The sequence below is a fragment of the Gymnogyps californianus genome, chromosome 11 (assembly GCF_018139145.2).
Source record: "Gymnogyps californianus isolate 813 chromosome 11, ASM1813914v2, whole genome shotgun sequence".
Lineage (NCBI taxonomy): Eukaryota > Metazoa > Chordata > Aves > Accipitriformes > Cathartidae > Gymnogyps > Gymnogyps californianus.
In genome coordinates, this window is record NC_059481.1 from 23,387,165 (window position 1) to 23,456,449 (window position 69,285).

At 57.6% G+C, this 69,285-nt stretch overlaps 1 protein-coding gene across 5 annotated transcripts; it reads right to left on the minus strand.

The window, feature by feature from the left end:
* Positions 1 to 24,945: 24,945 nt before the first annotated feature.
* On the minus strand, positions 24,946 to 53,230 carry TLE3 (TLE family member 3, transcriptional corepressor). 5 transcript variants are annotated; one of them, XM_050902936.1, is made up of 21 exons: positions 52,963 to 53,230; positions 52,354 to 52,490; positions 52,174 to 52,274; positions 51,964 to 52,027; positions 50,845 to 50,889; positions 42,273 to 42,335; positions 41,710 to 41,784; positions 34,686 to 34,887; positions 33,282 to 33,298; positions 30,813 to 30,932; positions 30,504 to 30,554; positions 30,176 to 30,331; positions 29,903 to 30,035; positions 29,454 to 29,635; positions 28,696 to 28,772; positions 28,156 to 28,405; positions 27,725 to 27,972; positions 27,240 to 27,387; positions 25,959 to 26,109; positions 25,401 to 25,477; positions 24,946 to 25,139 (listed from the first exon to the last, which is right to left on the minus strand). In XM_050902936.1, exons 2-21 carry the CDS (start codon positions 52,375 to 52,377, stop codon positions 25,032 to 25,034), a joined length of 2,292 nt encoding a protein of 763 aa, XP_050758893.1. In that variant the 5' UTR covers positions 52,378 to 52,490; positions 52,963 to 53,230; the 3' UTR covers positions 24,946 to 25,031. The 5 variants fall into 5 exon arrangements, with proteins under 5 accessions (XP_050758893.1, XP_050758892.1, XP_050758891.1 ...); XM_050902935.1 differs by having other exon boundaries at positions 34,686 to 34,890; XM_050902934.1 differs by having other exon boundaries at positions 29,439 to 29,635; positions 34,686 to 34,890.
* Positions 53,231 to 69,285: the final 16,055 nt, after the last annotated feature.

Sequence of the window (69,285 nt, forward strand, 5' to 3'; positions counted from 1 at the left end):
ATCCCCCCACAACGGGTCTGGTTTTTGGGTGCTCCCTGTTCTTTGTGTGACAGTCGGGCAGGGACCAGCCCCGGCAGCACGGCGGGCTGGGTCAGAGCCCAGCACGGCAGCTCCGGCCGGGGAGCAGCTCCCCACATTGTGTTGGCTCGTCTCCGAGAGATGTGTTCCTGCCACACACCCAAAAACTGGGTGGAACAGAGCAAATAGAAATGAAAGTGGCTTTGGTATGACCTTGAAATGTTACGGGGCAGCCCGGCAGTCCCTACAGGGACCTGCCAGGTCAGGCATAGTGCCGGCAGGTACGGGAAGAACAGGCAGAGCGGGAGAGAGCCGGCACCAAATTTCTGAGTAAAGAAATAAATAACGATAAATCTGAATCTTTCCATGACTCAGAGGAATTTGCAATGGAAAATAGGTTTTGGCCAGTTATGACTCTCCATAGGGTTTGGCAGCCAGACTTGTATGCTGGGGGGTGAGTCTATAGAGCTTCCCTATAGCACCGTGCTGTACATACGGTGTGACAGCGCCGGCGTGTGTGCTCGGGTCCGCAGAGCTGCCCGGGACATCCAAGCCCCCGTGCCGCTCATCACCGGTGCCGTTATCCGAGCTGAAAGCAAGGGTTGCCCGCTTTCCGCAGGCGAGGCGTGTAGAGTGCTGTGCCCCCAGATTTCAGCCCTGGGCCGTAGGAGAGGGGGAGCGGGGACAGACACCCCCTGCTCCCCCAGACGCCCCGTCCTGCTGCTCCCCCCTTTCCGCGCCTCCGCTCAGGCTGAGTCTGCAGCTGGGAATAACTCAGATCTCTTACTGATCATTAACCCCTTTAGACGTCCTTGTGTTCATTAGGCTTCATTAGTTTTTTGTTTTCTTTTTAAAAACCCCCGGATTGCAGCTCGTGAACGGCCCGTCCCGCTGGCCCCTCGCCATTTGGAGAACGGCTCCGTTTCTGCAGCGACCGTTGGGGCTGTAAATCAAAGCCCTCCCCATTAAAGCTCAAAACCCCTCAGGGAGATCCGTACAAGTTCGGGGCTCGCGTGGTTTTCCGTGGGGTTTGTCAGGATGTCGTTAGAGCTGCTGGGGGCCAAGTCCCTCTGGAGCTACCCCGTTCCGTTGCAATGCAGGCAAACGCTTTATTGCGCTTAATTTTGGAGGTTTGCTGGGCTCGTGCCCGGCCTCTCGCAGAGCCTGTGGGCATGCTGCGGGGGTTTCCAAGAGTAAAGCCGGGTTTTGCCGTGGGGAGAGCCCGGTGCCATTGTCACGGGAAAGATGGGTGCAGGAGGCAGGACCCTTCCCCTTGGGGTCCCAGGGGAGCGGCTCACCCCCAGGGACCACGCAGGCATCCTCTGGGAAAGGAGGGGGACGGTCTCCGCAGCAGCAGGTCCCCGGCCCCGTGCCATGGGGCACCGGGCTCCCCGCCGCCCCGTTCCCCTGCCAGCTTGGGGAGGAGATGCCACCGGCCCCCCCGGGGAACCAGGGGCTGGGAAGATGCTTTTCGATGCATGTGCCGTCAGGTCGCTCCTCCTGCATCCCAGGTTTAGGAGCTCTTTTGGGAGCCTGGAGGGCTTGCAGTACCCCCAAATGCTTCCCTGCCCGGTCCCCCTGCTACCCATGTCCCCCAGGGAGCAGCGCAGAAGCTTTGCAGAGCTGCATCCCCGGGCAGCTCCGAGTCAGCCACATTTTAAGGGTGTATTTATTTGGAGGGAGAGGGGGGCCTGGCAGGGCAAAAGCGACAGCCGCAAAAATAAACCCCCGTCTCCCCGTGTGCACTTTGGCGGGCACGGGGGGGCAGGGGGGGCCTTTCGCTGGCTCTGCCGATGTTTGATGTCCCAAGGTCTGGGGCAAAACGCTGCTTCATGTAGCAGGGGACACGCCAGGCTGTGCTTTTTGGCTCCCGCGTGCTGTGTGTTTCTTTTTAAACATTTCCAGCCTGGTTCAATTTGTTTTCTATTACCATCAGCTCCGGTGCCTGTGCAGTTTTGTTGATCAAAGCGGAACACGTTGGCTGACATCGAAGCACTTCCAAAAACCAGGGGACGGCGGCGGGGGAGGGTGGAGAACACGGCCTCTCCGTGAACTCGCTGGAAAAACAACGTACCTCGGGGCTGCCTGGCTGCTAATGGGGTTTTTTGGAAGGCGCTGGCCCTTGGTAGGACCCGGTGCCATCATTTCATCACAAGCAATTAAAATTGAGGCCAAAGCGGGTGCAGGCTTGGAGATTTTCCCCTCGGTGCCATGCAGCCGCGTGCCTTACACCCGTGTGTAATGGTCTTCAGTGGAAAGAGGAGGATTCCCATGGAGGGAGCGTGGTGGTCTCCCCCCACGGGAGAGGGCTGCGATCCCCAGGGGACCTCGTTGCCCGCTGCCGAGTTTCTCAGCTACGCTGTCTGGCCGGGATTAGGCAACATTAGCGGCCGCAGCTGAAGGTTTCCAAAGGCAGATGTAGGAGCTGGCATCACCTTGCTGTTTTTATTTGGTTTTTTGATCCATTCCTGGAATGTAAATTAAAGCAGAAGAAAAACATATGGGGCCAAATCCTGCCGCTAGATACGTGGGCACCCGTCCTGTTGGCTCCCACATCAAGGAGGGCTGCACCCGATGCTCCGTCGGCTCTGGCAGCGGCTGCTCGCAGCGGGGGAGATGCTAAAGGGTTTGGGGTCCCGGGAAGTGGATCCCAAAGAGCCTGAACCGAGGGGCAGGGCTCCCCTTCCCCTTGAAACCGGGATCCCCCGCGTCCTGGACAGGACGCGGGGGGATCCCGGTTTCAAGGGGAAGGGGGAGCCCTGCCCAAGGGGATGCGGGAGGGAGGGGATGCGATACCCAGGGCTACCCACCAGCTCCCTGCTGACCTCAGCTTTCCTCCGAGGATGCCATCGGTCTGTCGCCGCGAGGAGAGTTGGGATGTATAAATCCTCTTCTCAACTGGTTGCTCTGGCTTCTCGAGCCAATTTGGGCTCCAAGGTCCTCCTCTCCCCCCAAAAAAGGTTTGCTAAATTTGTGCGTGGAGAAAGCAGCTTTTGCACTGGGTTTCCCAGCCTGATCGGCTGCACAGCTTGGGGAAACACACGGCATCTCTGCGACATGGGGATTCATTTATTCAGAGTGTCTCTTCCAGTTAGCGTGACTTAAGCATCCCTAATACTCGATAGAGGAGACGGTAGCTGTCAGGGAGAGCAGCGCTTTGAGCTGTACACCTTCAGCATCCTCCAGAGCATGTTTAAGAAGCTGACGCTAAATAAATAATACTGGATGAAGATGCAGAAGTGCTGTTTTCAGGTAGTGAAGTGGGGTGTTCAGCAATCGCCGGGCATTTCTCCTGGAGTTTCCATAACGTCTGTGATCTAATCGTCCCAAATGCACTTCTTGAGCGGTAAAGCCACGGGATATTAATGTTTGGGATGAGAAAAGCTTTTTTTTCCCCAGACGGTGTGTAGGTGCAAGCTGGAGCATCGTGTTGCTTTGGCTTATCTCCGCTGTCCTGGACCGGGGTGTTTTGCAGCCCAGCCGAGGAGGGAGCAGCATCACGGCGCAGGCTGCGGGATGGGGGGTGGCTCAGCACCCGTTAATCCCATCGGCTCCAGCAGCAGCAGCCGGGAAAGGGGCAGTGGGAGCGGGAGCTGCTTCAGTGCCAGGAGACGCACGTGGCATCAGCGCCGTTGAACTGTGCAAAGCAGCTGGAGAGGGGCGAGGGGCGAGGGGCTGCCCGAAAGCACTGACCAGGGCGATGGCTTTTTGGGGTGCCAGGACTGTGACATCGCCCACCAACGATAAATGGGTGCCCCGGTGCCATGCTGCTGATTTCAACAGGCACTTTGCTTCCATAAAAACCTGCCCTCCCATATCTTTTACCGCTTCCCAAAAACCAGGGCTATGACGTCGGGTTGGTGTGCGGGTCAGGCTGGTTTGAAGCCGGCCAGTGCTTTCAGATTTGGGTGGCTTGAAGCGATGTCCTCGGACCCACCGTGCTCCTTCCATGGCCAACAACCTCTTGTCCAGCCTGGGCTTTTTCCAGAGTGCAAGTTTCCAAATGTGCTTTATTCTGGGTGCCGGAGCAGAGCCGAAGTGGTGCCAAGCTCGGGGAGCTGCAGGAGCTCGGGGTCCTGCAAGGGGCCGGGGCCCCGCGCCGCCGGGGTCCTGCTCCTTTTGGCTCCCGTCGGTGCGAGCTCTCCCTGAAACCCTGATCTGCGTTGGCCGCCTACCTAACCAGCTCCAGCTTGGGTTCGGTGTTTTGTTGCTCTCTATTTTTTAATGGAAAAGACCTTTTGGTCATGTTATTCAAATATGGGATTAAAATGTAACTGCCTGAATTCAAAGGTTGCCGTAAGCTGCGGTCCCCCCGTGCAGCTCTGATCTGCCCTAGCACTCGAGCAAAGTCTCTCTCCAAACTCACTTTAAATTATTCCAGAAAATGGCTTATTGCTTCTTTTGTGTCTTGCAAATTTACGGGGGGGAGGGACTTTTTATTTTCACGGATTAATCATCGCAAGGGGAGCATAAAGGGTAAGTCATAATAATGGGGGTTTGAATTAAACTTCTAAACTTCAAGCCCCTAAGCCTAATAAGATTAGAGTGTGCATACCTCCGGACCACATTAAAAGGTCGCGTTCGCAGCCCGCGCCCTTCGGCAGCGTCCCACACCAGCCTCCCCTTGCACCGTGTTAAATGGGACCTTAATGAAAACTTCCAAGGGATGTTTATATTAATTCCAGAGGAAAAACTCGCAACGCAAAGGATGCACGGAGCTGATGCTCTGGTTGGGGGTGAAGCTCAGCACAACCAGGGGCTGCGTTCGTGGTCCAGCCTTGGGTTTTTCCAAGGTGGCTTTGCCACCCAACTGGGCGGCTGGAGATGGAGAAAGGACTGTTGTGCCCAAACGTCTTCCTTTCGAGTCCGTATTGGCTCTGTGTTGTTAGATATTAAGGTTTGCCACTTTGATCAGAGAAAGCTGGTAGGTGGACCCTACGAAGGAGGATTTCTTTGTCTTGTCAAGTCATTTGGTGATGTCCATTACGGGGGCTCCCCATCCCGGGGCTCTCGTGCCCATCTGAGGCAGGCACGTGCCTTTCGGAAAGCCCTGGAGAAGAGACTCGGCATTTTGTTTTCCTCTCGGAGGTAGGAGATAAAATCCCGTTAGCATCCCGCTACCAGGAAAGGTGCGGGTCCCGCCGGTCTGTTTAATCTCCAGGATTTTCCCCTCCAACCCACAAAAAATGTATTTCTTTTAACCTATATTCAGAGGCAGTAAAGGAGTTTATGTGCTGTGGTTTTTCTTCCTGTCAAACAGACTAAGGAGATTACTACGCTGCAAATCTGATATAAAAGATTTCTTTTAAAGTCACTGATAGAGCTCAATAAATAATGAGCTCAGTGTCTGAGACTGCTTCACAGAGATATTAGACTATAAAAAAATTTAAATGGCTGTTACTTAAAGTAAAAAAAAAAAAAGAAAAAACCAACCCCCAAACTGTAGTGTATTGCATAAAAACAATACCGGTGGGAGAAAATGTAAGTTCTGTCTACAGGAAAAAGAAACATTTCAAATTGCTATCTATTCACACCTGAATGCATAATGGGTTTGAGCTGCAAGTTTACATACATTTGCAGGAAGAAGAGTGTATTTGAAAGAGAGAGCCAAGAATTTGTGTCTCATTTCCAGGAGACAACAAGAAGGCTGCAGAAATGTTTTTATGCATCGCCTGCGCCACGCCAGCGGGTCCGATGGAAGGAGACAGAACTGAACTCTTCTTGTTACGGAGTCGTGCGAAGGCAGCAGATAGGAAGGGGTATTTCAAGGGGGGCATAGCGAGAGCGGGATTCTTTCTTCGAGAAAATGAGGAATGGCTTTTCCCTGGAGCTTCAGGGTTGGGCTGGGGCACTGGGAAGCAAAGGCTGGAGGAGCAAGGGTTGGGGAAACCTCCGGCACATCCTCCCAGCCGCGGCTGAGCTGCGAGGAGGGAGCAGATGCTGCTCCTGTGCCCAGGACCCCCAAAGCCTGGGGTGTCCCCCCGCATCGCTTCGGGGCCCCTTGGTGCTCGGCCAGATTTAGCTGCAGCAGCAACACGGGCTTGTCTATCTGCGTGACTGTGACCCATGCTGGCACTGGGCCTTGCTTTTGGGGCTGTTTCTCTGGTTTTTGTGCCATGTCCAAAGCTGGCACGGCGCCGGGGCAGCGGCTGCAGATGCAGGGAGAGATGCCCCTCGGGTCCTGCAGCCCTGGGAGGGAAACGTTGCTCCGACGGTCCGGGTCCACAACGCTGCTGCAGTTGGAGCCATGTCTGTTAGCCCAAAAAGAAGGAGTTGTTTTTTTTTTAAACAATAGTTCTGTGTCTTTGTGTCAGCCGCAATGACGCTGATGTTTGCTGCTAGCACAAAGGTACAAACCTGCTGCTATAAAACAGCACTAAAAGCAAAAACTTATTTTTCTCTCTGTTTCAGGGCAGTTACTCAGTTATCGGTTGAGGTTATCCCCTCCTCTGGTTTGAGGGCAAACAAATAAGCACATTTCAGGGAGCACCTTGTGCCTGACCATGGGTGTCTGCTTGGGGGGTGCTGGGAGCCCCAGACCTGGGGTCCCGCAGCTTGGGCACCTCTGCTGGGCTGGAGATGAGAGGAAGAGGAGGAGGAGGAGGAAGAGGTGGAGGAGGAGGAGGAGGAGGAGGAGGAGGAGGAGTGGCAAGGGGACAGGGGGTGCAGCAGAAGTGGGGAATATCACTGGGCAGAGGAGGACCCGCATCTCCCGTCGGCAGGGTGGAAGGGGCAAAGGGGCCGCAGGGGCACGCTGCAGGATTGGGGCCACCCAGTTTGGGGTTGGCAAACCCACACTGGTTGCCCAGATAATCAGTATCCTCCTTCCTTCTAACGTACAGGAAATGTGGCTTTTTTTCTTTCCTTTGTTTTTGCTTTTTGTTTTAAAGGATGCCTGGGTTGCATATCCATTTTAACCCAGCCTGCCCCGGGGGATTTATAGCCTCTATCCAGTTTTATTGTTGATACAGATCTTTATCTGCCCTGGGCTTATAACTGACATTTAAATTACACTGCAAACAATGAATCAATATTTATGGATTACTGGTCCAATACATTCGCCAAACGAGTTGTTATGGGATTCTGTCTCCCGGCAAACAGGACAATGAGGTCAAGGTCAAGGCTTTGTCTAATGAGAAATAGGCACAGACAGGAGCTGCCAGCCCAATATTGACTGCCTAATAGGAATGCATTTATGTTAGTCATTTAGCCGAATGTATTGAGCTCTTTGTTAATTTTCTCATTCTTGTCATTTTCCCGCTGATAATTGTTCATAATTTAAAGCCCCGAGCCCGGAGTGTTTCCCCCTGCCCGTAGCAACCCGGAGGCGCGGGGAGCAGGGCTGGTGCCAGCGCGGGAGCAACGCCGGCGCACGCTCACGCGCACGCACGCTCGCTCGCACGCCCGTGCACGCTCCTCTCGCGCACACCGAGCACAGGCTCGCGTTCCTCTCATTTTTTTTCCAGCCCTGCTTTTTCCGTGGGAGCGGGGAGGGCGGGTAGGACCGACTGCTCCTGGGGGTGGTTATCAGCGTCAGCAGCTGTCGGGAAATTCAACCTGGACTCCAAGAAACCAGAGGAGCTGGGCTCGTTCCTGCGCTGCTGCAAACCCTTTCTGGGTTTCAGGCTCAGAGGGGAGCTTGAATGCTTCTCCTCAGCTGAAATCAGGAGTCCAGCTGGTAAAAAAGACCATGGCTTTTTTTTTTTTTTGGCCTTTTCTTTTTTTTTGGCCCTGTTCTTGTATAATTCTGGTGCATATTGTGCTTCGGTATCTGCTGTCTTAAAGCAGCAATAGCACCGCGGCTGCTTGCTGGCTATTTGCACTTCTGTGCCACTTAGGGTTTTATAAATACTGACTTATTATGCTTCATGTGGCCCTTGGAAAACAGGGGGAGACTGTGTTTTATTGATGAGAAGGCTAAAATTCGTTAAAATTCAACTTCTGGTTCCCAAAAGCAGTGAGGCGCTGCCAGCTGGGTGCAAAACCAAGGTCAGCCGCCTCCTTGATTTTCCCACGCAGCTTCTCCAGGCACGTGCACGAGTGGGTGCGTGTCCAAGGGCCCGCGGCAGGAAAAAACACGGCAGCTCTCCTGGCCGCCAACTGCCTCCGCACGCCACGGTGCTTGTCCCTTGTCCCTCTCGACACTGTGGTGCTCGTCCCTCCTGCCACCGGTCCTCATCCCTCCAGCCACCATGATGCTCATCCCTCCAGCCACTGTGGTGCGTGCAGCCGGGGCCATGGCCGTGTCGGGGGGACAAAGCTGCTGCGGGAGAGGAGCTCCCCGGGGAATTAAAAGCATCGCAGAGGCATGGGGCAGCTCCCCCTCTCTTTTTACCTGCCCCCCAGGTCAGCCCCAGCCCCCCATGGAGCTGCACCCCGAGTGGGAGGCAGCAACCGGCCGGGCAGAAGGGAAAGGGGGGTTTGGGTTTTTTTTTTTTTTGCAACGTTTCTTTTAGAAGCTGTGTTTATCCCCCTTGTTAAATGCCAGATGAAAAGTTTCAGGCCTAAATTAGTTTTGTCCTCTTCCCTTCGTTTATTTACATTATAATAATCCCACGCCTGCGAATTGTGTCAATTATTCTTTCCTCTGGGCGAGCCAAGAATTCTTTGTTCCTCACTAGTTTACAAAAGTGAAATATAGGTGAGGTTTAGGACCTTTTAATCCTCCTATGTAATTACTGTTCCCTGCAGACACCGCAGCATTTTACAATCGCTGCGTGTAGCTGCTGGGCTCAGATTAGACACACAAAGTCCCTTCACTTCATCAAAGGTTTCCTTATCTGCCCAAGACAGCGAAACAACAAACGATCCACAAATCTCACCGGACCCGGTGTTTATTTGACCACCGCCGAAATAAATAAATTTGCTGTAGCCAAACACGCCGGGGCCGGCGGTTTCCCTGAGAACAGGGGCTCGGCAGGCGCCTGGGTGGGAATTTTCAAGAGCGTGAAGGGCCAGGGACTACAGTGGGGCTTTTGAAGTGCTTTTTCCACATTTTATGAGCCCAAATGAGGATGAAACTAAAATGACACGAAGAAATAATCCCCCATTCAGCCCTGAAAGGATTATTCTAATTACTTTGATTATTAAAGATCAGACAGATCCCATCCCCCCCCCCCCCCCCCAGCCTACGAGCAGAAGTAAACCAACCCCGAAATACAAATCCTCGCTGGGAATTGAGGAACGTCTTAAGTAAACAGTGGGAACAAACGGGCTGTGTGACGGATACCCAGGGTCCGGCAGCCGGGCCGGGGGGGCCCCCTTTGTGCCGGCCTCAATAGGGGCTAAACGCCCCCCGAGACCCCGCTCCGGCTCCCGAGCGAGGGGCCGCGTCTCGCCCCTTTCAGATGCAAATGCGAGTGGGTTTCGCCTTTATCTCGGCGGTAAGATGGTGGTGTCAAGCTGGGCCTGGATGAATAAAACGGAGAATTTATGCTTTATTGAGATCTGGGGTGTTTTTTTTCCCCGGAGCCTGGCTCCCGCCCGCTGCCTGGGCCGGGGAGGGGGGCGCAGATGGTCCCTCCCGACCCCCTATTTATCACCCCGCAAAGGCTCGCTGGGCGCGATTCGTTTAAGGACTCTGTTTGTTTCTGCTGATGAGGACTGTTAATTTGCACAGCGGTCTCATTAGGCCTAAACCACCAATTAATTTCTTTTGTTCTCATTAAACGGCTGATTCCTAAACATTTCTGCAGCCACAATGGATGGCTCAAAGCCGCAGCCCCGGCATCCTCCCCGGCAGCCCCGGCATCCTCCCCGGCCGCAGCGGGTACCGCTCCGCAGCACCAGCGCCACGGATGCACTTGATGCTCTGGGGCCCGATCCCAGCCTGCAAACCCAGGCGTTAAATGCCTCCATCCTGCCAACGGCCGCATCGCCGAGCTGGACGACGAGCATGCATGAGTCCTGGGGCATGGGGGATGTGCTTGCCGAGCGGGCAAGCCAAAGCACGGAGCTTTTCCCATCATTTCAACATGTCGAAAATGAGTTTTGGGGTTTTTTTTTTTTGCTCTGGGCTCCATTATGGTTTTATCTGATTACGGGTGTGTTCAGGCCAAGAGGAGCTTGTGGCTTGTGTTTTCCAGCTTGGCCACACAATTTGCAGCCGCATTGAAGAGTCCTTGACTGTCTCTTAGCAATTTAGTGCCAGAAAGTGTCAGCTTTTGTCTGGTAGTGATGCTAGGGCAAGTACTTAGCCTCGCTTGACATTCCTGCAGTTCAGGCTTGCTTCGGAGAATTAAATACCCAAGATGAGGTTGCAAAACGGCTCGTCTTTTACCAAAAAATTAAAAAATAAAAATCCCGCGCAGTCGAGAGAACCTTTTTGCCATGGCCTTACACCGAAACCTCCTGCAATCAAAGCACTTTCTGGAGTGCTGGGCTCTCTTGCTCGCTCTCAGAGTATTGCTGGGATTTGTTTTCCTACGCCGTGGCTGTGCATTCAGGCACAATTGCTCCTTTAAAGCCACTGCCGGGGGGGTTGGGAGCGCGGGGGGGGGCTGCGTGTCCCCTCCTGGCAGCGGCCGCGGGGAAGTTGGTGCTGGAGCACATGGCACGGTGCGGTGCTCAGCCCTGCACCCACATGGATCCTTCCACTTCTTTTGCCTGGTAGCGGTGACTCTGCGCTTCCCTGCGTCAATATTTCCTTTCCTCTGCTGTGCACACTTTGTTCTTTTCCCAGCAGTTCGAAGAGCTGCTGCAGGGAGATAAAATAAAAGAGGAGCAAACGCAACCCTGCTCTGTCAACTCCTGAGCCCGACACGTCGCCCTTTGCCTCACCTTGGGCGCAAACACTGATTTTGTCCATCAGTCTTGCAGTCACGGCTGCTTTTTTAGATGATTTTTTGTTAGTTGCTCAGCAGTAGTGGACAAGCTCCCGCCAGCAGCTCGGCTAACGTCAGGGTCAGTTGGGATGTTGCCCTTTGGAGATCTCTGTGCTGGGAAAAATGTGCTGCCACGGCAGCTCCGGAGGCTGCGAAGTCCTTCTCAAAGCACCCTCGGCAGCTGGCCAGAAGCTGGGTATCCCTCACGCTAACTGGGCGCTGGGGCAGCCCGGGGATGGTCCAGGGGACACTCTGCATCCTGCTGTAATGTCTCCAGCCCGCTGTCTTCTGGGGCGCAGCCCGTGTGTGCCTCCATTTCTAGCTCTCCCCACAGCTGCTGGGGTTGCAGACCGGCAGAAAGGGCCACGTGGGCTCCTGCTCGGTGCAGCACGGGCTGTGCCGCTCCTCCTTCTTCTCCCAAAAGGCAGAGGAGCCAGAAGCTGTCCTTGCTCCCTGCAAAACCTCCAGCCTGCCTGTCTGGCCAGAGCGGTCACCGGCAGCGGCATCGGTGGAGAGCTGTGGGTGACTGCGGCACCCTGGGGCCACCAGTGCCATTGCTCAGCAGCCGGAGGAACCTCTTTGGCACGTACTCCATCAGGCTGACGGAAACAGGCACGTATTTATTTTTAAAAACAAATTTGGGGGAGGGCAGGTGGGGGAAGGAACCTGTAGAAGCAGAAGACGAGCAGAGTCCCGGTGATTCCAATGCCGGCAGCGAGTGGGCTTGGCGTGAGCCGGACCCACAGCCAGGACCCCCGCCGGCACCATGCCGAGATGCCACGCTCTCCGGGTGCTGGGGCAGCCTCAAAAGGGACTGCCATCCAAACACATGCCCAAACCAATTAACCTTTTTAATATAACCATATACTCATGTGGCTATCCATTACAGTCAATTAAGAAGAGCTGTGGCTAGGTATAATTACTGCCAGGCCATAAACCGAGCTGCGAGCCGGTGGTCTCCCCAGAAAGGGACGGGGACGGGGGGGTGGCTGGTGGGGACATGGCGGGGGTTACAGCCCAGGCTTCCCACCGCAGAGGATCGCGTGACGGTTCAAAAGCAGTTGACGCTGTCAAACAACAATTGCTTATTGTGTTTGCTGGGTTTGCCTGGATTTACGGTGTCGTCGCGGCCCGACAGAGTAAGCAAACAGCTGCTGGGGAGCGCAGCGGCCGCCCCGCAGCGCGGGGAGAGGTTTGCAGCGCCCAGGGAGGGAGCAGAAACCCTGTCCTCGTCCCGCCGGGGACCGAGCCGGGGCCAGGGGACCCCGGCAGGGTGATGCCACCTTCACTATGCTCAGCACCCATCAGAGCGAAGCAGCCGCCGGGTCCCGGGCATGTTGCTCTCCTCCTGCTGTTACTGATGTCAATAAAACTCTGTTGTGGAAACAGCCTCTTCCCAAACGAACGGGTCTGCCCGGTGCCTCCGCTGCTGCCTGCGGGTTTCCTCCGGGCAGACGGCGGGCTGCAGAGCCTGCGCCCGGGATGACTTACACCCGTTCAGAGCAATTTCCATTTGTCTCTATTACCTGGAAGAAAGGCACAATGATCCTTGAAAAGGGCCCCTTGTTGGGCCGCACCACAGCTCCTTCCCGCATTTCCTGCGCCTAATGAAGACGAATGAACATTATCTTAACCTGTTCCAGCAATTCCCGGTTCCAACCAGCACTGGGAGGACGGGCAGTAACCCTTTGCTTGCTGCACTGCCTGCACTGGTGCATCAGAAGCAAGCTGGATGTCCCTGCGAGGGTTCCCAGAGGAGTCCTGGCTCGCTGCTGTTTGCACCATGAACGGGGCTTTGCTTTATTGCTTCTGAGCTGATTTCTCTTGTTCGCGTTGCTGGCTTTGCTGTAAGGCCAGAGCTTCAGCTCAGTTCGAGTTCCTGCTGCAACTGGTGCTTTGCAGCATAGGAAAGCAATTTGGTCCTTGCCAGGAGGACAGCAGTCAAAGACCACTCCACATAACATCAGGAGAGATGGGAAAGGTACTTTTTTTGGTGCAGACCCAAAACCACAAGTTGTTTAAAACCAATGGATTAAAGGAAAAATTAATGCCAGCAGAGGAAAAGCTGAGAAGAAGACCTTTCGGAGCAGGACATCTTGACAATGTATTCCTGATCTACAGGAGGAGGATGCAGAGAGGGCAGAGGTGTTCAGTAGCTGTTGGTCGGGTGGTTGGGAGGAAGCCAAGGGTTGGGATCGGTGGTTGGTGATGAAAGACTTCCCGGCCCCACAGTAACTCGCACGAACGTTAAGCAGTTGCTAAACCCGGGCGTGTGGAAATCGGCAGGTCCGATTCAGCTGCAGCCAAGGACCTTTAAAAACAGTTGGCCAAGGGGAACGGTTGGGCCATTAATGTTGATTTTCAATAAGTCTTTGAAGACCGGGGTGGTTCCAGAGAGCTGGGAGAAAGCTAATGTTGTGCCGGTATTTTAAAAGGGCAAACAAGATGACCCAGGTAATTACAGGCCTGTCAGGCTGACATCGATCCCGGGAAAAATAATGGAACAGCTGATACGGGACTCAATTAATAGAGAGTCAGAGGAGGACAGTGCAATTAATGCCAATCAGCGTGGATTTATGGGAAACAGCCCTTGTCAAGCTCATCTGATACCTCCTTGATGAGATTACAACTTCGGTGAATAATCATAAATGTTGAAGCGACGGGTTTTGTACCATCCCCGAGCGCTCACGTGCCGGGAACCGAATAACGTGAAGGCTCGGAGCGCACAGAGGGTGGCTGGGGGTCCCGGGGGTGCTGGCGCTGGGGACCGCTGGACGGGCCCACCAGTGACCTGGAGGAAGAACAGACGTTGTTCCCTGGGGGGGTTAGAGGGAGGATGAAGGGGTGGGGGCTCGCTGAGTGGGGTGCGAGTGGACCGTGTATATTTTAACCCAGCCGAAAGCGAAGCCCCTCACGTAGGACGGGGGACTGGTGGGTGGAGGAGGGACCGGTGTGGGTCAAACCACCCTAGAGCAGGCTGGACTGCTTCAAAAGCATGTCTAGGGGCACCTAAAACTTGTTGCCTGACCTAGGAGGAAACGTGGTGCTTTCAGGTTATTTAAGCCTTCTTTCAACCTTTAAAAGCTCAGCCAATTTTAAATGTAAAAAATTGAAAAAAACACCATTTGTAAATGCAAAGGCTAATTTCCATTTTGGAAATGTCAGAAACAAAATGTTTTAGCACCTTCAAAAGGAAAATCTCTACTCAGGCTTTTATTTTCAGGCAAAAGCTCTCAGCACGTTTTGTACCGAATCCCTGGGGTTGCTGACGGCCTTCCCACCCCGGACCCACGGCTGCTCCTGGCACCCACGATGCAGGCAGGGATCTTGGAAATGCAGCTTTGGGGGGGTCTTTGGGGCTGGGGACGGGCAGGGGCCGGCTCGCTCCTGGCTCTGTTGCAGGAAGGGCAGAGCCACTCTGCCGGCCCCCGGCACGTGTGTCCCTGCATGTGTCCCCCCAAAATTGGTCTGTTTGTGGGGGCAAGGTGGCAGATGGGCTCCTACACAACCGTAGATGTTCCTTCCCCTGCTGACCAGCCTGATTAGCAATCGAGATGCTGCTGTGCCCGGCTCCCGACACGCACTTCTGGGGAACCTTTTATTTAAAGTATTAGGCAGGTTATAAAAATGTCACTGATGATTTGCTCATGTTTTCTAAACTGTCGTTAAAAATTTATAGTCAGGACAAAATGCAAAAGGGGGAGGGAAAAAAAAACCCCGCATGTTTTAAGCTGAGCCTCTCCATAAATTAAAGAGATTTGCTTTTGAGGGTGGTCCGCAGAGCTGCGTGCCAAAATTGTGTGTGTTCAAAGAGTGAGGATCATGAGGTTAAGTGTTAGGAAAGGGGAGGGGAAAAGCAACTTATTTAAGAAAGCGGTGCATAAAGCAGGCTGAGGTCCTTGCATCTGCCAGGGTGTCTGTGCAGTTTCTGGGCCAAGGAGCTGCTCGGGGGGTGGGACGCCGGCTAATCCCCGCTGCCCTCCCATTAGCATGCAAAGCTGTGGTCTTGCTTTGAGGAATTTTTGAGCTGCTTTTGGGGATTACGGGGACGTCAGCCGGCGGGGGCTGCAGAGGGACACACGGCGCAGACCTGAGGAGCAGCACCAGGACCGTTCCCACCCCGTTCTCTGCACTGGGATGGGGTCTTGGGGACTCAGCAGGCAGCGCAGCAGGGGGGATGAAGCAAGACCTTTATCGAGAAAATGGTCCCTATTTCTGCTGCAAGAAGCAAGCCAGCTGTAAGGGAGAGCGGTTCCCATTTATAGATGAGGGTCAGACCGCTGCTCTCTCCCCAAGGACGGCCTTTCATGGGTTTGCACAAGCTGGGCAGGCTCAGCTCTTGTGCAGCCTTGGACCAGCCCTTGCAGAGAGCAGCAGGGGTGGTTTGATGGCTCAGGAGAGCTCCTAGGCTGTTTATTAGCAGGGACGCTTGCTTTGCCATTCAAACGGCTCCTGTTCCTCGGAAGGTATTTATCAGAACAGAGATAAATCTCATTAAACCTGCGCAGGGGGGTGTAAGCGCTGTGTCTGAGTGCCGGCTGGTTTCAAAGGAGCATCGGTGCTTTCGGGAGGAGCCGTGCCCTCCACCATGGCCGAACCGAAGCTCGCTGGGAACCCCGTGGCCAGCGGCACAGCCTCTGCCACATTAGAGATGTCTCCCCTTCATTCTCGCAATGTTACTAGGAAAAAAACTAAAAAGGAGCCCAAAACCACCCAAGAGCCCCAGGTTTGCGTCAAGGGAGAAGTGGGGGCTCACCCGTTGTGCTGAGGTTATCCTGGGGGGCCGGCTGGGCTGGGTGGGAGCTCCCCGACCGGGACAGCAGCGTGGGGGAGCCTGCGAGGGAGCACGCGGCAGGGACTGCCCCAGATGTTGCTTCCACAGATGTTTTGAGCTCTCGGATACTGAGCAGAGCAAAGCAGCTGTGGGTGGGATTGAGTCAGCCCCAACGAGGGCTTTGATGCTTACGAACCCGCGGCGCTGCCTGGCCCCGCAGCGGTGTCCCCCCTGGGCAGGGTGCCCGCTGTGCATGCACAGCCTGGGGCAGCCCCGCTGCCTCCCCCAGCCTCGTGTGTCCCCCCCACCCCAGCCCTCCGTGGCAGCCGTGGGACGGCCACCCGCCACGGCACGAGCCACCCCGGGAGCTGGAGCCGCTGGCAGGCCCTGCACGGCTGTCCAGGCTGTGATGCTGCAGTTTGACCTTGCTGGTTTTGATCTTTATCTTTCTTTGAAACCCTGTGTTTTGAGAAACATACTGACTTTTACAATTTTGCCTCCTACAGAACAGCAAGCTGAAGGCAGCCGGCGGCTTCACGGTTTGTCCAGCAGTGATCAGGAAGGCACAACCGATGCCAGCGTGCTGTGCCGTCGTGCCATGCCATGCCGTGCCGTGCCGTGCCGTGCCATGCCGTGCCGTGCCGTGCCGTGCCGTGCCCTTGCAAGGGCCAGGCAGGGGCTCCCAGAGCTGCTCTCGGTGCGTCTGATGGAGCACCATCCCGCTCGCACGGTCCCCTCTCCTGCTGACCTCGTGGAGAAGATGGACTCATCCCTGCTTTGAAATTTTGCACCTTTGAATTAATTTCTAATATCCAAACTGTCAGAGAAGTGTTACGTGTATGAATTGAGCAGCATCGGGAGACTGCCCCAGCCCATCGCCTCCCTCTCCACCCCGCTTGGCAGCAGGGCTGAAGGCTTAAAGCTGCTGTTTCACGAAAATGAGTGGTTAAGCATAGGAGAGAGACCCATTGCACGTGCGGGACCAGCTACCCCGCGGGGAGGGCAGTGCCACCGGGAGCAGCTCTGGCCGGTCCCCCTGTGCCCGTGCCCGGCCTCCTTGGCTCCCCATGGTACCCGAGACCGAGTGACGCTCCACCGAGGGTGGCTGGGACACCAAGGATGTATCCCCGCCAGACTGGGATCAAAGTAACGAGCGTTCATAAATACCCCATCTCTCAGCACGTTGTGGGCTCGCTGGCTCCCCCAGATAGGCTGTACCAGGGGATAATATATTTATCTGCAAGTAAGGTATAAGGCCGCAAGTCCAAAGCTACAAATCCTCACAAGTGAGTATTAATGGATTATGCCTCCGCAATCCATTGCATGTTCTAGTTATACAACAAAAATTGGGATAATAAAACAGCTCTTAGTGTCAAAATGTAATTAAACTGCTTCAATATGCCTTGAGAAGAGCACAGCTGCTTTGCGCTGCCATAAAGCATTTTAAAACTGCTGGGCCATTTGCTTGGGTGCCTAAATGAGAGCTCCCGGATTCAGCCGTGGCTCCCGCACCGCAGCGTCCGCAGGGAGAGGTGAACCTCTCCTCCAGTAAATCAGCCCTGACGTGCCTGCGCCTGTAAGCGTGGGTCCCAACGTCCCGCTGATGGGTGCTCTCCCCTGCGACCGTGCCGGCGTGCTGCTGCAGGGAGCAGGGGCCGAGCCCGAGCCCCGCTGCCGCGTCCTGCCAGTGGCAAAGCTTTGGTTGCTGCCGCGGGGAAGGTGATCCCTGTGCTGGAGGGGGATCCCCCCGCACCCCGAAATGTGCACGGGAGGGGCTGCTGCTGTTTATCCCTTTGCTGCCGTTTATCCCTCTGCTGCCGTTTATCCCTCTGCTGCCGGTGCCGGTCGGAAGGTAAATGCCGAGTGAACAAGACCTGTCAATAGACTCGTGTTTAGTACTTCTGGGGGATAAATGAACCATTAATTAACCTCCCAGCAGAAGCTATCAAACCTGCACGCATGAAATACCAATTATCAGTCAGTCACAGCGTTTATTCTCATCAGCCTCTTTAGCGTCCCAGGTGGGTCCGGGGCCCACGGTGCAGCTCCCGGGGGGAGCACGAGGTGCTGCCCACGCCACCACACGCCCCCGGGGTCCCAGGGTGTCCCCGTCCCCGATCCCATCACGGTCACTCATGGGAACAGCCCTGCCAAGCAGTCCCACCTCGGAAGGTGCCTGCTCTGCAGGCGAGGGCGGTTATTCCAGCAAGCGTGGAAGTCGTGCTAGTGTCGCAGAGCGATGCCAGACACCGCACGTGATGCATGGTTCTGCCCGCGGGGGCTGCAGGCGAAGGGGTAGGGCGCATCCAGCTGCCAAAAATCCCACTTCTTCCCCGGAGACCTCTCCCTGGCAGGCACACGCTGACCTTGTGGGTCCCCAAGGCTGCCCCACGCCAGCCACTGATGCTGCCGGGTCAGGTCGCGCTGCCAAACCTGCTCTGGGCATCCGGATTTGTGTTAAATCTTGAACTCTATAACGCACGACCTCCCTCCCCAGTGCCCAGGACACCACGTGCGGGATGCCCAGGCTGAGCCGCCCGATGCTCCCGCATCCTGCTGAAACCGGGGCATCCTTGACCGCTGCCTGGGAAAAAGGGCTTCTCCCCATGGCACAGCCCATCCAGAGTTCAGGAATGATGGGATAATTATACCGGGCTGGGGGGGGGCACCTCCATCAGACAGCCCTGGGGCTGCAGAGGAGCGTGTATATGTGTGTGTGTGTGTGCGTGCGCCCGGGCACGCAGTTACCTTTATCATCTCACCCATCTTCTCCCCAGGGGTGCTGGGGGTTTCGACTTTTATGTGTAACAATAAAAACTTTCATTGTAGCAAAACATTGGCTGGTCAAAATTAGACTAGTTAATTCCAGAGAATTGTTTCATCTCAGCTCAACAGTAATAATGAATCTTTTTTACAAGATGAATTGGTGAACAGCCAACTTCCTCCGGGGCAATTCCTGTGTAGTGTTGATCCCGCTGGAATTTACCTTGGAAAAAGAAAAAAAAAGTAAAAAAAGAAAAGAAAAGAAAAAAGAAAAGGTTTAAAACTATCAAATGCTACTATTCATAACAACATGTTACTTAGCTCAGCCATTTACTGACAGCGTACAGATGGAGCCAAGTCTTTTACAAAAAATGCTCACACAACACTTTTCTCCTAAGCCAGCCACAGCCTAAAAGAAATATTAGGTGCACACAAGCACGTTATTATCCTCGCAGAAGGCAAGAAGCACGATGGGCGCTCACCGAATGCAAAGCTGCCTTTAAAAATTAATATGATCTTGGCCTGTACCTCAAATATAAAAAAGGGTTCGTTCCCACTCGAACGCCGTGTTCTCAGTGGGCTCGGTGCTCCCGTGTCTCCCTGTGGAGCTGTGTCCCTTCGTCACGGCTTGAGGTCCCCAAATTTGCAGGATTGGTCCCTGGGGACGTGGCGCTGGGCTTGTCCAAGTGGCTGAGTGCTTGGAAGCTATTTCTCAGAAAAGAGATAAATCTCATTAAGGGGGGGGACTGGTGGTGCAGCAGTGCTTTAATGAGATTTTTGAGACTTTTCATGCTTTAATAAGACTTTTCATGCATTTTAAGGCCAGGAGAGCATGCAGCGGCTGCCTCACTCAAGGTGTTTGCAGCAGAGGCGGCAGCACGTCGGCTGGCAACTCGTCCCCTTTCGTTTCCTCCTGGGTTGCTTTGCAGGGGACAGGCACGGTACGTGCCAGCACTTGCAGCAAACGGCCATGACTGAGGCCGGTAGCTCGCCTCTGCCGGCTCTGCGCCGCGGTGCCGACAGTTTGGCGGGTCCGGAGGTGGTTTGGGGAGGCCGGGAACGGAGTGGCTGGGCGATCAGAAGAGCAGAGCTTCTCCCTTGGGAACTGGCGCCAGCACTTCACCAGCACCCGTGCATGCTCGGCAGGGCTGCGAGGGAGCAGAGCATCTCGCCCCAGCCCGCTGTCTGCATCCCACCCACGGGAAACACTGGCTGGGAAAGGCCAGAGTGCCCCACAGGAATAATATCCCTTTCCTAGAGCAGCAGAGACCCTTGAAGCTATGGTGAGTCTCCAGGTTGAAGCTGGCCCTTCAGGTGCTGCGTAAGGACCAGCACGGAGGAGTCCGGCTGGTTGCAGCAGGGTTTAGCCGTATCAGGGGCTTTGCAAGCGTCCCAGGTCAGCTTTGAGATGTCACCATCAGAAACAGCCCCATGGGCTGGGCTTGGGCTGTCCCCAGGCTGGGGCCCTGACGCTTTCTCGTGCCGCTGTCCCCCAGCCCCACGCCAGAAGCAGCCTCTCCCCCAGCAGCAAAGGCGAGGGCGGCTGCAAGCACCGTGCACGGGCCGAACGGTGAGCATGGGCATGTGCATGGGCTCAGGCACGGGCAGAGCAGGGCCAGGCGCCTTTCCCGGGGCTCCAGGTGCCCGTGTCACCTGCAGAAGGGACAAGCTGGCAGCCACAAGCCGCCCGGTGCAGGGAGCAGGGGCTGGCAGGGGCGAGCCCCCTCCGGGAGAGGCTCTCGGCGATCCCTCCTGCCGCGGGCGGTGTGTATCAACCCGTGCTAATGATTTTTTCAGCGGGCAAAAGCTCTGCAGGGTTTTTTTTTGCTGTTGTGGTGTTTTGTTTTTTTGTGTTGGGTTTGGCTTTTTTTTTTTTTTCAAGAGGGATTAAGCCAAATTAGTTTTTATCTGTTTCTGCAGTTTTCCACTGGGATTCAGTGAAGCACCAGTGCCTGAGAACAGAAAAACGATAAACATCTAAACGCAGACACTCTGAGTACTGTTTTATCTCTGCCATTTGAAGTGATGACACCCTTCAACCAGATAAACAAAGCAACGAGGAGGGGCACGTTGTTAGATGGAGTGTGTAACGAACAGAATACTCCCTGCCACATTACAGACAATGGTAATGCACAATCATTCATTATAACTCAATTACAGTAATTAAAACTGGTGGGATGCAGAGGCAGAACAGACGAAGGGAGTAGTGCCAACAGAATTTACACTCCGTGTCATCAGCTAGCGATAACAACAGCTGATGGTGTCCCAGAGCCTCCTCCCGCCATCTGTTCGAGAGCCGGCGACGAGGGATGGCATTAGGTGCCGCAGCAACCGAGCGGATGGTGGATGGAAAGGGGGTAGGAAAGGGCTCTCGGCCCTCCCCGGCACGGCGCCCAGCCCAGCCGCTGCCAGGGGTGCCGTGCTGCGGGGAGGTGCTGCCCCTTGCACCCCGAAGGGTGAGCCACCCCGCCGAACCGGGCACAGAGCCCGGGAAAACAAAGCGGGGAGGGGGTACCCCGTTATCCCTGCTCCCCGTGGTGCAAACTGCACGGCCGACAGCCTGGGGAGCCCAGCCTGCAGCGGTCTGCTTTGCTCCCGGGGTGGGCATGGCGCAGCACGGCATGGTGCTGCACGGCACGGCACGGCACAGCTCTACTATGCCTGCAGCATCACCCGGTGCTGCCGTTTAGGGATGAGACAGGGAGCATGGGAAAAGCTGCTTGGCCAGGTCGGCTCCCGGGGGGTCACCATCCCCCTTCTCCGCCTGCTCGGGGCAGGGGACACATGTGCACCCCGCCGGCTGCGCAGGAGCCCCGAGGCAGCTCTGCCAAAGCCCTCGGTACAGGGGGTGCGTTGGGGTGACCGGCACGGTGGCAGCCTGAGCAGCCACCCTGCACCTCGATCAGTTCAGTTAGTTATTTCACGGCAAGCTCACAACCTCTGCCTCCGCGCCAGGACTTACACACTGTAATTTAATAATTATTGGTTACTCAAAGCACAATTTGGACTGCCTGCCGCCCCGGAGAGCCGGGCTGGGAAGGGAGAGCGGTGCCCAGCCCCGGGCAGTTGCTGGAGCGGTGACCTGTGTGGCAAACCACCGCACCCTCCCGGTGCAACCTCCATCCTCACCTGCAAGGGCTCCAGGAACAGCACCGCTGCGGGAAACCAGCCGGCAGAAATGTCGGGGTGCACCCAAAAGGGTAAGGGCTATAGGGTGCACCCAAAAGGGTAACAGCTACAGGGTGCACCCAAAAGGTAACGGCTCAGTTTTGATGCTCAGCAGCTGCCGGGATCAAATACCTCGCATTCCTCCGTGAGAGCCCTTCCTTGCAGGAGTGCGATGCTCATAGAAGGAAATCACTAACGAAAAGTGGGTAATGCAACCCAAAAGGTGCCGTTTACCGGGAAGGCCGGGCCATGGCCCACCCGCAGCGCGGCACAGCCTTGGGATGGGCGAGCACCGGTGCGGGTGAATCCCGGTGCCCCACGGCAACTCCCACCCGATTTGCCAGCTGATGCGCGAGGTCTCTGCCTTCACGCCCTGGTGCATCACAGCAGCATCGGCCGAGGCCGAACTAAAAGCATGTTAAAAAAAAGCCCTTATGAATATATAATAAAAAAAAAAATTAGTGCGCGGGGCTCAGGATACTTTAATTATAAAGTACAGGCGTTCGGCGCCTGGCTGATAGCGTAAATGGGAATCGGAGAGACTGCGCACGGCTTTAACACCTCCTCCGTCAGCACTTTCGGAAAGGTTGTAGTCAAACCAAATTAATTGCAAAGGGCAACAGTTTGCTGGGAACTGTTGAAAGCAGAAGCCACGGCGGATCAGGTGCCCGAAGGGGCAGCGCCGGGGGCTGCCGGGGGGGACGCCGGGCCCCGCCGAACCCTTCCGCTCCCCCGCGCCAGGCTCTCCGAAATCTTACAACAAAGGATTTCTTGCAATTTTTCTTTTAATGGTCCCCTGTGTAAGCCCCTCATTCCATCCAGCTTAAAATCAGATTTAAATGCACTCATAACCATTTACCGCTGTACATTATCGGGAAACCAAGCAGTTAGAGTGCTGCTCCTGCTTTTTATTTCTCCCTCGCAGCAGGCTCTGTCATGTTCAATACATCACGGGGAAGCCCCCGTAGGACGGTACATATGTCCTAGTTCAAGGGAAGTGCTTTGTCTCTGTCAGGGGCGCCCGGGCTGAGAGCGCAGGAACGCGGGTGCTCGCGAGGGGTGTCCTGTGCCCCCCGGCCCCGCCACGCAGGAACAACGGCCCCTCGCTTGCTTTGCTTGCTTTTATTAACAACTCAGTGCAGGTTTTCAGAGATCAAATGGTTTATAGACACTTTGCTTTCATTTGAGCTTCATTACATTTACTTTTTATTCTTTTTTTTTCTTTTTTTTCGCCCTTTTTTACAAAAACCAGTTGTAGTTATTAACAGCTGTACATATTCTGCTACATACTTTGGTGTAAAGTTGAGAAGTCTGACTCAGTAACCCTCCGCCAGCTCCGGCACATGCAGTTCCTTTATTTTTTTTCTTTTTTCTTTTTTTTGGGGGGGGGGGGGGGGGGGGGGGGGGGGGGGGGGGGGTGGGGTGGGAGGAGGAAAACAAAGCACCAACTTGCAAACCAGTGACCATGTGGGATGCGAGCTGGGGGTGACCTTCCTGCTGGAGGAGTTTGCCATGAGAGCAGTTCAAAGCCCCCCGGCCCTTTCCAACACACACACACCCCCATCAACGCAAAAAGGGGGGATGCTCCAAACGCCGCGGGGTCGGACGCTGCACCCAGGTCTGGGGGGTGCAGGGGGACGGGCAGAGCTGCCCCCACGCAGATCTGCACCAGCCCCAGGGACCGAGCACGAGCCCCAAAACACACCGAGGGCATCGCTGAAGCCCTGGGTAGGCACCAGCGCGGGTCTGTTGGCACCGGGGGCATTTTCAGAGTCATTTTTCTGAGCCAAACCACCCTTAGAACCCCTTTCCCTAAATGCAGTCTTTAAGAGCTTGCTTTTTCCTTCGTTGGGTAATGAGCGCACATCTCCTCCCCGGCCGAGGCGGCACAGAGCGGACACTTTGCCTGGGACATTCCCCTTATTTTTCTTTTGAACAGAGAAGGGCAAAAATCTCAAAAAACCTCTTATTTTGATGGGAAAAGAAAAAAAAAAAATCATTTCCCATGAGATCTCCTTCCAACCCCAACTCGTCTCTCCCCGCCCCAGAGTGGCCGCTCGGAGGGATGCGATGCCGACCACGCGCCCCAGAACAGCCGGGTACTGACCGCCTCCGCTTCATCCTCCTCTCCACGGTTTGTACTATCCACGTATGTAAACCAGGCAGTCCTCACCTGAACCCTAAGCATTATTATTTTTGACCAGATTAAAATCAAAAATTAAAAAATAATCCATAAAAATGTAGTATAAAAATTCTCTTCCATATGCTACAATACAGGGTGAGCGCTTCTGCTACACAAATACTTTTATTTCCCTTTTTTTTTTTTTTTTTTTTAAACCCTTTAGTACAAAATGCTGAAACGCAGGCCTGCGCGGGGAGGGGGTTTGCTTCATCGGAACCTATATACCAGAAGACACAAGACCATATAGCCCACAGGACCCTACCAAAGCCAGCCCCTTCCCCCCACCACACACAAACCCTACTTGTTAGTAAACTTTGCTTTTAAAAAAACTGTATTTTAAAGGTTATCAATTCTAATTCTTTACTTTCATTTGAATACAAAACACATAAGTTGCTATTATCTTTCGTGGCTCCCTGAGCTGAATTTACTATGCTTTCTTTGAAATCACTCCTCATTGCTTCTGTCCGAAGACCAAGAAGGGCTTGCGCAGACGATCCCGCAGCGTGGGCTTCCCCTTTTCTTCAAACATACGAGCACAAAAAAATCCATATATAAAAAAAAAAATAAAAAGGTGATTGTGTTGCTGATGTCCCGTCAGTAGCTAAGGATCCGACCGAGTCCCCCGCGGTCCCAGCAGCGTCCCACCATCACTAACACACCGAACAACGCACGGGTACGACAGTAGGAACAACTTTCACCAGTGGACATCTTTGCTCAGCCTGGTTACGCGCTGCACGGCAAAGTCACGTCCCAACGGACGCTTCGGGGGGGGGGGGGGGGGGTAAGGAAAAAAAAAAAATTGCCACCACCAAAACCATCAGTGGAATACAATTACAGCAGACGAAAAATACACAACTAGTGTACCGGGAGGGGTCCCCACCCTTCCAATGCTATTTACTAGTCCGTTATTTACATTTTTCACAAGTCTTATGCAGGATGCACAAAAAAAAAAAGTCACAATAAAAAATAAGTCCTTTATAGTGCCACCAAAGCGCAGACGGAAAGAACCAGAAAACCAAAAAAAAAAAAAAAAAAAATCAAAATAAAACCCAAAACCCTAAAACCAAACAAAAATTCGTTTAGGGCTTCAATGTGTGCCATATTTGCAGACCTCCAAATAAATCCGTGTGTATTGTATGCCGGGCCCTCGAGGCAGAGCCCCGCCGGAGCGTGCCGGTCCGTGGCCGAGCCCCGGGGGCCGCCCCGCAGCAGCCCCCCCGAGCCCCCGGCTGCTCCCCGCCAGCCGCCTGAGTCCTGCCACCACCGGTGCCGGGAGTTGCCAGCCCTGCTATAAAATCCACGGTTAGTAGATGACCTCGTAGACTGTGGCCTTCTTGTCACCAGAGCCCGTGACGATGTACTTGTCATCCGCTGAAATGTCACAACTTAAGACGGACGAGGATTCCTTGGACTGGAAAAAGGGGGGGGGGGGGGGGGGGGGGGAAGAAAAACCATCAGTTTGGTTTCCCCGACGAGGCTGCCGCAGCCGTGTTTCACCGAGCAGCGTCCATGCTGGTGGCATCCCCACATCCCGCACGCTGGGTACCGAACCCGGCCACCCCAAAAGGATTTCCCCCCCCTCCCTGGAGCTGGCAGCCCCCCAGGGCGATGCCGAGAGGAGGGGTCCAGGCGTTGCCCACCCCCGTGCCCTGCCCGAGAAGCAGCCTCCTACCTGGAAGATGCTCGCTCCGTAGGGCGTCCTCCAGGCGTTGAGCAGGTTGTCTTTTCCAGTACTCACAAACCATTTACCTGCGGCCGGGAAACACGGCGTCAGCAGCCGAAAGCTGCCGCGTCCCCACCCCGTGGCCGACAGCACTGAAGCCACCGGCCGGACCCCGTGGCCGGCCTCTCCCTGCCCCCGGAGCCTTCTGGCTGTTTACCCTCAGAAATGGGAGATTTTGGAGAAACTGGAAAATCTGGAGATGTTCCAGAGATGCCCGCCCCAGCCTCTCTCTCCTGGTGGGATGCGTCCCACCACTGCCCCGCAGGCGTGGGTTCACCTCCCGCGATGCGACGTGGCAACACGCAACCACAACTGGGATCCTTTCACGAGGATACTCCCCAAATGCACCATCCGTGGGACGGATCCTGCTGGAAGCCTCCAGGTGCTCAGCCCCCCCCCACCACCACCGTGCCATGCATCGTCCCCTTCCTGCCGCGGTCCTCGTGCGCATCCCCAGCTCTCACCGCAGGAGCCAGGGGAGCCGAGTTTAGGGCCGGAGCCGCTTACCGCAGTAGGCAAACTTGAGGGAGAGGACACAGCTCTCGTGGAGGTGCAGCTGGTACTTGTCGGGTTTCGTGTGGTGCAGCACTTCCACGTTGCTGCTCTCCATGCCCACCGCGAGCCACTCGCCCGTCGGGCAGTAGCCCAGTGAGAAGATCTGCGAGGGGGACAGAGGGGTGCTCAGAGGGGGGGTTGCACCCCGCCAGCTCTGCCTGCCGCTCCCTGCCCAAGCGGGCACCAGCCACCTCTGTGTCCCCAGCAACTCCCCATCGGAGAGAGAGACGCCGATCGCCCGGGCACGAGCCGAGCTGGGGGTGATCCCGTCAGTGATTTTAATAACGTGATGGCTTTGCCCGCAGCGCTGGCAGCGAGGCCAGAAATTCAGAAGAGAAAGAGCCCGACAGGCGAGGAAGGACACAGCCTGGTCCTCTTCAATCACCGAGTGTCCCCAGCCACTGAAACACGGGCACAGCAAAGCCAGGAGCCGGCGGACAGCATCTGCCCCTGCAGCACAGCCCCGGCTCTTGCCCTGGCCGAGGCACCCCGGCTGAAACACAGCCTCTTCCAGGGACAGTGCTTCTGTCTTTGTACCTTCCTGACATCCTCCAGAAGAGGAAAACTCAGTATGGAAGGCAGCGAGATCATGTCACCAGCCGTATGGCATTGGTGGAGGTTGCTGGCCAGCCCTGAAGAGGTGCAGCAGGGTTTGGAGAGGCATTTCCATGTGTTTGGAGCCGCCGTACGAGACCTGTGAATGCCGGGACAGCTCCAGCCCCACGGAGACTGCTGTGCTTGCCAAGAGGACACAAGGTCCCAAAACTTTGCCCCTCTGGACAAGGGCTCCAGGAGGGTCTGCAGGAGGAGGCGGGCGCCCGAGCCCTGCAGCCATCCCACCTGCGGGGCACCCAGAGCCAGCCTGTAACAGCCGCGGGCATCCCTAGGCAAGCACCGCTTTCTTAATGGCAGGCTAGCCTTGCAGCGGATGAAAAAGCGATGAAAGAGGAGCTGAAACAAGAGCCAGGGAGCCCCGCAGCTCTTACTGCCTTGAACACTCTTAGGTTACACCTAAAGCAGCGGGGACAGCCACACACAGAGCTAACAGGGGCCCGTGCAGGCCATTTTCCCAGTAGGAAGAGCCTCCTCCCACAGCCACGCACGAGCCGGCTGCTGAGCAGGCTGCCCCGCTTTCCATGCAGGGATCAACCCCTGCATGGGGTCTCCAAGAGGAGCTGCACAACAAGGCCAGGACGTTCCCCCCTCCCGGGGCCGAGGGTGTCCCGTGCTTACCTGGGACGTAAAGTCGTGCTGCTGGAGCTGCCTCCCTTCCCGCAGGTCCCAGGAGCGCACTGTGTTGTCCAGACCCCCCGTCCACAACTTCGTACCGTCGTGCGAGATATCTATGCAGCTGGCACCATCTGTGTGGCCTTGGAATTGCCTTTAAACAATAAAAAATAATGCAAATCTTCAAGGGGAACACTAGCAAAAAGCATGTGGGTTGCTTCAAGGGAGCTGGTGCTCAGGCTACATTTACGAGGCTTCCTCGCACCAGGAACACCTGGAAATCCATCCCCGGAGCATCCTTTGCCGAGGCACACCAGCCCGGCCAAGCCTGCTGGGCTCACTTACAAACAAAGCATCACGAGATAGTGCTCTTGTCACCATCCCCAAGGTCCTCACGCCAAAACACGGCCAGAAAGACCCCGATTATGGAGAAGAGCGACCCTTGGTGCTCCCAGCCCTCCTGCCGCGGCCGGGTGCCGAGGCTGGCTCACCTGACGAGCGTCTGGTTGTGCAGGTCCCAGACGGCGATGTTGCCGTCGCTGCAGCAGGAGAAGCAGACTTTGGCGTCGGGGCTGATGGCCAGGGCATAGCAGGCGGGGGCGGAGGAGGTCAGCTCGGCCTTGATGCGGGGCGTGGGGGAAGCCAGGTCCCAGATGGTGAGCGTGCTCGCCTCCCCTCCCACGATCAGCGTGCGGCCGTCGGGGAGAAGTTTGCAGGAGCGGATGTAGTTATCTCTGTTCTGGAGGGGGGAAGAGACATTAGCGGGAGGGCAGAGAATAATTCACCGCCTTAGAGGTGGGGGAAAGCAAGTAGGGACACACGCGTGGGGACCAGGAGCGATCCGCTGTGGCTTGCTCGCTTGTGCGCGCATCAGGGATGCTCCAGCTCCCGCGCGAGGCAGCGCTGCCCCGAGTGCCCTTACCAGGCAGTCCAGCTGGGAGATGGGGCTCTTGCTGCCCGGCTGGCTGATGTCCCAGATCTTCACGCACCCCTTGCCCCCGGTGTAGACGTGCCTGGTGGGGTTGCTGATGGTGACGGCGCACACCACCTCCCCGTGGCTCAGGGTGTTGATTTGCCGGGCGTGCCGCGGGATGCCGGGACCCGCCAGGGCGTCGTGGGGAAAAGGGACCGGCTGCATCTGCCCGTCGGCGCTCACGTGGAAGGAGTAGGCTCTGCCAGGGATAGGCAAACGGGGCAGGGGGGTCAGCCCGGAGACAGAGGTTTGCTGCAAACCCAGCGTGGTGGGGGTGGCATTGCAACCCGGCTGCCAGATGGGTGCCTTGCTCGGGGCCGGAGGCCACCGCTGCTCGCCGGGGGCTTGGCCGGACCCAGCCCCGGGTGAAGCCCCACGCTCATCTGCCTCCTGGGCACACTCATCCCCACCCAGCACACACACACACACACACACACAAAAAAAAAAAAAAAAAAAAAAAAAAAAAAAAAAAGACCAAGAGGGGCTTACGGCTTCCCTCCGGGGATGGACGCCAGGCTGGAGGGCAGGCCGGGGGCTCTCATGGGCGGGTGCGGGTCGAAGCCAACCTGCCAAGAGACACACAGACATGGGTGAGGCGGGACACGAGCTGGGCACGTGAGCAAACAGCTTCCCATCCGCAAGTCCAGGCAGGCGTGGGGACACTCGGTGCCTCCCTCTTTTCCCTGGCTGCTCAATAGCTAATTGTTATTTTTTTTCCCTGGCAGAAAGGGGAAGGGCTGGGGAATTAATTAGCCAAAGGTTCCGGGTCTGCAAGGACCAGCGTGGGACATGCTCACCCCTCCCCGTGCTGTTCGCAAGCCCCCAGGGACAGGAGCAGCCAAGCTGTGCCCAGCACCCTGGCTGCAGAAACCCCCATCTCTGCATTAATGGCAGCGTTTTACTTCTTGTTTTGACTGTGTTTTGCCTTAAAGTGTGCAATCGAGTGTTTAGCAAGAGCAATAGGAAGGGGGCTGTGTAGTGGGTACTTTCCACTACTAGTGGGGGAAGGATAAACCCCAATGTAGTGGCGCATGCACATCACCCCACGGGGAGGCATCTCCACGCCCAGCACCCTTCGACGGCGGCTGATTCAAAATGCAGCCGGTGAGGAGCCCCAGTTTCACAGCTGACACAGGGAAGTCCCCCTGCCCCCCCTGCACCCCCCCTGCCCAGCCCTCCCCGCACCCACCACCCCACCGGGAGCGAGAAAAGGAGCTAAAAGTGCTACGTACAGCTCCAAAGCTCACCATTGGCGACCGGCCGTAGGCAGCGGCGGCGGCGGCAGCGGCGCTCATCTGCGGGGGGATGTTGTGGAGCCCCGCGTAGGCGCTGGGGCTGGTGAGCGAGCCGTTCATCTCGTGGTGCCCCATCATGGCGAAGGGAGCCGCGTAGGAGCCCGCGATGGAGATGGGCGTCCGCAGGGCCGAGGCTGCGGGAGGGTTGGGGACACGGTGAGGGGACGGAGCCTGCCAGCATCCAGCCCCGCTCACCCCAGAGGATGAGGTGCCACGGCTGGACCTCACCCCATGTCTGGCAAGGGGACCACCTGATCTCCTGGCACCCCTGTCCTGACCTGGATTAGGTCCCCGATAAACCTGAACCCCCCCCAAAGCTGCTGTGCCCCCAAGAGAGGGCACGGGCTGAAGCTGTGCCGGGGACAGCAGCGGCGAAGCGGCACCATGGGCCCGGTACCCACCCAGGGGGTCCATGCCGGTCGGCTTGCCGGGCATCGGCCGCAGCCCTGGGGTGCTGCTCGTCCCCGGGGTCGGAGCGTCGTTCCTCGGCGTCGGAGTGTTCGACTTGAGCCCGGGCGTTGACGATTTGTCATTCTGGATGGAGAAGAGATGAAAAACAGAAAGGATGAGGTTCAACCGCCGGCACCGACAGCCCCTGCTCAGCAAGCCCCCAGACCCAGCGAGCACCCGCGGCCGGCAGGGCCCGACCCCTCCCGGCAGAGCAAAGGACGTACGTGGCCCAGGTCTTTAGTCTTGGAGGAGGGAGTGCTGCTGGAGGAGGCGACCGAGGCCGGGCTGTTTGGTGCGTCCCCCTTCTTCAGCCCGCGGGCTTTGTCTATGCCGTTCTCCGGGGGAGAGTGGGCTGGGCTGACCCGGGGGGTGGCAGGGTCCTGCGAGACAGGAGAAAGCATTGGTACCCCCAGCAGCAGGGAGGGCTCCCTCCAGCTCCTCTTTCAGGCAGGAATTGGGCCGGTGCCGGGGGGTCCCTAAGGCATCACCCCCCAAACCCGCACTGTGCCACGGGGAGAGGAGCAGACCCGCCGAAACGCTCCCACGGCTCACCTCGTTGGAGACGTCGACCACCAGGTCATCGCTCTTGTCACCATCGCTGTCCTGAAACACAAAGTGAGTTACATCCCGCAGAGAGCTGCCAGCCCCCTGGGGAGCTGAACCACTCCCCCCCAGCAGCACACAGGTCACCCACACCACGTTTGGAAAAATATTACCCAAACCCTGCTTTCTCCCACCCAAAGGCGTGCTGCACACCCTGTGCCTCATGCTGCTGCGTCCCCCGGCCGCTCTCAGCCCCCCCGGCCGCTCTCAGCCCCCCCCGGCCACCGGACCCGGCTGCAGACCGTCCCTGCCACTTACATATCGGCTCATGCTGTCCTTCTCCTCTGCTTTCCGCTTCTTGGAGTCGATGCTGTAGTCCGTGGAGCTCCGGTGCTTCTCACTGGCTCTCAGGCTCTCCGAGGGCGAAACGGAGTTATTCTGCAATAACAGAAGAAACTTTTAAGTTGGAAACAGGACTTCACGAGCAGCAGCTTAGAAAGTGCCACAAACAGCCCTCCAGCCAGCACAGAGCCTGAAATCCAGCCCTGCCCCGGACTGCAAAACCCCAACGGTGGGGTGAGACCCCATGGCCCACCATGCTAGGGAGCAGGGGACAGGGTCCAGCCTGGGCTGGGGGACGGCCACCACCGAACTGAGCGTGGCTTCAGGCCCCGGGGATGCTGTCGGGACAGCCCCACGTGGCTGCTCCGTTCCAGCGTGGCTGCTCGTGGGCACCTGAGCCTATTTACTGCAAAAAGCACAGCAGAAAAAAGGGAGGAGGCAGTTGTTGTTTAAAAAGGCAAACCCTGGGAGGAAGCTGTGTGCAATCACAGCAGCTCCCAGCAGCCGCTGGGATCCACCAGTGGGTACTGGTGAAGGCAGAGAGGGGAAAAGCTGTGCTCCCCTAAACCAGCCCTGTCTCCATCATCCTCTGCCCCCCACGGGGAGCACCAGAGCTTCGCCCCAGCCCTGGGCAGGGGAAGGGCTTTGCACAAGGGCTGGCACCCGCGAGAGCCCGTGGGTGCTTCCTCTGGCATCAGGAGAGCTGGGGGGCCTCATCCCCGGCGTTCATTAGGGGAGCAAAGGAACGGCTTCATCCCAGCCCCGGCCAAGCTGCACCAGCAGCCGAGCTCTGCCGAGCCAAAGCGCATCCAAAAAAACGTTTGGAAAAATCCACGTCACCCGGAGCGGCAGAGCCCAGCGCCCCGCGGCACAGCTCCGCTCGGGCTGGGCGGGAGGGGTGGCTTTCTGTGCTCGCTTCAAGCGGCAAAGCCCAGGAGACGCCGGCGTTCCCAGGAAAGCCCCTCGCACGCTGGGATTGCGCTGGGAGCAAAAATGGCAGCGCAAAACCACCTCAAAAGCGCCGGAGAAAGCCCGGCCCCGCATCGCCCTGCGGCACAGCCCCGGCCCTGCGCAGATGCCCTTCAACAACTAGTTTCTCGGAGCAGCAGGAGAAATTACCATCATTTCATGTCTTGTAGCAGAGCCTGCCACCCCTGCTAAGCAGAAATGTTCCTAAGCTCCTCTGCCTGCCTTTCTTTCCCGGTTGAAAGGGAGAACTAAAGCAGTTCATGTTTCTCCTCGGTACCCAATAAGCAGCTTCGGATAACACCGGGGTCTTTCTTCTCAGGCAGTCATGCTGAAAAACCTCGCAGCTACCAGAGAATCATGTCAAGCATTTAGAGGCATCGATCCATTCAGCCCGCCGCTGGCCCGCCGCCAAGAAACGAAATATTTTTTATTGCGCAGGCAAGGCTAGGAAAATATGAATGACTAACTCTGATTATCATGTGCATTAAACCTCCACGGGGAATACCCCGTATTTTATTTTATAGATCGGGAACCTTCCCATCTCTGACGGCCCCCTCCCCGCCGAAGGAGGAGGAGGTTAATGATGCCCAATTCCCCTCTCCCCCCTTAAATGGCACTTTTCTTCCCATCCGCCCCCGGCTCTCAAAAGGCCCATTTGTGGGCTCGGGGATGGCAGGAAATCGCTGCAAAGCCGCAGCTCAGCCGGGCTTTGTCCTGCCAGCTTTCCCCACCCCGAGACGGCGGCATTGTGCGCCCCGGGGTGGGGGGCTCGGGCTGAGCCCCCCCTCGCCCCCCCGCCATGGGGAGGGCAGCCCCCCACCAGGCTCCTACCAGCCTCTGCCCACCGAAAAATACATCTCCATCCATGCTCAGGCACTGCACCCAGCCAAAACAAGAACCAAACCGGTGCTATTAACACCGAGGTGTCAGGGACACAAATAAAAAGCAGCCGCGCTGGAGGTGACGGTTGCCCTCCACCACGGTTATTTAGCTGGTTAGTTAACTGCTTGACCTTCCAAGTCCTACTTAACACAGCGTAATAGCCAAACCCATCCCAACAGATTAGATGACCCAAGATAATAGAAGAGTGATCAGGAATAAAATAGCTTTCCTAATCGCCAAAGGATTTTTAGCCACGCAGACTTGACTGCGCTCATTCACAGGGCTTAGTCAATTGAAACCGAATCTCGAAGCTCTGCGGCAATCAAAAAGATTTAAACCAAATCTCATAACCGGCCCGGAGGCGGCGGCTCCATTCGCCCCAGCACAGCCGACAGCCCAGCAGCTCTTCCAGTCAGGGTGGGGGTTTTTTCTTGCCTTTGTTTTTTTTTTGTTTTTTTGTTTTTTTTTATTAAATAGGACCTGTGCAAAAGGCACCCCTGGAGCTCACGCCCAGAGGTCTGTTTTTTAAAACAATAGATAAAAAAAACCACGCAGCCACCAGAAACTGAGAAAAAAGGAGGTAACGGGACTTACTGCACTTGAGTCTCGCTCTTTTAGAAGAAGCCGGTGTCAGAGGCGAGGTCGCAGCCAAAATAAAGGGAAGACAGAAAAATAAAGCAAGTTAGAATAAGTCTGAAAACAGAAAAAAAAAATACCTCGAAGCTCCTCATTGTACAGCCTCCTGCCTTAACTCAAAACCAATCTAGGCTCTCTTTGGCTTTGCTTTAAAATTCCCATCCCCTGTCCATGCAGCTCCCGCTGCCTGCTGCCCCTTTCTTTTTGTCCATGTGATTTATTTGGCAAAACACACAGAGGAAAGGGGAAATGCCCTGAAATGCAAGAGGAATGGCATCAGCCTAAGGCTCCTGTACCCGAAGGCACAAACCCCAGAGAAGGTCCCGACCGCCCATCTCCGCAGCCACATCAGCGGGATGTGGTTTAGCCATTAATTTGTACAGAAACAGCCCCCTTTTCCCTGGGACCTCCTGGCAATTTGAATCCATGCAGAAAAAGGAATGTAATTGGATAATTGCTACCAATAAGTTTTTTCTCACTGTCTTTCACAGGGAGGAAAAACACCCCAAACCCACCAGCAGAAGAGCCCAACAGCTTTGTGAGGCTCTTGGATAACTGCCCTGCAAACGGGCGTATTAAGGGGAAAGATCTTAGATCTTCACGTGTTAACGGGCAGGGGGATTTGTGAGGGAAGTCTTCAACGCTGTTGGTTTGCAACCGAACTCATGCGTCATTTTATCTTCTAAAAGATTGTCTTATCGAAAATAATAAGAAAAACCAGCAAGTTTGCTAGCGGATGTTGCTCGTTTCCAGACCATCGAAAGTCTCTGACAGTGATGGAGAGGAGAAGGAGGAGGAAGGCTGCATTGCCATTAAGGCACGGCTGAATAGGGACGTAGGATTTGCAGCAAGACTCCATCAAAGCCTGAGAGGACTCAAACCTGCGAGTGAAACTCAGGGGGCACGCGAGCGACTCAACCCGACAGAGGTCAATCTGCCGGTGTCGTTTCTTGGGGCAATTTGCATTCCCTGCCCTAAATGAGCAAAGAAAGGCGCAGTCTGGAGGCAGGTCCCCTCCTCCCCTGCCACCTCAAAAACCCCACCGTCCCTGAGCTGCTCCCAAGGAGCACCTTGACCTCAGCGAACAAGCAAAGCAGGGAAAGCTTTGGGATCGCCGCCGCTGGGAATATCCCACAACAGCAGCAGCACCTCCCTTGGCCGCCGAGGCTGATTTAAGGAGCTTGAGCATCATTTGGGGAAAGCTGCATCCCTAAAAGCACAAACCCATCCCCTGAAGCCCGCTCCCCCGAGGGATGGGGCGGTGGGAGCAGAGCCACGCCTGGACCAGGGCATTTCTCACGCCGGGGGATGCAGCGACGAGCAGCCCCCAGGGACCGCATCCACCCGGCCCCTCGCTCTCACCTCTGTGGTCCAGGTCGTGATGGTTTTTCTCGTCCTTGACAGCGAGGTGTGCCTGGCTCCCCAGGGCGCCGAGAGCCAGCAGCCCCGAGCTGCTGCCGGTGACCGGCGGGATGCCCGGTGGCTGGAGACCCGAGGGGTGCGGCGGCAGCTGGACCGGGGGCCCATGGGCGGCGTGGGAGAGGTGCTGGGCCTGGAGCTGCTGCTGCTGCAATGAAACCACCAGTGAGCCGGGGAGGGGGCAGCGGGACCCGGGGCGGGGGGGATGTCGAGGCATCGAGCGGTGGCGTGGCCGCAGGAGCAGTGCCGGGATGGGGCATGCCCGGTGTCATGCCGGGAGGGCGGCGAGGTGATGCCCCGGGGAGCTGCCCCGCTCGGCTGCCTGGAAGGAGAAGCCCCGTTAGCAGAGGGGATGGAGGGTGTCCCGTGCACGGCCCCGGGGATGGTCCCCGCCACAGCCGCCCACAACACGGCTGGGTGGCACGAGTCCATGCGTGGCACACACACCCCGGGCCAGATTGCAGGAGTCATCCTTAATTCCAGGTAATTCACATCATCGCTGCAGACTTGGCTAGTCTTGCTTTTCAGTAGACATAAGCAAAAAAAAAAAAAATACAGAAATACCACCCAGGACACAGAAAGCGGCTCTGGCTGGAGTGCCAGCTGCTAAACCAGATCAGAGAGAGAAGACTCGAGCATCCAGGATCCTCCCAGGACACCTCAGAAAAGAGAAGTTTTGCTTATATGCTCAGGACCAGCTTTAAGGCGCTTGATGGTGAGAAGAAAACTGCCCACACAGCGCCTTAGCCCTATCCTGCCACCCCGCTGCTCCCGGCCCCCTCCAACATCGGCCAGACGTCCCCTGCACTGGGAATGGGGCTGGCCAAACCGCGGGTGCACCCTCTCCCCCAGCCGCGGGGCCAGGCATCAGCACCCGCAGACCCCAGCACCCACACAGGCAGCTGCAGCCCGGCCGGGAGGGTGCACGGCCCCCCCGCTGCTCCCCACCTCCCCAGGGCTTTGGGGAGCCGGGAGCCCCGGCCATCCCAGCACGCACAACATCCAGCCGTGGGAATTGCCTGCTCGTTTTTAGCTGGAAAAAACTGAACTACAGCTTTGGGGAGAGGAAGGGAAAACCAAGCACATCCCCTATATTTCTATTTCAAATACAAACTTGAAGAAAACAAGCTGAAATCCGAGTTGCTATCGGTCAGCGGTCTGTCCTCGGTGGTGCCACTTCCAAAAGCCCCAGGCCACTGCTCCTGCGGCTCCTCCACCCCAAGGACAGCAGTGGTCCAGCCAGGAGGGTCTCGGAGCTGGTGCTTGCGTTCCCAACCCTCCTGCCTGCACCCACGGCCACCTCGAGCAGCACTGTATTAGCTGCCGGTGAAAGCTGCATTTTGGGCAACTGACCTCCAGCAGAAATCACAGGCCGGGGGGGACACCCGAGCTGCAGAGGAGCCCCCCACGCCTCCCCCGGGTCCCCGCAACCAGCTTGGATCAGGTTTTCTCCCTCCCTGGTGCCACCAAGCTCGGGTCACCAGACTGGGCAGCTTTCTAGCAAGCCGGGCTATGCACGGAGGAGGATCCCATGGCACGGTGAGCAGACACACCACCAACCCCTGTCCCTGCACGGGGCACGGACGGAAAGCAGGCGAGGGCCCTTCCTGCCAGGCTCAGAGGGGCTCAGTCCCAGCCCTGCCTGGTGACAGCAAGGGGCTGCTGCCACGCCATCGCAGCACGGCTCAGCTCAATCCACAGCAGCAAGAATACACCAAAAAATACCCTCCCAGGTACGGGGGACCCTACGTTTCCAACACTTTCATCAAGGAAATTTCCAGCACATCTCCCCCAGCGCTGCAAGGGGACGCACCCAGGTGCCCCCGAACGCGGGGGGTGACCCCAGCGCAGCCTGACGGGCAGCACCAGTCACTGCGACACAGCCCACAAAACACACTGGGGAAGCGCCGAGAGTGGGTTTCACCCAGGGGTCCCAGAGGTCTGCACTCACAGCTCGACCCCGTCGCGCATGGGAGGTGCACTTAAAAAGTTTTCCTCCTGCCCTCGAGCAAGGCCTGCAGCCCCTCACATGCCGGCAGCCCCCCCACCGTGCAGCAAGCGGCTCTGCTGCAAAGCCGTGCATACAGACCCACAGCCCCAGCGAGGCCGAGGGCACCCTGCACACCCCTCGCACCCTGCACACCCCTCGGTGCACCCTGCAAACGCCCCGCCAGCCCCCGCAGCCCGGCTGCAGGAGCCAGGATGCAGCTTTTTGGAAAAACCCCCGCACTGAGGCCATGTCTTCAGGGGAAGCACAGGTTCCACCCACCTCCCGACTAAAGGACCTATTTTAGGGGGTAGCAGGAAGGGGTGACTTGCTGTCACATGCTGATGGGCACAGCGGGACCGAGCAACCTCTTGCTGCCCGGGGCAGAGCTGGGTGCAGGGAAAGCGGGTGGGCGACCCACATCTGCCAGGCTCTTGTTTCTAAGCCTTGTGCGAGGGGAGAGGGAAATCCCCACCCAGGACGCAAGCCGGGGTCAGATCTGAAAGGCAGTAGCTGCAGTTTCAGGCAGAGGAGATGCAATATCTTAAAACGCAGCTTCCTCCGGGCAGCGCAGAGGTCTCAGCTGTGGCAGAAGCCAAATCAAGAAGGCAATTAGGCCTCTGCAGTGCTGTTATAGGAAAAGCATAAATCGTTGTGTCCTCAAAAGGAGCTTTTGGCTTCTGCTGGGCTGCTCCATCCACAGGGCAGAGAGGGGGAAGCATCCTCAGGACCTCCATTTGAGGAGGTGTCCTCAAACCAGCGCATGCAAGGCAGCAGTGCAAGGAGAGCTTGCTGGCAGGGCGAGGGGAGCACCACGAGGAGGGTCCCCAGCCCCAGGGGCTCTGCCGGATGGTGCCTGCACCGTGCTGGTGTGTCCCTCGACAGCATGGAGCACAGTCCCTGCCTCCTCGCCAGGCACACGTACTGAGATCAATCCCTCCAACACCAAAGCAAGACGAACAGAGCCTCGGCTCTTGCTGAAATCAATGAGGCTCTTTACAGTCCCAGTCTCACGTGATTTCCACTCATTTAAGTGAGAGGCAGGGCTGGCCATTATATCAGAGCATCACCCTGGAGAACAGCCCCCCATGGTTTTCCAGCACAGTACGTTCCTCTCCTGCAAGCTTTCCAGCGGTGTCCATCCCCACGGGGCTGGAACACACCAAGATCCAATGCTTTATCCTCAGCAATCTCCGACTTCCACGGTGGGCAGAAGTATCTGCACTGCATAATGCTCCTCCCGGGAGCTTTCCACCCCGGGGCGACCACCCCTCGCAGCAGCAGGATCCCCAAAAGAGGGACGTGGTCTTGTGGGCACCCTAGGTCCATGCAGCAACACTCCAGCCCAGCAACGTTGATGGGGGTCACAGCCTTGGCACGGCCCCAGGAGATAACGTAGCTCCAGCGCGAGCCAGTGCAGCAGCACCCAGTTGGGGCAGAGCGGGGAAGGCAGGAAGAATCACCACCCTGAGCCTCACCCTCCAGCGGAGCAGAAAACTGCTGGTTTCTTCCCTTTTTTTGTTTTGTTGTTTTTTTCACGCTGCCGGCAAATACATCCATCCAACGGCTCGGTGAGCTGCGGGGAACTGGCCCCATGGGGTCTGAGCCCCCTTGCAGCAGCCCCGCTCCAGCGCAGGGGGTGGAAATGAATGTCAAGACAAAACATCCCACTGAGGCCCGAGATTAAACGTTTAAAGGTGTTTTTCTCCCCTCTGGTAGGCAGGAACGGTGAGCAGAATCCATTTGGAAAGTCTCCTCGCTGGGTAGCTCTGGTTCGAAGCCTCATCCCTCTGTCCGGCGTCGGGGCTGGGCTGCCTGCAGCTCCATGGGGTAGTGAAGATCACACCTCGGGGCTGCAGACCTCCATCCCAGCACCACAGGAAGGAGGTGACCGTACAGGTCACTCTCGTGGCAAGGAGAAGATGACAAGCCGACGGGCCCAGCGCACGTGCCCGCATGGGTGGCTGGAGGATCCCCAGGCTCTGCTCGCAGCTCCCTGCGGCCATCTCTGCCGTCCTTCCCGGCTGCATCGCTCCACCGTGTTTGTGCACGTTAGCGCCGGGAGCGGTCGATGCACATCCCTCCTGCGCAGCGCTCGGGAATCATGTCCTGGGGACTCCACGGAGGGGGATAAAACCCCACCTGGGACTCCACGGCGCAGAGGGATGCAGCAGAGCTCAGCAATACTGCTCGCCTGGCGTCTTCTCTGCAGGAAAGCCCACCTTCCCTCCCCTGCCCCTTATTCCCTTCCCTAAAAAAGGTTGTTTTTAAAAAAAAAAACACATCACACAGAGGCTTGTCGCAAACAATCTGGGGGAGGGCAGGCTGCAGGAGCTCTTCGGCCACCTTCGTCACCCAAAAACCACTCTTGCACCTGCAGCTGGCTGCCCCATGCCTCAGCCGATGGCAGGGACAAGACAGGGTGCTCACCTCCGAGTGGGATCATGGTCCTGCTCAACAAATGGTACATGCAAGGGCTTGGCGCAGCCTTCCAGGGCCAGGGACCCTCCTGACACTTCCCCAGCATGCCTGAGCTGAATGGCAAGCTCAGACCCATTCAGGATGCTGCACTGGGGCTTCTCGTCTGCTGGCAGGACCCCAAACTGGGCTGACTTCCCTGCAGAGCCCAGGACATCAGCCTGCAGCAAGGGGCTGCAGACAAAGGCACTGCAAACCCAGCCCCAGGTGACGGCGGGGACATCAGCATCGCCCAGCTCCCAGGTCCAGGCCAGGCGAGAGGAGCTGGTTGGAGATGCGCAGACACGGAGATGTTTTCCTTCTGGGGTCCCTCAGCATGTGCCAGACAAATATGGTTAAGATATGAAGGAGGCTACAATTTACGAGAAAGGCTGGCAAGGAATATCTCATATGTAGAGTGTTTTTAATTGGATTATGTACATCATGCTTCATGCCTTTGTTAACCGATTTAATGGTTCACCACTTAAGTTCACCACTTGCGTTAAATTTAGTAAAGTAGTCTAATCATTTCCAGAGCTATAACCAAATCAAGGGCTCAATTTCACAGAAGCCTGAAGCAGAGGAACTGTGAGACAATGGCCTAGATGCATAAAATTAACAGTTCTTGACCTCAAAAGGGGCAAAAAAAAAAAAAGGTTTTAACGATTTGGTGCGTTTTTTTGCGCGTGTCGATTTTGTTTGCAACACCTGCACCAAGATGCTGGTGCAGTTTATAAATAGAGTCGCCTTCTCTCACTGCAAGGCATCGCAGGGGACAGCGGAGCCACCCGTGCCCCCTGTGTCAGCAGTGCATCCCCGTGGGACACGGGGTGCGGGTCCATGCATGCCCCAGCATGCTGCCCTCTTCCACTCGAGAACACTACACACACACAAGCGATCTGCCCCACCTGAGCAATCCTACAATAACAAACCGCTGCATGCACAAAAGGGGAGAAATTCTGTTTGCTGGAGAAAAACCAAAACCCTCTCGGTTTCATGTCTCAGGGGGCACCGGGGCAGGTGCAGCAGCCACCGAGCAGCACGGACCCGTGACCCAAAACAGCTCCGCATCTGCCCGGAGCGTGCGGCACATCTCGGGGACAAGCTGTACCCTCCTCTTCAGCCGCCAAAGCGCAGGGCATCACTCGCCACCCTCCTGCCAGCAGCCACCCCGGGTCCCCGCCTCGACAAGGCGCAGCGGGAGGAGATGCTCCCCGCTGCCCGCCCCAGCGCTCGCCCGGATTACCCCCACGCTCCCCCGGCTGCCCATAACTCCTGCCTCCTGAAAGTTCGTCAGGCAAAGCGATTAAATGCCTGGCTGCTTAATGACGGGATGACACTCGCTCTGATCCGAGGAAGCAATTACCTTGAAAATGGGGGTCACGGGCCCCGCTCATTTACCTTAATTGAATTCCAATATCTGCCTCTAGCTGCCTGGGCTCCTGGCTGCGACTTAAAGCAGCTCATCAAAGCCGAGCATCTCCCTCGCTTGCTGTCTCCGCCACGGATGCACCAGTTCACCTCCCAGCCCACTGGGAAGGTGCGAGGTGCAGGCAGCAGCAGGCAGGAGGCCAGGCAGCGGCATGGTGCTGCATGCCACCCCAGCGCGGACCCAACAAGACATCCTTCTGTGCCCAGACCGCTTCCCAAATGCCACTGCCCCACAAGCCCCACCATGAGGGATCCTGCTGCAGCTGAGGCTTTCCTCGGCCCCAAGGGCTGCAGGAGCCCAGAGCACATTTCTACACTTAGTGCTACCCATAAAACCAGAAAAATGTGTATAAAAGCAAGTTAAATGCAGAGAATCACAAAAATCCTTGTAGCTTAAGAAAGAAGCGCAAATAGTTACTAAAAAAACCCCAAACCTAAAAATCCATATTTTTTGGAAAACAAACACTGAAACCCAGAGGAGCTCTGAAGCCACCTCCCCAGGACACTGGCTGGGGACGCTGATGTCCCAGGGTTAAGGGAGCTCCAACAGAGCGCAGGTTTGCTGCAGGACTGAGACTGTTACATCAATTAAAGAGACATTAAAAATTGTTAGTCTTAAAAACCGCCCGAGATCTGTGAGAGAGCCTGGTAAGACGGGAGCGGGTAAGTCAATGCATGGAACAACAACTCCGTCAAGTTTACAGCACATTTCACATCAACAGCACACGCAGAGACATGCCTGGGCTCAGGGGGCTCCGGGAGGGCTGCCAGGCACCCGGCCCCGCTCTGCTCCCCAAACACTCCCCAGTCTCGTGGAGAACATCAAATTTAGCTGGCAGAGGCCCCCCCGTGCTGCATTAATGCCTGGGGAGGGGGACTGGGCTGCCCGAGCAGTGGCTGCCACCCCCCGTCTCGCTCAATGCCAGATTGGGGGAGTTTTGGTGGTTTGGGGGGGGCTGCGGGACAGGCGGGGTGCTGCGAGCCGCCCTTCTTTAACCCCGCCCTGAGCGCAGGATTGCCTCTGGTTATGGTAAATGATAGGAATAAAAGGGGTATACACACGGTGAGAGGCAGATTGGGAAGTCCACGTACCCCGATGATAGCATTCAACTCCGTCATTGTCACTTGCTTGGCACGCTCAACAGCCTGTGCGACTTGCTGTTGGTGCTGCGGGGACAGAGGTGCACGGCCAGGTCAGAGCCGGGCACAGGGGCACCGAGTCGAGGCGTGATCTGCCCCCCCCCCGAGCTGGTCACCCCCCTTTTTTTTTTTTTTTTTGCCTATAATTTGCTCGTGGGAGCAGCAGCCCAGGCGCACCTCCCTGCTCCACAGACCACAGGGTGCAAGGGGAGCCGGAGCAGCCCCTCGCAGCCTTTTGGCATTCCATAGGCTTGGTGCAGACCCCCACGACCGAGCAAAGCCCCTCGTGGGGTCCGGCTCTCCCCCACCCCAAGGATTTTGCAATGTGCACATGGGATCGGAGCCCCATTTCTCATGGGGCACCCCAGAGCAGCCCTACACCCCCAAAAGATGGGTTTGGTGGGAGCAGGTCCGTGCCTCCTCGTGGGACCTCCCAAGGGGCACAGCGCTGCCTTCCTGAGGAAACCCCCCAGGAAAAGCAGCACCCTCCATCTGGGGTGTGAAAACGCCCTTACCTCTTGTGACAGAAAAGGCATGATCTGGGCTAAAATCGTATTCAGTCTTTTAGCAATTTCTGTCTGAAAAAAAGGAAGAAGAAAAAGCAGTCAGTACTGAGTAACCTCCCACGGACTGCACGAGGCTTCCCGGCAGCAGCGCCGCGCATCCCCCTTCCCCGTCCCCACCCGTGCATCCCCCTTCCCCGTCCCCACCCGGCCGCACAAGAGGAAGCGGTGACTCCCAAAAGAGGCAACGGAAGCGCCTCCGTGCACGCTGCTCTGCGCTCACCAGCGCAGGGACACGGCCCCGCTCCCCACGCCCTCGGGACGCTTTGGTCCCCTTCCCATCATGGGACCCAGTGACACAAACCAGCCCCAGCAGCTTTGCACCAGCCTGGACTTCCCTGGCTTCGAGAAAATGTAGCCAGGCGCTAGCACGGCTCCCCATCCTCAGAGCAGCTGCTGCTTTCCAAAAAGGCCGGATCAAGTAAAGTTAATTTTGCACGTCCAGCCGGGATCACGCGCAGGGACAGCCCCCCGCCATCGCTTTCCGCTCCCAGCGCTCATTTGCGGGCATTGAGTTTCTTCAGAAGAAACCTCCGCAAAACGCGCACCGCAGCGAGCGTTTAGTCAGCAGCGAGGGCTGGCGGGCGCTTGCTCTGATCTCAGCACCCTTGAGGTCTTTCCCCATCCCAAACTGAAGCTGCTCGGGTTCCTTTCGCCATCCTCACATCACACTCAGGAAACTTAACCCGTAACCATTTACACCCGTCAGCTCGACCGCGTTATTTGGGAGTTTAACAACAAACCTATGCTGTCAAACTGTGGTTTCTGCAACATCTCCATTAACTGGGAATAATGTTTTTCCTTGAGTGATAACCCCAGCACGTTTGGGGCGAACTGGCAGCTCGGTGCCAGGGGTTGCCATCGCGCCCGGCACCGCACGCCCCACGGATGCTCCTGCTCAGCCCGTGGAGCTGCCCGCATCCCTGCCGCCCGGCTCCCAAGAGTTAACGCCGGCTGCTCCGCCGGCCGAGGCAGCTGTTAAAACAGCTTTAGGTCCAACTCAAACACGGCCCGAGCAGCCGCGAGGATTCAGCGCCACAACAATGGCCGGAGCTGAGCCCTGGCGCGGAATCAAACGCCCAGAAATTCCTTCCGACAGCCTTGAGCAGCTCGTTATCAATAACACAAGTGATTAACCGGGTCTCGTTCCAGCCTCCCTGTCGGGAAGGTGCCTCCTCCCTGAGACGGCCAGCAGCCACCCCCGCTCGGAGAGCCCCCGTGTGCTCCCCAAATCACCACCTCCACCCCCAGCACCCCGAGGCTTCGCCCTCCCTGATCCCCACTGCTCGGCCCCAAGGCGTCCCCAGGATGCGCCCTACAGCAGCTCTTCGTTTTTAATCCCAGCCCCAGTGGGGTGCCGACCCAGAGAGGGGCTCTCAGCTCCACCTGCTCCCAAATACTGCAAGAAAAAAAAAATCCAAATACCATAGTTTGGAGGAAAAAAACCCAACACATACTCAACCCTTGCTTTGAGGAGCTGGGCAGTGGCTGGGGCACGCTGGTGTTACTACAAGACTGACCTAACAAGCACAACCAACATGCCCCAGGATGACCATACGCAAGGAGATGCCAGGAGAACCCCGATCTCCCCCAGCCTAGACTCACCCCCACGGAGGGAACCACCCCGCAGAGACCCCACAGCCACCGGAGCTCGGGGATCTGCTGCGAGGGGTCCCCACGCACCACCCGCTCGCTGCTCCCGCAGCACCTTTGCACGGGCATTGCCCGTTTCGGCTTCAAAGCGGCAGGGTATTTCTGGCCGTCGCCTTTTCCGACGGCGCCTCGGTGATCGCGTTACACCTGATGCTTTTATTAGCCCTTCCAGAGGTCAGGGGAACGTGCTGGCGCGCTGTGTCAAGGCGGAGGCATCTGGAAGCGACTACGGTTTGGACTCAGGTACCTTGGCTACAGCTATGCGAGTGCTGCAGCCGCCAGGATTATCAGGGACCCAAACGCGAGGATGCGGGACTCATCAGGCGGCTGGTGAAGGCACGATACTCCCTGCCCCGAGGAAGGGGCTCTGGCCAGCGCAGGTTTTTAAACACCCAACGCGCGCACATCGCCCGCCGACCACTCTGCGCCTGCAAAATTGGGCTGCAAGCTAAAACTGCAAAAAAAAAAAAAAAAAAAATCAAGCCCAGCCATGGTGCCACATCCAAAGGAGCATGGTGCAAGAGCATGGGCTGGCGCTGTGTGCCACCAGCCGCCCCAGCAAAGCAGTGCCACTTCAAAGTGGCAGCAGTGCCACCAATAACCACCCTGGTGCTCACATCGCAAGTTGCTCAGCGATAGGTAAACCTCTTTAAAGGCCTTTTTGGCACTGACGCATCGATTAGATTATATATAAACTGCAGCTCCATTAAATATTTATGCCTTCAGATGAAGCCTATTGGATTCTGGAAGCAACAAGCACTCAGCACATTGCTCCTCCAGCACGGTTGCTTCTCCTGTGAGCTCTTTCTTGCCAGCCCCCAACAAATTCTAGAACAAATTCAGTCCTTATTTGAGGTGAAAACAGCAGTGCCAGCACGAGCAGTCCCTCCAGCTGCGTGTCGCAAAGGTCGTTTAGGCGTAAAGGAAAAAAATGCAGCATCCAAACAGGCTGCCTCTGGGGAGGATGGAGGGAAGGTGCTGGGCTTTCCCCAGGCACCATCGAGCACTAACACAACACACAACAACCCATCGCCTCCACGCTTAAATCCAATTCTGCCCAAACTTCCAACAAAGATTTGAAGAAAAACTTGGCGCTCTGCAAAGAGAGAGACTTCCCACGTGGGATTCAGCGAGCAAGAAGATATTAGATGTCCAAAATATTACGTTTACAACTGTGAGGTTTCCTGTTAACATGAGATTCAATAATCTTTAAATATTTGTTCACTTTAACTTTTCCCATTCCCCAGCATATTAAACTCTAGTTGTCCCCATTAAAAGTTTAATCGGGAGCGAAAGGGGATCCTCCAGCGCGCCGGGAACAGGGGAGGGTTTCATGCCTGACACCTTCCCCATAACAGGGCTCATTCATCACCTTGCCCCAGAGCGGCAGAGCCCCCCAAGCCCCCCCGAGCCGCTCCTGCCAAGAAAAACCTCCATTCCCCCGCCGCGGGTTGCCATGGCAATCCCAGCCTCCGCATCCCCTCCTGCATCTTCGCTGGACCACGGCGTACATCACCGAGATGGGGGCTGCGAACGAGCGGTGGATAAAAGACCAGTGGCTGCATAGGGCACCCAAGGAGAGGCACCCACCTATGCAGCCCAGCACCGGCACCCATGGGAGCACCTCCCGGGACGCTCACCCCAGGCAGCGTGATGCTGATGGTGGCTCCATGCTGCTCGTTAAAAAGGGCAAGGAGTCAGGAGAACCTGAAATCCCAACTAATCCCCCACCACCCCCCGCCCCTGCCAGGAATCTGACCTGCTGCTAGACAAGAAACACTTCTGGGGTGGTGTTTCGTGAGCGGGAAGGGGGGGGGAATCAGAGAAAACATTTGCACTGGTTATAAATCAAGAGACAGACTGCTTGGCCGCAGGCTGCAAGTCCTGTCACTCGCTCTTAAAATGGCCAGAGCCGCTACCAGCACCCAAAGCACTTAAGGGCAGAGAGAGCCGCTGCTGGAACCGAGTCAAGAGCCGGGCAGGGGCTCTGGCTGTAGCAGCGCATGGTGGCATGGTGTTAAATAGCTGCGGGGCTGGCTCTCCCCAGCAGCCCCGGCCCTCCGTCCTCTCGTCTTTACACCTGGACATGGCAGAGGGAAGTTTAAAAATAACGCTGCCAGCCGTCAGTCGTGGGATAGGCAGAGCAGAGTTGAAAGGAGCAACCTTAAAAATCGCCCGAAGCACGTGAACGCAAGCAAAGCCCCAGCCTTGAACCAGGGTAAGGGGGTATGGGGGCAAGCCTGCACCCCGGGTGTGCTGCCCCGCAGACATTGCTCTGGGTAACAGAGATGCTTGCTGTGCCAAAATATATTAGCCTTGGTCCTAGCTGAGCAAGCAAAGGGGAGCTGCAGGGCTGCCCCAGCCCCATCACTGCCCCGGGGTTGCACCCCTGGGCTGATCCCAGCACCCTCGGGGCAGGACCCTGCGGCACAGGACTGGACCCAAACCCTCCTGGGTTCCCAGCGCTCGGGAGCCTTTAGGACCAGCACTCAGCCATGCTCTGGGCATGGAGGTGCTTGCAGAAACCAACCCCACAGCCGCCGTTGGGTGGGGAGCACCCCCAGCCTTCCCAAACACCCTGCACAAAGCACAAGCACCCCGACCTGCACCCTGAGCAGGGGAGATCCTCCACGAACCTGCATGGTTTTGAAGCGTGTCACACCAGCGCACCAGACCAGGCCATCTCAGATGCAGTCTCAGAACAGATTTTGGGCCACACCAGACCAAACTCCAACCTGCCCTTGCTTATTGATTTAAATGGTGGGATGCAGGCTGGAGACAAGGGGCTGAACCCACGGCATCGCTCAGCTGACCCTTCCTCCTCTTGAAAAACGTGGCAAGACATTATAAAGACTTTCCACCACAAGCCTAAACCCCTGGAGCAATGGGGTTGGTAGGGCTGCGGAAGGCAACGGTCCATGGGATGCAGGAATGTGGCATCAGCATCATGCCACGGTTCACACAAGACTCCCGGGGAGAAGCACCCACCCGCGAGCCCCCAGCTTTCTCCTTGGCTACAAAACCACAGGTCCCTCCACACACACACCCCCCCCCCCGACGTTTCCGAGACGGGTCTGGACCACCACAACCCTCCTTCAGCCACCCCAGGTCTGCCCCCGTGCTGCGTACGCACCCACGCCCCCCAAACCTCAGCCCTGGAAGAGGGTGGCAGGGGCGGTCGGAGAAAGGCAAGGAGTAAATCACACCACCGGTGAAGCACCAGAAGCATTTGTTGAAACCAGGATATTGTCTCTTTAAGCACATGAAAATAAGGCCCTTGAGCAGTGTGGTTCTCACTCCGGCGCACAATTATGGGTACTTTCAGCTGTCTACCACTATTTCAAGTGCTCTCTCCAACCAGGCTGTCAATGGCATGTTGAAAGCTATTTGTGGCTGCTATCGTTATTAGCAAAGTGGAGAGCTTCACTGATGAGAATTAAATTCAGGGAGGGGGTGTGGAGGGGCAGGCCACAACCCCTCATTACAGAATTACCACCGGTACCAGGGCTGCGGGGGGGCAGAGCTCACCCGGGACCCCCAAAACCCACCCGGGGCTCCCAGTGCCTCCCGCAAAGCCAAGGGGAGGGAGAGGTTAAGCTGGCTGACAGCTAGTCCCTCCTACCTTAGGAGACCTGACAGTATCACACTAACAAATTACTTGGCTTCTGAAGTATTTAGCAAATTATTACCTGGCACTCCTTGCTAACGAGCATGACAGAAAGTATATTGTGTTCTTGGAATATTCTAGAAAAAAAAAAAAAGCATGCCTCTCTTCCCCTGGAAGTGTCAGGAGGGTTTAGGTTTGTTCCAAGCATTAAGTGTTTAAGCACAAAAACAAGAAGTGCTTATGTGGAGAGTTCTCAGCCATAAAAAAAAAAAAAAATCAGCACAAAGGTTCTCCCCTCCGAGGTGTCCCGTTTCCCCACGCAAAATTAGTTTTTCTTTTGGAATTGTTATTCCCTCCGACTGCATTCGGCAATTATCTACAGAGACCTGAACAAAAACAATGCAAAAACAACAGCGGAATGAAAGTTTCTTTTGTAAAAATCAATTAACCTTAAAAAAAAAAAAAAAAAAAGAGTTTCGCTCAGGTTTAAAAAGAAAACTCTCGACCGGCCTCAGGTTTAAGAAAGCTGAGCCCGGATAAGAGAGTGCTTCATTCAGCAGGAAGACTGATGTAAGGAGCAATTCACTGCGTTATATGCAACAAAGTGGGTAGTCACTTCCTAAATATTTCCTTGCATATGGAGTTGTTTATGAAACTACATTTTTTTCTTAACAAGAAACAAAACGAGAAGAAAGGAAAAAAAACCCACAGGCGGCCACATATGCACACACTTAATATTCAGCGTAGAAGAGATAATCTGTTATATAAGCCCACAGACAGACAATCCCCTTTTGCTTAAAGATGAAGTATCCATCAATGTTTGTCTCAAGCAGATGTAATCACAAGCAGTCAAGTCTGGAGGGCAGGACACTGCATGAATAATTCAAGCACTTCAGTCTACTTGATTGTGTGCAGATAAACACAAGTCAACCGCTAAACAGGTCAGCTGATAAACTTGTTTGTTCAGGACTAGCCACCCTCAACCAGATGCAGGCAGGACCACGCTGCAATTAGCGGCGGGATGCCTTTCGGGGGGATGCTGCAGCCCAAAAGAGGGGCAAACCCTCCCCGGGCACCCGCTCGGGGCCCAGCTCTCCCACCCCTCCGCTCCCTCTCGCCCCATTTTCGCCTGGAAGCGCGCTCGGAGCGGCTCAGGCTGCTTTGTTTTCCTCCAGCACCATGCACATTGCTGTCAATTAAATAACAAGACAGCTTCACCTCCCCAAACTTCCCCCATCAGCCCAGCACTAGGCACGCAGCATATGTCACCAGGAACAACTAAAGCAGGCGGGGGATGCTCAGCGCAGGCTGGAATCATCCGGCGAAGATTTATCTGCTGAGTTGCAAGGCAGCGAAGCTCCCAGCAAGGCACACCGACCACGCAGGGCCTCCCCGGCTGCAAACGCAGCGGCGTGGGAACTGCCACCCTGCAAAATCCGGGTCAGGAAGGGCAGGGGCAGCTCTGCCTGCCCCAGCCCCACGGAAAACTGCCCCTGAGCATTTTGAGGCTCCTCAGTTACCCTCTGAAACCATCCCAGACACTTTGCCTCGCCAAACGCCACGGGGAAGACACGTTACGTGGTCACACCACAAGACGGAGCGGATGGCGGAGTGCTCCATCCACACGCCGAAGGAGCCAGAGCCTGTGACAGGCTCTCACCCCCCAGCCCCAATGCTCATCCCGCCGTGCAAAACCTCTCAGATCAGTCTTTGGTTGCAACCATGTACTGGTGGAAAACACACTGCACGTCTCGGGAAACAGCAATTGCTTCCAAAGCTTCGATCAAGAGAAAAAGCTCGATATCTTGCTGTATTATTCCAGCATCTCCCAGCGTTTGCACAGAGCGAAGCCATTCAACACGGAGTAACCAGGTGGTTAAGAGGCATTCCCTCTCCCAAAAGCAGCCTGCACTTGCGTTACTCCAGTCCCTCGAGCATTTCTGAAGAGGCGGCAGGGTCCGTGTCCCTCCAGACGCGTGCAAAACGGGGACGGGGTCCTCATAGGAGGCCACCACAGGCCCAAGCAAAAATTCTGCGTTCGGGGGCATTTCTGACTGCACCAAGGCAAACCATGCCTGAGGTTTCCCCGAGCCGCATGCCAGCCCCGCGTGCCCCCGCTTGCCCTGGGCACAGGGGACCCAGGCTCCTGCGCAGTCCCCCCAGGGCTCCCCGCAAGCAGCGCTGCCTCACAAGGACGCTTTTGTCCAGGCAGAAGCAACGAAGAGAAAGGAGTCGGGATTATCTGCATGAAAGAAGATATTTTTAAAAAACTGAAGACTAAGCAGTAATTATTTTTGTTACCCTGTGACTACGTACCAGAAAGCTAAAGGGAAGTGCGCGCGAAGAAGAAGAAAGGCAGATTCACAGACACGCTGCTTTGAATTTCATCAGTCGGCTAACGACACTTTCTTACTTAGGAGGGTGATGCTACTATTAAGCAAAACCACTTTGGAGTTGAACAGGGCTGATTTGCGAACGGCAAAGTTGATGTCAACTTATATCTGCCTTAAGTTCTTAATTAGAACTACTTCTAAAACCAGTAAGCAGCAGCAGCACAAATAATCAGGTCTAATCTCAATAATAACTTTATTCCTTTAAGTTTTACCATCATGTGCCCAGCCTTTAGGCTCTTTAACTATAATCTTATCAAGGTAGCACACCACATTCTGCTATGGCCTTCTATATTTTTCCTTCAGGCAAGTTACATATTAGAGGAGACCAAAAAAAAAAAAACCACCAAAAAAACAAAGTACCAAACATTGCTTCATTTTCCAGATGCAAAGACAAATCCGTGACATTGAGCAACACACCATAAGATATCGGTATCCCTGAAGATAATTCCCTTCTAAGTCTCACGCTACAGCACGGCGGGTATCAGGGGTATGACCTTAGAAACAGTCGCGTTGTACCAACAACAAAACCAGAGGAAAACGCCGGAGATAACAGTATTTTCCGAGGGCCGGGAACGCGCTATTCCAGGTGCCGACCTCCCAGCGTGGAAGGCGAGGCTATTTTCACATCTCCTCATAAACACTCTTTTCAAAACCTAAGTTTCTCCTGAATACAGGCAAAAAACCCACCGGCCTGCCATCAACCCGCAGTTCCCGATGCAACTGCTGGGCCACGAGATCTCACCTGGAGTCACATCCCTGACTTCAGCACTTATTCCCCATTTAGTGCAATCAGGGCCTATTTTATCTCAGGTTGAGAAAAGGGCAACAGGAGACCAATCAATCACCATTTCCCCCCCTTTAAATTACTCACCTGTTTGTGCATTTCAATATTCAAACCATACGACATTTCATAGTACTGGGGAATAAAGAGAGCCAAGAAGAATTTGAATTAATTTAACATAAGGTATTTGCATAAGGTCATTACCAGAAAGCATCCCGGTCAAAACTGCGCTTAAAGCATTCGCAGCCAAGGAAATTATACCTTATAATAAGCAGATGTTTATAGGGTTTAACTGGCATGCATTTAACAAGAGGACACTCCTTTTTACTCCTGTTTTCTCCTCCTAAGCTACTTAGAAAAACAAAGAGGCGCAGAGCTGTGCGACAGGCATCTGCACAGCCCTGGCAGAACAGGTACAGCCCGTAGTCTGGCCAAAAACCCAGTTTCTCACTGGGGGGGGTGTGTGTGGATTTATTCCCCCCCCCCAGGGTCCAGCCCTGCTGCTGGGAGCCCAGGGAGCACCCCGGCCCCTTCCTCCCTGCTGGGAAATGGGGTGCTGGGTCCTGCTAAACCGATTAGAAACACAAACGATCCCACCTCGGGGCCCTGCGATGCAAATTTCGGGGGGGGAACAAAGAAAAAAAAAAAAAGAAAAAAGTGGGCAACAAAAGAGCCCATTTTCCCCGGGAAGGGGGGGCGGGGGGGGTGCCCTGCGAAGGCACCGGGATGGCCTCACCCCGCTCCACCGAGCGCCCCGGGGCAGCCAAGGGGTAGCCCGGACCCCCCTCAACCCCCCCCCCCCGGCAACCCCAGGGGCACCCCCCGGAGCCGCTGCTCCTGCCCCCCCCCCCCCCCCCCCCCCCCCCCCCCCGGGGGCTGCAGGCGCCGGCAGAAAGGGGTTAACAGGAAACTTGTTATTGCGCTTCCAGCCGCCTCGGTCTCTGCTGCGCCCTGGCACCAGCCGAGCGCGCCGGCGAGGGCAGGGCAGGCAGGGCAGGCAGGCAGGCGGCCCCCTCCCTGCACAAGCCGGGGAGGCACGGCAGCGGGGTATCAGGGTCCCTGGACAGGCAGCTGCCCGTTCCGGGAGGGTGTCCCCGTCCCGTGTGTGTCCCGTGTCCCCCCCCCGCCCCCCCCCTTTCCCAGCGCACGGCTGGGCTACCAGCTAATGACATTTACATCCTGATCCGAAATCTGATTAAAGTCTCTTACCATAACGTAATGGCGCTGCATTTCTGTCTTCTCGTTCGCCAGCTTATCATACTCCACTTTCAGGCTGGGGGGGGGGGTGAGGGGGGGGGGGGTGAGGGAGGGAGGGCAGAGCAGAGGGGTGAGACCCCGCGGGCAGGGAGGGCAGGGGAAGGCAGGGGAGGGGAGCGGCACTGCCCGCAGCCGCGCCCCGGCCCCCCCCCCCGGGCTCACCTGTGGTACTGGGCTTGCAGGAACTGGAACTCGTCCTTGATCCGGTCGCAGGACTCGGCCACGGTGAATTTGAAGCCCGGCTGGCCCGGCTGGTGCGGAGCCTGCGGGGAGAGGAGCTCAGCACCGGGGACTGGGGGGGGGGGGGAGCGGGTTGGGGGTGTCGGGGTAACCGGGACTCACCGGGTGCCGGCCCTGGGGGTACATGGCAGGGCTGGGGCGCGGTCACTGGAGCCAGCCGCGCCGTGCCTCGCTACGGCGATCGCGACGTGCGCTGCTGCTGCCCGCCGGCCACGGAGCGCTCCCGGAGAGGCCGAGAACTGGAACAAAGAGACGAGAGGAAAGTCCGTGCGGGGGGCGGAGGAGGGAGGGCGGGGGGAGCGGGCCCGGCCGGCCCGGCTCGCTGCGCCCCCCCCCCCCCCCCCCCCCCCCAACCTCCCCCCACCCCCCTCCGCGCAAACCACCGCACCGCCGGGGAGGCGCTGCGCGCCCGCGGAACCGAGCCCAGCCCGGCCGAGCCGCCCGCAACCGCCGCTCCGCCGGGACCAGGTGCCGACCCCCCCCCCCGACCGCCTCGCTCCGCGGTCCTCCGCTTCCCCACCCCCCCCCACCCTTCCGGCACCCGCTCTCGGAAAAAAAAAAAAGAAAAATCACCCCCCCCCCCAAAAAAAAAATAAATAAAAAAAAGCAACAACAACAACAACAAAACCCAACCAAAACAGCCCCGGAGGAAGGAGGATCCCGCGGTATTCCTGCTGCGAGAAGAAGGGGGAAGCAAAGCCAGGAACTAACGCCGGAGCACGACGGCCATGGAGGAGAGGAGGAGGGGGGGAGAAGGCCGTACACATCCGACTTCCCGGGCGCCGCGGACATGCGAAGTGCGAGCGGTGCCTCCGCCGCGGCTTCCCCCGCCCCGGTGGGGGGGAAAACAGCCGTTCAGCTCCGTCCAGCCGGCATCGCCGTAACTCCACAAGCCATGCTGCTCCGGCGGGGGAAAAGCGGGGGCGGCGGCGGTGGTGGTGGTCCCGGGTGAAGACCGAGGCTGGTGGTGCACGAGCGGAGCTGCTTTCCCTTCCCCCCCCCCCCCACCCGGTCCCGCCGCCGCGGAGTGAGGCAGCGTCGGAGCACGCGGTCCGGTCCGCGCCGCCGCCGCCGGAGCGCTCGGGCGAAGCGGGGCGGCGGGGAGGGGGAACAAAACCCGGGCGGCCTCTCCGCCGCCGACCAATGGCGAGGGGGCGAACCCACGTGGGGCGGGCGGGAAGGAGGGGAGGGGAGAAAAAAGGGAAAAAAAAAAAAAAAAAGCGGGCGCTGACTGGGCGACGTCACAATGCCAGCTTGTGTCTGAAACGGTGCAGCGAGCGAGGCGGCGGGGATGGCCACGCCCGCGCCCCGCCCACCTCCCCCCTCTCCGATAGCCCCGCCCACCCGCCGCCGCCGCCGGGGCCCCGCCGCGGCCGCTCGGTTCCCCCCCCCCCCCCCCCCCCCCCGCCGCCGGGAGCCCTCGCCCCCCCCCCCCCCCCCGGCTCTCTCCGGGCAATAACTCACGGTTCCTCCCGCCGCCGGTGAAGGATGGCCCTGCCCGTAATCTCGTTAGATCGGCGAAGCAGCCCAATTAGGGGCTGCAAAGCGCACGGCAGCCGCTTTTGTCACCTTAACGCCTTCCCGAGCCGCGATGCCGATACAAACGGCCGGTACGGCGGGAGGGGCCGAGCCGCCCGCACCGAGAGGAGCGCGGAGGACGGCAGGATGGCCGCCCTTCCTCCTCCTCCTCCTCCTCCTTCTCCGCCGCCGCCGCCGTCCCTCCCCTCTCCCGTCCCCGCTCCCAGGCGAGCGCACAGCCCCTTTGATGTGCCGGGCCCGGCGGAGGCCGCAGCCCTGCCCGGTGCTGGCGGGTGGCGGCGGCGGGGGGGGGGGGAACGGGGGACCCGGCCCTTTCTGCTCCCCCCCTCCCCAGCGCCTCCTTTCAAGTCTGAGCGGCTTTAATGAGGAACACGGGTAATGTCATTAACGTTACAGGCTCCCGCCGAGCGCTTCGGCTCTGCACAGCCGCCTTTGGGGGGGGGAACACCGGGCTTTGCACCCCCGGGGGGCCGCCTGCTCACCCCGGCGGGCCTGGGGTGGTTAACCCGCTCACCCCGAGGGCGTGAAGCCCCCACGCTCGGCTGAGCTTCGCGCGTGGGAAGGAGGCATGGGGAAGGGAAAAGGGGGGGGGGGGGGGCAGCCGCGACCCCACGGGTGGGCCAGGCCGAGCGCGGCTCCGCGGCACAAAATGGCTCCCTCTCCCTTCACGTCACACGGAGCCTCCCCGCCCCACGTGGGGTCCCTCCAGCAAAACCCCACCCACCTTGACCAATTAAAAAAAAAAAAAAACACAAAACCCCAGCCGAGCCGCTCCTTTCTCCCATATCATTGGCTGAACCGCGCCGGCTCGCCGCTTTGGGAGAGGGAGCTGTCAATCAAAACCACGCGGGGGCCGGAGCGCTGACAAATGCCGCTGCTGTTCAGCCCCCCGCTTGCAAATACCGCCCGGCATGGCGGCTTAATTAGCTCGGAATGGCTTTTCCTCCCAGCTCAAACAATCTGTCACTGCCGCGCGGCGGAGGCGGCCATGCATAAAAAAGTAAGCAGAGGCTAAATATCAATTTGATTTTGTGTATCAAAGGAATATTTTCGGTTTTCTCCCCAGTAATGAAACGTAGCCATTTAAATGATAAAAGGAGGGGGAGGAGGGGAAACCCCCCCAATATTCCCCCCCCCCCCCCCCCAAAAAAGTCACCCCCAGCCGGTCCCTCTGGCACGCAGGGGGTAGGTAATGTCGTGTGTGTGTGTGTCCCCCTACACTCGTGGGGTGGGGGCTGGGGTCCCCCCCGCGGGTGGGGGTTAGGGGAGGAGCGGCGCCTCTCCGCTGAACCCCCGGGGAGCGGGGCTGGGGTGCCGGGGTGGGTGGGTGGAGGGGTGCCCCAGCCCGGTGCGGGGGGGGGAGGGGGGGGTTTGCACCAGCCCGGAGCCCCCCTCCCCCGCGGCCCCGCCGCTAATTGGGTGCGTTCCGGCTGTTGACGTGACAAGAAATGTCAGGGCCGGGCGATGCCCATTGGTCGTCGCGGCCGGCCCCGCCCTGCCCCCACGTGGGGATCGGGCCGACGCGGAGGGAGCGACGCGAAACCCGGCGCGGAATCCAACACGCGGAGCCGGAGCCACCGCGCTCCCCCCCCCGCCCCCCGCCGTCTCCTCGCCCTTTCTGCCCCCTTCTCCGTTTCCCCCCTTCTCCTGCTAATTTTTTAATTTTGCTTCCCTTTTGCTTTTCTTTGCTTTTCCTCTGTAGAGGCAGCAGCTCTCTGCCAAGTCCCCGCACTGCACGGGGTGCACATCGGGGTGCTCATTGGGGTGCAAAGCCTCCCTGGGCCTGCAACCCCAGGAGACCAGCTTGCCTGCATCAGGCAAGCAGACACTGGGAGAGCGCCCGTGCAAGCCAGCGTGGGAGAACGTGGGCCCACGGTGCTTCCAGCCACACGCGGGGGGCTCCTGGGACCGCCTGCGCCCAGAGAAACAGCAAAAATTAATGGCGACTAGTAACCCTGGAAATATTAGTGGTGAGATCGGTACTTATTTTTCCTGTAAAGTGCTCTCTCTGGCAGTTCGTTCTGCCAAGTACATCCAAGGCAACATCTATTTAGTGGAGAAACGTGACCGGTGCTCCCAGTGTCACACGCTCGCATCGGTCCCAGGAGGATCACGAAGCAAAGGCAGCAACGTCTGAAAATCCTCTCCTCCGCGAGGCCCTCGGGGACGGGCCATGGCTGCCCTTCCTCGTCACGCTGCCCTTCCTCGCCGCCCGGCACGGCGGCAGGCTGCCGGAGCTGCCGAGGCTTCCCGCAGCCCGAAGGAGCATCGATGGAGTGATCTGTGATAATTCTCCGAATCGCCGCGCTTTGCCCTCAGCGCTCGCTCTTGGGTTTGCAGATATTTGTTCATTTTTCGTGGCTGGGGAAGGTTAATTGACCTTCCCCCCGGCAGGTTCGTGCTCACCCCGCAGCTGCAGCGGTGAGGGCCCGGGTTTGGCGCTGCTGGGTGCTGCTGGGTGCTGCTGGGTGCTGCTGGGTGCTGCTGGGTGCTGAGCCCCTGCAAGACCGCGCTGTCTGCTGCATTCCCCGTTGATCCTCGCTCTGCGCCTAACTGAGCTGGAAAAGAAAAGTGCAAAAACTGGGGTGATCCCAGCGGTGGGGCTGAGCCAGACCCTCTGCCCGAGGGGCTTTCTGGGGCCTGATTCAGTGGACACGGGGACATGGGGAGAGGAAGGGAAAGCAGCGATTCTGCACTGAAAATTCATTTCATTGCTCAAAATAGAACACATTAGACGAGCTGCTTCCCTCCCTCAGTGGTACTTATGGACAAATTCTGATTTTTATTTAATGGTTTCCCCGAAAAGGTTGTAATTTTCTTCACATTCCCATCTAGCTATAGCTCCAGCACTGTTGTGGTGAACTCAAACGACCGAGAATGCCTCTCGTTAATTGATATTCCTCACACTAGGACTGCACTGAAATAGCAGATGTTTTATTTTAGCTTATTAAAACTCACCTGGTTGAAAAAAAAAAAAAAAAGAGAACTATTAGGGGTGAAAGGAAACATTCTGGTTCATATTGATTTAAAATCTACTTAAATTGATATTTGCACATCCCAATTATAAACCATGATCTTTTCCCATAAGTTATTTTTCTTTTTCTGAGGTTTTTTTTCCTTAACGATCTTAGAAAAAGCCTCAGCAGGAGAAGCCATCGTCTCCTCTCCCAGCCAGCCAGCCCGTGCTGCCGCGAGATGCCTTTGTCACCGCAGGCCAGGGACGTCGCATCCCTCCTCCGTGGGCGACGCGGGGCAGGAGGGAGGCAAGGAGGAAGGCACCTTGTCTTCTCCCCAGCGTGTTGCTGCCCGAGCTGGGGCAGCCGACACCACCAGGTGAGGATGAGGATGAGGACGAAGGCCCTGGGGATGCTCAGCGCAGGCCGGCGGCCCCGTGCAGCCCCGTGCACGTCATTTGGGTGCCTTGCGAAGGGCAGCTCCCCACGGGGACGGGGCAGCGGAGCACCCCGGGGGGAGCAGAGCGCAGGAGGCGGTGGGGCCCTTCGGGGCGATGCGGTGATCCCTCCCTTCCCAGGTCCCTGGTCCCAAGCGTGGTTTTGGCCGAGATGTGCCCCCCGCTGCAGTGCCAGGGTGCCCGGGCGTGCTGCGGGCTTGCAGCCCTGGCACCCTGCGAGGTCTCATGGCCGGGGAAAAGGACGCAGGAGATGTCCTCATCCGCCCTGTCTGGAGAGAAACCTCGGGCTCGGCTTCTGGGCACGGGGTGTTGTGACACCATCCCGACCCCACAGCCATGCCACCCTTCGGGGAAACCATCCGAGCCGCCCTTCCCCTTCCCAAACGGCCTCTGCGGGGGAAGAGCCGCCGCACCCCATCCTCCCACGGTCGATGGTCCCGCATCGGCCCCCCCCCAGCTGGCCCCAACGGCCCCCGGCCCCTCAGCGGGCATACACAGCCCCTCCGCAGCCCCGCTCCCAGGGGCCACGGTTCGGCTGTAGGAAATAGGAGAGAAAGAAACCCGCAGGATAAGGCTTGCGGCAGCCGGCCGGGTGCGAACGTCTGCGCAGCCACAGTCACCCTGCTCACCCCCAGCCTCCCCGCAGGGAAACGGGTCCAAAACGCCGGTGAGAGGAAACGCATTTTTTTTTTTCCTTGCTACTTTTTGTCTCCCCTTCCTACGCTGCATGTCCCACGCATCCTGGCGAGGCCAGCTGCGGCTTTAGCACAGCTTCGCCGGGCCGCGCGGCTTTGCTGTTAGGGTGCGGCGAAGGCGGCGGCGGGGGGAAGAGGAGAAACCTGCGCGCGGGCACGCACGCGGACGCGCGCCGCACACACATGTGCAACGCGGGTGCACACGTGCACACACGTGCGTGCACACGCACAGCCGCCGGTCGCTGGGCCGCCTCCGCTCCCGCCTCGTTCCCTGGCCTCCGTGACCGGCTGAACTCGCCCAGCGCGCAGGCGGTGCTCCCCGTGCGCGGCAGCGTGACGGCAGCCGCCCCGAGAGGTGGCTTTATCGTTGACAAGCCGGTCCCGGCCCCAGTCAATAGTGCGTGTTTACATTTCGGGTGACACTATCTGCCCTCCGCGCAGGGCAGGACCCTGCCTGCCAAATTTCCTTTAGCTTTCAAGTTTATCTAAACAAGGATTTCAGAGCTGGGAAGGCAGTGAAACGCATACTAATGACCGACCGCGGAGAGCCAGGAGAGCTATCAGCAAGTTTATTTTGCTTTGTGGGGAAGCTCGGTTTTATCTGCTCTTGGCAGTAAGGTTTTACAGCCCCCCCGGCAAGAGAGGGTTCAATCCTGCAACCGCTTCTCCCACCAGCATCCCCCGCAGGGCTGGGGACACCGAAAGCCTCTTTCGTTTTGGGTGTTCCCACTGGTGATGCTCCGAGCACCCGAAGCCAGCCCGAGCGAATACCTGCACAACAGACTGTGCTCTGGCTTCGAGCTTTTCCAGTTTCTCCTTTTTTCCTCTTCAGAGCAAATCTTGAGGCTCCGGGCGAAAAAAGGCACCCGCGCAACCTGCAACAGGGCGGAGGACTGCGGGTCCCTCCTGCAGGAAGGGGCCTGAATTCCTGACACGGGTCAGACCCTTGACCCGAGTCTGCAAACGCAGCACTCAAACACCTCAGCAGAACTTTTGAGCTATGACTTTTCTCTCTGCTCCACGGCAATTAAAGAAAAATGAAAGCACCGTGCCCCGGGGTCCTTCGGGCCGGCGGCAGGAGCCGGCAGCGGTGGTGGGGATCCCTGTTGCCCTCCGTGGCCACGTGCACCCGCTCTGCACATCCACAGCCAGCGCCACCGAGAAGCTGCCGGGAGGTTTCCGAGCCTCGGCAGCCCCGGCACGCAGGCGGACGGGGAAGAGCGTCGGTTGCTGGTGTTGCCACAACAGGCCCCGATTACCCCGTCCTTTCACAAGCAAAACTCCCACTGACCTCACCCTCATCCGCGGGATTTGCTTGAGCAATCCCTGCGTCCGCCCAGCCCAGCGCCTCGGCGCTGCAGCAGCCGAGCCGGGGGCTGCCCAGGCAGCGGGGCCCGGAGGCAGCAAACCTGCTCGGGACCTGCCGCAAGCTCCTCCTAGCACCGAGCGAGGGCCCGAGCCTCAAAAGCAAAATTTTTCTCTCCTGTCCCCCTGCGGTTGGGACGGGAGGTGTGAGGAGGTGGGTAAGGGGGACTGGTGGGTGCAAATGGTGCCGGAGGGAGAGAGGGAGGGAGGGAGGAGGGGAGCCCCAGGACCCTCCCGGCAGCAGAGGCAGCTCAGAAGAGCCGGACCCAGGCTGGGAGCCGGCATCCCGCCTGCCAGGAAAGCCTCGGCCCATCCGCTCTTTTGCAAAGTTTTGGCCAAGAAGCTGGGATCAACAGGAGGAGCTGGTGGAGGGATCGGGCCCAGGACTCGCTAACAGGACTCGGCTGCAGCTCAGGTCCAAACCCCGCAGCTCCGGCACTGCCGGCTCCATCAAACAACTCGCTGGTGTCCAAACTCAGATGGGGAAAACAAGGCATCAGAGAGCTCTTTGCAGACAGGGAAGCGGTGTTCCCTGCCTGCCTCCCTGACCCCTGCCTGCCTCCCTGACCCCTGCCTGCATCCAGCCCCAGCACTGCCCCAGTTCCCCAGCACGCAGGGACCCCTTGGGTGAGCACAGCCAGGAGCCGGAGCTGTGCTTCGGCAGACGATGGGCGCAGGGCCCCTGTACCCAGAGCAGTGCTGGCCTTGCACACTCAACCAGCGCTGGTTGCACTGGGGCTCCAACACTGCATCGGCTCCCACGATAGCAACACCATGCACTTATTTATATTTAATGCCAGGCTGCACCCCGGCTGGAGGAGGGAGAGGAGAGCCTGGCCGCTCTCAGCAGGGAGAGCGGCTTTGGCTGTGCCTGTGGAGTCTCCCTGGGCACTGGAGCTGGGGCCAGCCCCTCGCCAGCCTCCCCGGTCCCTGCAGCCGGAGTGAGGTCGCTCGTGGATGCTCATGGATGCTCGTGGATGCTCGCAGATGCCTCCGGAGCCTGGGCCGCAGGCACTCTGCTCCCCACGCTCACCTGCCCTCCCTTCCCGGGGTGAGCAGCTCAGCCCAGGCTTTTGCTGTATACTGTCTAATTATAGATATTATATTGCAAATGGCTTTTGGGCCTGCTAATGGTATTACTGGTGTTATTCTTCTACTTGTTAATTATAACCAATTTGTTTGGGATGCCTTCCCAGTTTTCGTCTGTAATTGCTCTCCCCATTCCCTGATGACTGTGACTCAGCAGAAACTCTGCAGTTTCGCTCAGGGATGATATTACTCTTTGTCTCTCCTGCCAAGCGCGGCTGCAGACGGCTGCCTGCGCAGCACGGCTACCGCTCCCGCCCCGCCGGTGGCCGCGCTCCAGCCCGGAGCGAGCGGCTCGGGGACCGGGAGGGATGCGGGACGGTGGTGGCGCGGGGCTGGCATCGGCGCTGGGTTGGAAGCGGGGCGATGGCAGCCTTGCTGCCAGGCTCCGTGTCCCCAGATGCGGCATCGCCTGTGAGAGCTGTTGGGCTCAGGCCTGGGGATGCTCATAAGCGGCTTGCTGAATCAGGGCTGCGGCCCATAAACCATTATAGGATTCTGCCTGCGAAAACCCAGCAAGGCTCGGTATGACTAAAGGCTTAGCCAAGGAAAGAGGAAAATATTAAACGGATTGTTTTCTTTTTATTATTGCTAAATTCTAAAGAAGTTTGCTCTTCTCTCCCCAGCATTAACTGCAGATAAGTTATTTGGAAAGCCAGTATTTCCCCAGAACAGCCATTCAAGTAGCCTAATACACACATTAGAGTCTATTTGCACTTAAAAGAAGTGGGAGGTATTAAATCAGCCTCTGGCCAGATAGTCATTGTATAAACAAGAGCTGTTAACTCCTACTTGATAGCAGTGATAGCAAGGGAAAGGAAAACAGCCCTGCAGTGTCATGACCAACCTGACACAACATGTTTTAGGTCTGCGGAAAAAAAAAAAAAACACCAAACCCCTGCGAGTTCACGACTGCCCGGGCTGCGGGAGGGCGGCTGGCAGCGAGGGGCCTGGCCGGGCCCCCACGCAGGCAGGGATGCTCCTCCTGCCCGTCCAGCACCCCCTCCAAACCCTGCCCTGCTGCCCTGCCGGTACCTTCCCCGCACGTCCTGCTCCCCGGAGCCGCTCTCACACCCGGGGCTCCAGCAGCAGCATCGCGCTGGCACCACCTCTGCCTGTCCACGGACCCACCGGGGCCACCGGCAGCAAGGGACGGGGAGGGTTCCTTGCAGCCGGAACGCTCCCCGAGGGTGGGTCTCCAGCCTCCCGGGCCCTGCGCAGCCCGAGACCCCCCCCAGCAGAGACACGGCTCCGCACGGGGCCAGGGAGATGGAGGCCTGCAGAGCTCCGCTCGCTCCTAAGCAAACCCGGGTACTAATGAAATTTATGAGTCAGAGCGAGCAAAAGAAACTGTTTTCAGCTGACTTCACTCACCACTTCCTCTCCTCGCGTTCGTCTCTCCCAGAAGCCCACTTATCTTCCCCCTGGAGCCGTGCCCACCCTCCCCTGCCCGATACGCCTCTATCGCTAACAGGCTGGAGCATTCAGCACCAGGATTGCTTCTGAGTTTGCTCACTCACTCACTCAAGCACTCTCAAGTTGTTCTCTGTGGCTAATCAAATGTCAAAACAAGCTACCCCTGTGATTTTGAGAGCTTTTAAACAGGAAGACATTTACCACTGATACATGAGAGCCGCGCACATTTGTCTGGGGCTCAGCCTAGAACGGGTTTCAGCGATAGCTCAGGACTGGTTTCAGTTGCAGCAAGTATCTGCTGGGTAGGAGCTATTTTGTGGTCTCCCTTTGGAGGAATAACGCCTGTACGAGCCCGTGGCAGCGGTCCCACCGCTCGCCCAAAGCCAGCACTGCTGTCTCCCACGGGGACAGGGCTCTTTCCCTCCCGCTGGTGGGCAGGAGATGGCTGCCAGCGCGGGCGGGCAGCACCCCTCCGTCCCAGTGCGCCCCGCTCCTCGACTAATTAAACCATGTTTTATAGCCTGACTCTAAATCATGTGCTTCGGGACTAAAGCAGTGAGCTTTCAGCATGTGACAAGTGATAACTTCTGAGCCATCCAGAAGCCCAGGAGTTCCCAGGAAAGGCGTCGGGGACCTTTCGGTTCCCATGCAGCCCGCAGCGAGGTGCAGCATCCGCAGAGCCCCCCAACCCACCACGGGCCAGGTCGAGCCAATGGCTGCAGAAGAGCAGGACCCTGTGTAAAGGACGATTTGGATTTCAGAGCTGCTTGGCCGGTCCCTGTGCAGCTTTGAAATCAAAGCTGTCCTTCATGCAGGTACTGGCTCTTCTGCAGCCAATGCTGGCCAAGATCAGGCGTGTGCCTCTCCGAAGGGCCCCGCACAGCCTGGGTACCCCTGTCTCCAACCCTGGAGCATCCCCTGCCCAGGGGAAGGGGTCTGAGCCCCTGGCCCGGGGGGGGGGGGGCTGTCAGCAGGGCCCCCCCATTCCCAGCACGCCCCTGCTCAGCGGGGGGATCCCATCTCCCCGTACCACCCATGCGGGATGAAAGGCGTAGCGTGGGGTTTGGGACGCCCCGACGCGCTGGCGGGGCTCCAGCATTGTGCAGCCGGGCTGCCTTGTGCTCTCCAGCCCCAGGAAGGAGCCGGCTGCGAGCCGGAGGTTTGACAAAGGGCTTGCTTTGCCCTGGCAAGGCGCAGCGTTGGGCTCTCAGCAAAGTGGCCAACAATTACGTGCTGCCTGTGAGGACATGTGAGAAGTTTCATCGAAGCAAGAAGAAAATGGAAGAGGGGGAAGGTGAAGAGGCCCCCCCCATCATCCCCAATAAAACACGGCATTTGTATGCGGAGGGTTTGTCCCAAAAGCTGCCTGGGCACTGCAGGGCTGAGGGATGCTCCCTTCCCTGGGAGCCCATCGGCTCTGCTGCGGGCAGCCGGAGATTTCCCTCTTGCAGGATTAGCCCTTCCTTAGAGGCTGCCTTAGGTGACAGGGCAGCAGCACCTACCCCAGGGGCTGTGCCCCAGCCCCGGCCGAGGGCACCCGGCTCCAAGCGGCTCTGGGAGCAGCAGCGCTCGCACCCAGCCTTCAAAGCCGTCACTTATCCCAGCTGAACGCCGAGCACAAGCTGCTCACGGGAGCTGCCAGGTTTGCACGATGCTCGCCCTGTGTTTTCCGCTTTCCTCCCAGCACATGTCCAACGTCTTTAAAAAAAAAATACCCACAGCTTCCTGAAGGCTCCACAAGACAGAGAGATGCTTCTGCTGCTCAGTCTGTTGCTGGTCTGGAAATGAAGCATCTCCCTCCTCAGAAGCATTTAATCAAACACGAAGAGCGCACGCACGCACGCACGTCAATCCGAGCGGTGAGCCCTGATGCTGCCGTTAGCCAGAAATACAGTGGGCCACGCAGAGTTGGCCAAGCCGCTCGCTGCCACGTGCTGTGGCCGGGAGAACAAAGCCTCCCGGGGTCCGTGGGGGCAGAAGTGGGTCCCAGGGACGGGGACATCGTGCTGGGGCTGCAGTGCCAGCGGATGGAGGGGACCAAGCCTTGTGCTCGCAGCCAAGCCCAGCTAAAGCATCAGCCTCGCTGCCTCCCACCTCAAATAACTCCCAAGCTTTAGGTTTCCTGCTTTGCTAGAGGTCTTGCTCAAACCTCCCCCACCAAGCGCCGGCTGGGGGGGCCAGGCCTGCGGCCGTGCCACCCTGCAGAGCCCATCCTCGCGCCGGCTGCAGGGTTAGGAGGGGGCGATGCCCGCTGCCATCAGAAGAAGGGCGTTGGGAGCAGACAGGCACAGACTTTGTCCCAGCCTGAGACAAGGAGAATGCTGTGGGTTTGTTTTTAGACAAATGAATGGATTTTACTGTTTGACCAACACTCATGAGAATGCCAGTCAGTGCGAATTTGGCAGGAGGTCTGACACTTGTCAGCTTTGGTTTATAACAGGAGAAAAGCAGCCAGCTCTCCGGAGGAGAATGACGTGTGCGCATTGCTGTGCGGGTTTGTTCTCGGAAGAATGTGTGGCAACAGAAGATCAAGCAAATACTTGGGACCGCTACATCACGGAGGACTTTGTCAGCTAGCCGGAAAGTTTTAGAAGGGCTTCACACTCTTTAGAGACAGCCAGGCCACTGCCTGGAGCCGGGGTGAAAATACAACAGCGTGGGGTTTGTGAATAACAGAAGCATTACTGTGGCATCCCTAACGAGCATGGCCTCGCCAGCACGCCCTTGGAACGGCGCTTGGGGAGTGGGGTCAGTGAGCAGCCGTGCCGGCCCCACGCAGGCGAGCTGCCCGTCTGCGGAGGAGAAGTGGGAGCCGGCGGCGTTTTCCTTGGGGGGCTTTGCCACAGGCACCTTCCTGCCTGCCTGCCTGCCTGCCTGCCTGCCACCGGACCCATGGGAGGGGGCAGGCGCCGGGCACAGGCAGCTCCAGTGCTCGGCGTGGGGCACAGCCCTGCCTGGCTCACCCCACTGCGGCGGCAGCCCCGGGGGTGCTTCAATTCCTGGGGGAGAAGCCACGGGAATGAATGCCGGGGTGCAGCCCTGCACCGACACCAGCCTGCACCTGCACCCCAAAAAGACCTCGGCCTCGGTGCGTGAGTCGAGGTGGGCAGGAGCCCATTTCCCCCTTCTCTTGCCCAAGCGGGGTGGCTTGGCCAAGACCTGGGGGGCAGTGGGGGGAAGCCGGTGTCCTCCCAGCCCAGCTCTAGGCTGAGCTCAGGTGGGATTTCCAGCCTGGCTAGCATCGGTGTGGCATTTCGAGCCGGCCGGCCGGCAGCCAGGGCAGGATGCCCTCCCGCAGCCAGGGACAGCATCTCTTTTTATTTAAAGCCATCGTCTCGGCCACATTTCCCATGCAAAAGCCAGAAGCTGGTGCAAAAGACACATGTGCAATTTACTTTGCTTTGTTTTTTAAAGGCTCTCCAGCCTGCAAAAGGGAATGAGGGTTTCTCTGCCTCAAACAGCTCGCCAGAACAGCTTATTCTGCAACATCTATTCCAGGCAGTCTCTCTGTGTTGACAAAGCCTTCGGACAGGGAAGGTCAAACGTCTGTTGGGATCATTCCCTCTTCCTCAGCTCTCTCGCTTGCCCAGGGATGGAGGAATGCTCGAGTGTCTCCGGCACTGGAGATGGGCAGTCCCTCTGGCACCCACTGCACACCCGTATCAGAAGAAACCCGGAGCCGCCGTGTCCGGGGCCCCCAAGGTGATGCTGCACCAGGAACCGAGAGCCCAGCCTGTAAAACGGCCCTGACCAAACAGACCAGACCAACTCCGAATGAATCATTACAGGCAATGGAGTAAATCATCCACCTCTCTAAAAGGGCAGCAATTGCCTTTCCGTGGGTTGCTTTGGAGCAGGTCTTTAGGAGACAGGACTTTCTAGTGAGCATTAGAGAGCATTATGACTTGCCGTGGTGGGAAGGGTGTGTTGCATGCATGGCCGCAGGGCAGGTGCTTGCCTTTCTCCCGGCAAGAGATTTTCTCCAAGGCATGGCAAAGCTCTGACTTTGACCTGTGGTAACGCAGCTCCTTCTGCTTCATGCTGACAGCTCAGACTGATGCTGCAGCCCGGCTTTGCTGTGGTCTAGGTGGCCCTTGAGTATGGGTTTGGTAGGCTCCACCTAGCACCTAATGAGTGTTTGCCTGCTTCGCTGTGCAGTTTGGCACGATGGGCAGCCTTTGCTCAGGAGCTGCCCCAGTCTGGGAAAGATAAGGGTGTTGCAGGCCAGCTCCGAGGCGGGATGACAGAGCTGTTTGCAGGCAGCTCCTCTGATCTGCCCAGCTCTGCTATTACTCCCCGAGCAACCATTAATAACCCGAGTCATTACGGGGTGCTTTTCCATTCAGAGACTTAACAGCTCTCTAAAGTCAATTGAGCGAGGCAGGAGGTTATGCGCTTCACCCCCGTTGTGCAACGAGTCCACAGCGGAGCCAGGAACCAAACCCACACCTAATCGCCGGGCCACAGCTCGCCCGGTGCTCATGCTCGGGCCCTGGCCCGGGGCCAGCCTGGGACTCCTCTGCGAGACCACAGCAACACGGCGCTCGCAGGCTGGGGCACGCTCGTCTCCGAGCTGGTGGGGTGTTTTCCTGCACAAGGACTGCATCCTCAGAGGTCTCGCTCTCCTTTGGACATCTTTAATCTGGGCGTTGTGGCCTGCCTGGCTTCATGCAGTGGACGCATGGAAGGGGAGGAGAATCAAGCTCTGTTTGCCCGGTCCTGATCCAAACTCCCGGCTCACTCCACTCCAAAGACTTGTTTGACCCTCAGTACTGCAGCATCCCCAGACATCTGCTCAGGCTCTGATGGGAAGGGAGGTCCCCGGTTCCTCGTACATACCTCCCTGTCCCCTTCCCCGTCACAACCTCGTCCGCCTGCAGCCCCCGTCATGCTGTCGTGGACCCCCGGGACAAAGCCCCTGAGCCGTTGCTCTTCTTTGTCCCCCTCTCAGCTGCACGCCTCAGCCCTCCCTCGCCCGCGTAGCTGCGAGGCAGACGTGGTCCAGGACGTTCCCACAATGTCTGTATTACAAATAAGCCTCCAAGGTGAAGGGATCGCTGCGATGAGGAACGTCAGCCTGGCACCTACCAGCTGGTTGTTGAGCAGGAGGGAAATGTGGTTCTTGGGTACCGAGCAAACTTCTCCCAGGTTTGCCTGCACGAGCCCACCGACCGCCTGGGACGAAGGAGGAAGGGGGGAATCCACGGGCTCTGGGGGGGTTTCACGATTTCCCGAGCGCGGGGCGAGACCCCCGTGCCACGCAAGGTTGCAGCCCCGCGTCCCGGCAGCCCTCGCTGGGGCAGGGGCAGCCCAGCAGCCCCGGGGAGGCTGGCGGTGGCTTGCCAGGAGGTGTCAGAGGTGGCCGCTCCGAGGGCTGTGTCGGTCACAGCAACCTCCTGCCATAAGGGATCATCAGTCCTTAAAATAGCTCTATATCATTAGTTACATCTAATTGAAGGTGTTTTGAATGCAACCTCCACAACACACAAACCAAATGGGAAATGACATACCATCAAATTAATGCCCCCAAACCATGATAAATGACTGGTTAGATGATTAATGTTTCTATTTCTCGGTTTAAGAGAGAACAATGCTGCCTGGCCCAGCATTTATCTGCGTTGCCTGCAAAAGGTCACCAGGCATCCTCAAAGTAAATAGGACTATCGCCCCGCTGTCATGCCTTCAGATGCACCGCGGCTCTCTCGTCTCTAGACACGCTGCAGCCGGCGTGCTCGGGGACAGAGCGGGGCGAGCTTTGACCATGGCCACGCCGAGCGAGCGAGGACGGGCAGCTGCCCCAGCTGGAGCCGGCGAGGAGCGACGATCCTTCCCGGGTCCCTTTCGGCTCCATCATTACGGACATCCCAGGCAGCCTCGGAAAATTGTTCCCTGATGATGCATCTGAGGAAGCTGGTCGTCAGAGGAATGGTTTATTGGATTGGGGTTTTGACATCTGAGAGGACTCGTTGCTACGCCGGCTGTTTTATTAAATCATTAAAAGACACTTCTTTAATAGTTCCAGAAATATCAACTTTTCATGTGGCTGGGGCGGCTTGCTGCTCTGCACCTGGAAACGGCACAAATTCTCTTTCAGGTTCAAAGCAGTCTGGCTTCTGATACACCACGGGTAATTAGAGATAATTGAAGCGAGCGCGTTCAAAGGAGCCCGAGGACTGGCGGAGCGGAGGAGCTGGCTGCGCTGTCGTGCGGCACTGTCTGCACCGCGCGGTCCGACCCGCCACGCCGGGGCTGTGCCGAGCCCCACCGGCCCCCGACACCGGCACCGGCTGAACCCAAGCGTGCGGGGCTGATGCTGCAGGTCTCGGTGACGCTGCGGTAATTTGGGCTGAAACCCCGCAGAGGGACAGCAAGCCGGGCGAGGACGGCTGCACCACAGCCCGGAGATACCGCAGCTTGTCCCGACAAGATACTGTTTGCGTGCGGAGATTAAAGTCTCCTGTACAGTAGCAGGGAAATGCAAATACTGTTTAAACGAGCTGTTAATTGTTAAACCACATTATTTAGGGGTAATAATCACTGGAACACCTTGTACTGCTAAAAAGAGGCCAAGAGCTCTCTGGTCATGGGCTCCACAAGAGGAGGATGTGTCTTGTTTACGGGCTGTGCCTGATGAAAACGAGCAGGCAGAGACGTGGGAATGGGGGGAAAAAAGGACATTGGGAAAGGAAAGTGTGAAAGAGAGGGTCCAGGAGAACAGCTCTGGTGGCCGTGGCTCGGGTCCCACAGGGATCCCATGGAAAGGGAGACCCCCGGATGGAGAAGGAGATGGAGGGGATGGGAAAGGCCGATCCTGCTGGCACGGCCACACACTGGGAGCTGCTCCGGCTGACGGCATCGAGGCTGTGGCAGGCGCCGGCACCCCTTTGTGAGGCCGGGGTGTTCTCAGCTGGTTGCCACCATGGGAGCAAGCACCCTGCCCTTGCTTTGCGCCAAGACCCCTCTGGTCCTGCCACTTCTTGCATTTGCTTGCCATGGACCCAGGCCGGAGGCAGTCGTCGCCGGGAGGGTTTGCCTGCGGGATGGGTGCTGTTGGGAGCCTGGGCGAGCTGGTCTCCTTCAGAGCCCTGGTGATGGCATCAAGGCTGGCACAATCCTCGGCAGCTCGACGCCCCAGGAAATCCCAGCGTGAAGGCTGGGGAGCCAAGCTGGCTCTCCCCAGCGCAAGGAGGGGAGATGTTTGGAGACTCCTGGCAGAGCGGCTTGCAACTCCTCCCAGCGGGTCCGTGGGTTCAGCTGCAAGCGGAGGCTTCGGGCATCCCCATGCAGATGCTGCCGGTCCCACCTCACGCTGCCAGGACACCGCTGAGGGGGGTCTGGCCAAGCGCAGGCCCCACCGGAGCTGGGCGATCGAGCAATGCTGCAGGGGACTGTCCCCAAGGACCAGCGCCCACTGTCTTTGCTGCAGATGGGGAGCGGGGTGCATCAGGCCGTTTGGCTGTCGGTGCTCCAGGACACACGCACCAGGCTTCAAGATCCATCACGGCAGAGCCGAGCCATGCC

Excerpts from the sequence above, each read along its gene's own strand:
- TLE3 (XM_050902932.1), bottom strand. The coding sequence starts at position 52,377 with ATGTACCCCCAGGGCCGGCACCCG. Across the intron at positions 28,406-28,695 it reads TCCATCCCCGGAGGGAAGCC|AGCCTACTCCTTCCACGTGA; the intron begins GTAAGCCCCTCT and ends TATCCCTGGCAG. Across the intron at positions 27,388-27,724 it reads CACAACCAGACGCTCGTCAG|GCAATTCCAAGGCCACACAG; the intron begins GTGAGCCAGCCT and ends TATTGTTTAAAG.